This window comes from Macrotis lagotis, chromosome 6 (assembly GCF_037893015.1).
Source record: "Macrotis lagotis isolate mMagLag1 chromosome 6, bilby.v1.9.chrom.fasta, whole genome shotgun sequence".
Classification (NCBI taxonomy): Eukaryota; Metazoa; Chordata; class Mammalia; order Peramelemorphia; family Peramelidae; genus Macrotis; species Macrotis lagotis.
In genome coordinates this window covers 110,103,780-110,175,868 of record NC_133663.1, presented here as the reverse complement: position 1 = coordinate 110,175,868, position 72,089 = coordinate 110,103,780, and the positions used below count along the sequence as shown (strand labels likewise).

Genomic DNA, 72,089 nt, shown 5'->3' with positions numbered 1-72,089 from the left:
TTCCTTCAATGTTTTTTGCTTCATTTTAGTTCGTATTAGTGCTTTAGTTGTATTCTGAGATTTTTAACCATTTGATAAGAAAAAAAACACATGTTACTAAATGCCTAATATGCCCATGGGTCTATGCTAGGTATAGTCCATGTAAAGGTGAAAACTAGTACATTTTTTGTTATGCCCATAAATAAATATGATACAAGTAGAAATTTGACAAAAACATTCTTTTTTGTGTCAAACCTCTTATAAAACATTGGGAGGTGGGCAAAGATGCAAGGACAGAGGCAGAATTATAAAGATTACATAGGAGCAGCTAGATGGTGCATTGCATACAGCACCAGCCATGGATTTAGTAGGACCTGAGTTCAAATATGACCTCAGACACTTAATAATTATCTAGCTGTGTGACCTTGGGCAAGTCACTTAACCCCTTTGCCTTGCAAAATCCAAAAAATAAAAAGATTATATAGACATAGATAATGAAGCACAAATAGAGAGAAAAAAGATTAAAAGATAGAGACAACAAGATAGATATAGAGACAAATAATGAAAAGTAGATAAAGAGATAATTAGAGAAATAATATGGAAAGATAAAGACAGACAACAGTAAGCTGTTGCCTCTTTTCAGTTGTATATCTCACTGAGATCTCCTTTAGGAAACTGTTATTTTGTATGTGGGTAAATTTTGAATGTTATTCTCTTGCTTTCCAATTCTCTTCAGCTAGATTTTTTTTTTCTTTAAAACAATAGGGTTGGGGGCAGGTAGGTGGTGTAGTGGATAAAGCACCGGCCCTGGAGTCAGGAGTACCTGGGTTCAAATCTGGTTTCAGACACTTAATAATTACCTAGGTGTCTGGCCTTGGGCAAGCCACTTAACTCCATTGCCTAGCAAAACAAAACAAAAAAACAAAAAAAAAATAGGGTTTTGATATATAAGAGAACTGGTCTCAGAATCAGAATGACTTGGATACATGTCTTGCCACTGACTACTAGTGGCTTTGTGATCCTGGGCAAGCCATTTAAACTTTTTGTGTCCCAGTTAACACTTGATGAATAGACACTACCAATTTAGAAATTGTTCTGCATTATCAATAAATAGGATTTTATTTTTGAATTGAAAAGGATGATTAGGTAGATAACTTCCAAATAAAAGTAAAGTTAGTTCAAAATGCTGTTAATAGTACTAGGAAAGCAGAAGCCAATCAGTAACAATTACTGCAGGACAATCATGATCAACTGAGAAATTTCAATTGAGTATGAAGAGGTCATTAATATCAGAGAGAATAATAGAAAATATTAGGTTCACCTTTTTGAAGATATAAGGGAGAAATTTCTGGGTGGAGAGGCATTGAAGACTCACTTTAGAGAACATATAGCTTTCACAGTGATGATTATTTAGGCAGGTTGAATCTGAGGTGTTGAATGACTTATATGAAGATTTCTATATGGTGTTTAGATTTATAATATTAGAACTCCAAGGAAGAGTTTGAGGTTGGATAGTTAAATATGAGAGTATCACTTGTCTGAACATGACAATTGAAGTAACCTCTGAGCTTGAGTTGTCAAATAATAAAGTGAAAAGAAAAAGGAGAAAAGAAGATAAATTTCTTAGAAGATTTCATGGATAGGACAAAAAGTTTGAGATGAATATGATCCAGGAGAGTTTAGAATGACCAAGCAGATGACCATGTATCAGAGAATCAGAGAATCTTAGAGTGATTACTTCTGATGTCACCTTAAGGTTTAGGTGAAAGTCATCAGAGACTTTAAAATATAACATCCATTTTTAACTTTGAAGACTGAGAAGAATTTCAAAATGTTATATTTTCAACTTTCAAAACAGAGTTTCACATAATTTATAGCATTTTTTGTCCAAAATCTGTAACAAATGACCAACCAGTAAAAACCTGAGAGAAAAATCCTACTACTTCCTAAAAAGGTTTATTTTACCTTTCAACAGCTTCTTTTGTTAAGGAGTTATACTTCAGCCCCCTGCTATAGAGGAATAAAGAATGATCACTTTCATGTCGTCTAAGAGGAGAGAGAGTATGAAGACAGAAGGCATGGTTAATAGTACCAAGTTCTGCAGAAAAGTCATGGTGTACTGTAAAATCTCATTTGGCAATGAAGAAAGAGAAAAATCATCATTACCTCAGTAAGAATCATTTCAATATTATGATTATTAGATTCCAGAGGATTTTAGGCTCATAAATCTCCACCTAGAAATTACTAAATGGAGAAACAATGGAGGGTAGCTTCAGAAGATATTGAGATTAAGAGAACTTTTTGTTGTTTTCTTTGGGTTTGCTTTTTGTTGGTTTGTTTGATTTTTGTGTAGTGAATGATTTAAAAAAAATAGAATGTTGGTGAGCCTAAAAAAGCAAACTCTAGACAGCAACAAACCAGTCGATGGTGAGAGAGATGTAAAATAGATGATAAAGTGAATAAGGTACTGATAGAAAAACAATTCTTCACTATCTTTCTACTGATTCAAAAAAATGAGGTCTGATAGTTTGACAGCCTTGTTATAAAGTAATCTTACTTTCCTAGACACTTAAATTTTTCTATCACATTATAGAAACTTTCAGTGGAAATTAGAGCTTGAGGTTTCCATAGGTATCTCATGACTAAATTAAGAGGCATCATGATGGGAGAGAGGACTAATGTTTTGGAGTCTTCTGACTCCAATTCAGAAGTCTGAATATTGAGTCTAATAATTATGTCTTGGGTGAGACTTGATCAAATTACTTCAATTCTCTGAAATTCAATTTTCTCATTTATAAAATAAAAGGGCTGGATACAATAACCTCCATTGCAATCTCTTACCTCTTAATCTGGGATCCAGTGATCCTAAATTCATCTATATCTGGTAGTATGAAATCATGAAGACCAGAGGGTTGATCTCATCATGTTTCAACTCCCTTTTGATCATTCTTTCTGACATTTCAAAGGTAAACCTCATCATTTTTATTAGAGAAATAAGGAGAATAAGATTTCTCCTCATTGTCCAGGTTTTCCATTATTTTAACAGACTGAAAAGTATTGTTTTTCCATCATTGGTACTGACCTTGTAACTGACCTCTGTTAATTTTATATTTTTATGCTCTTAATGATATTCTTTCAGAGTCATTGTAGACTTCTGAATCCTCTTGCATTATTTACTCTTGTTGCTATCTCCCTCCATATTCTTTCAAAAATCCAATTTGTAAGACAGATCTAATTATTCTTGCTTTTTAAAAAATAGCAAATTATCTCTTAGTGTCTTCTCTGGAAGAAAAAATATTTTGTATATTTCATTTCTTTTTTTAATTTTTGTGAGTCCATAGGGCTAAGTGACTCACCCAAGGTCACAGTTTTAGTATCTACTGTCTGAGACTAGATTTGAACTCAGGTCCTCCTGACTCCAGGGCAAGTGGTCTATCCACTGCATGACCTAGCTGCCCCCTGTGTATTTCTTATTTCATTTTATAAAGATTCCCATCATGTCTCACATAAAAAATAATTTATGAGCTCTTTTACTTTTGGTAAAGGGAGAGACAACTATATCATTTTTTTTTTTACTTTTTGAGACTTGATCTATTTTCTGAATTCCTCATCTATTTACTCCTTCTGTCTAGGTATTTGTAGTGTAATCCCAAGACATAATTGATTTTGATCTTCCCTCAGTGGCTCAACTAGATTTCTGTTTGTCAAGTTCAGATCTATGCATGTCAATTTATGATTAAATAGAATTCAGTCCTTCCCTATTACCTCCAGTATAAATTAAAAAACTTCTATTTGGCTTCTAAATCCCTTTGTAAACTTAACCTATTTTTTGTTGTTGTTTAGTCATTTCAGTCACATCATGATCCAATTTGGGCATTTCTTTGCAAGGATACTGGAGAGATTTGCCTAATTTTCTATTTTCTTCTCCATCTCATTTAACAGATGAGGAAACTGAGGCAGGCAGAGTAAAGAAACATGTTAAGCCTCACAAAACTACTAAGTGTCTGAGATCAGATTTAAATTCTGGAAGATGAATCTTCCTGACTCAAGGACTAGCATTTTATCCACTTTTCCAATTAGTTATTTTACTTTCTATTCTGCATTTTTAATAAATATTTCTTGCTCTTCTTTCCAAAAGATGCTTCAAAGCATTTCATGGATTTTCCCATGGAATGGGAATACAGTTCTCTCCCTCGTGCTTTCTTGAGTTCTTTGAGCTCTCAACTAAAACCCTACATTCTGAAAGAATGTTAGGTTCCCTTTAAAGCTGTTGCCTTATGTGAAATTAATTCTGATTTATTCTTTATATGTCTTGTTTGCATAATTGTTTGCATGCTATCTTCCCAATTAGATTGTGTGCTGCCTGAAGGTAGTTTTGCCTTTCTTTGTATCCCTTGTAATACACACAAGTGTCAGCACATACTAGGTTCTTTATAAATACCTGTTTAATAGACATGATTTGATTCAAATGTCTTCCTTACACTTTGTCTTTTGTTTTAATGTTTATGAACATTTATGTGTCTTTCCTCTGCTTTCCATTACATTTATTGTTTTTGTTTTGTTTTGTTTTTGTTTTTGTTTTTGTTTTTAGGTTTTTGCAAGGCAATGGGGTTAAGTGGCTTACCCAAGGCCACACAGCTAGGTAATTATTAAATGTCTGAGACCAGATTTGAACCTAAGTACTCCTGACTCCAAGGCCGGTGATTTATACACTACACCACCTAGCCACCCCTTTCCATTACATTTAAATAATTTGTATATCTAACCACATTCTAACTATGAGTCTCATTTTACAAAGTTTCAGTTATATCAATGAAATCAACACTGTCTCCTTTTATTAAAATGATTTATTTTCTCAAGGCAGCCAGTTGGCACAGTGGTAAAAAACACTGGATTTTGACTTAGAAAACTGCAACTTTGAATCTTGTTGCAGGTGTAACCCTGGAAAAAGTCACTTAATCTATCTCAATCCCAACTTCCTTATTTATACAAAGGTGATATAAGGTTTTGTGAGGATCAAATAAATTAAAATATTTGCCAAATAGCTTAAATTGCTACGTAAATGATAGCTATTATTTGCATGTTTGCTGATAAGTATCAGATACTATGTCTACTGAGAATAAAAAGACTATGTTATAGGTTTTTTTCTTTCTATTTTAGACATATATTCTCATTAATTTCTAACTTGACAGATAAACATAAGTCATTTTGCCCTCCCTCTGACATTCAGAACTTTCTAAGTAATATTTTCAACAGGATATAGATATATATATTTTAACAGTTTACCTAAGTTCTATCTCTGGTTAAATCCCACTGCTATTATATTTTAACCTTTGACCCAGAAATCTAAATTCACTTCTCCTTCCTACCACCAGCTCCCTCTTTTTTGATTTATCCTCTGCCTTCTAATACATTAGCAACAAAGGCAGAATTTTCTTATTGTTGCTGAAAATTTGGAGGTAGCATATTCAGAAGAAGGAAGATAACCGAAAACAGAAATTTAGATACCAATCTGATTTTAGATATGCGAGAAGAGAAGGGATTAACAATAAAAAATAGAGTAGGAATACTTAAAATAAAATTAGGAGAATCCTAAGTGTGAATTATTATGAGAATCAATGGAAGAAAGAGAGGATATTAAACTAGGAGGGGATGAGTCATCTTTCCTTTGTCAAAAATAATTAAAGGAATATGTGTAAAAGAACTACTTTGAATCTTTGAACAGACTGTCAGTGGAAAGGAGTAGGAAGTCATAGGATATTGAAGATTAGAAAGGTGGAAAGAGTCAATAGATATTCAAAAATGGAAACAATGAATATTGACTCTTTTATCAAGGCATTTTACAATGAAGTTTGGAGTACAGATAATATTTATCTCTGAAAGGATGGGGAGTGAATGGAGGGAGAGAATTGGTGAAAGACAAGATGAATTCTTTAATGGGTTTAGAAGAAAAACACATGAGAGGAGAGAGAATTTAATTTGGAGGAGAATGTGGAGATTATTGCTAAAGGAATACAATCATAACAGAGAAGACTGGAAGGTCTGGGGTAACAGACAGAGGTAAGAAGAAATTGTCAAAGCAATTATGGTAAAACAATTCTCTAGTCATAAAGAATCAATACCATCCCAAATATTTTTCTTGAACCTGTGAATTTATGGTTGTTTGAATAAGAGTGGCAAGTAATGGAGAGGCAAAGAATGTGATAAAATGTAGGGCAATCTCAGTGTCAGTTATTACTCAGGAGATGAAAGGAAAGAATTAGGTTAAAGATTCAATATGAACATTTGTGAAAGAGAGGATCCAGAAACAGTGAGACTGGATAAAGATACTAATGACATTAATATTGGTCAGGAAAGAAGAGGAAGAGATACAAATGAAAGAGGGTGGAGAGGATGTAATGTAGGTAGTAGCATTCTACTATAGGAATTTAAGGTGCTAAAAGTTGGGATTTTGATTGGGTAAGATGATGGAATTGTATATATATGAGACTTATTTGCATAAGTGTGATAAGAGTCAAAACCAGCCTTAATTTTCTAGTGAAAGTGTTCTTACGACAGTACCTTTAAACATATTTCTCCCATAAAAACACTATCTCAGATCGATTTAGAAGATGTAATCATTTTGGTGGCTGAAGGTTATTTTTAAAATTTTTTCACTTTAATAGATTACCTTTTAAGATGATTGCTTCTAAGTCAATGAGAATGGAGCCTGAGTCCCAAAACATTTTGGTATGGGACTCTTTCCTTTATTTGTAGAGATCAGTTCTCTGAACCTGCATGAGAAAAGGGGTGATATTGGCAACTGTGTAATGAACAAGAGATCTTCAGTTTTCTTAAACCCATTTTGAGTTTCATCTCTTCAGTGTGTTTTAATCTCTTTGAGGGCTTCTGGCTCTGTAGTTACTTCTAGTATTTCTGGCTTCCAGTTTTGTAAGAGAATATAGACAATGTAACTCCTATTTCAGGTTCTTAGGAAAAAAAGGCTGGGAAAGAACTAATATTAGCATCACAGGCAAATTTCATGTCCTTTTCTCCATCTTTCTGTACAAAAAAAAAAAAAAAAAAAACCTTAGGGAACTCCCCTTTTGTTGAAGTCTAGATCTCTCTGTCTTGGTTGAGCTGAACTATCTCATTTCCAAAGAGAAGAATTCCTCCTGATTTATTTTCTGGCACATATTCTCCTGTGTATATGTTTTCTGATTTGATTTGATTTAGATGAATGAATACTTTTGCTACTTTTTAAACTGTGCTCAATGTAAGACTGACATTTGGTGGGAAGTCAAGTCTTGGTAATAAAATTTGGAATCCTCTTACCTCTACTTCCTTTATTATCTTTATTTATTATTAATTAATTAATTAATTAATTTTTTGTTCTTATTTTCATCCATTTATACATGCGTATTTCCAAGTTACAAAATTTCCCTCCACACTTACTTCCCACCCACCCCTTCCCTCATTAGGAAACAGTCAGGTTAGCATTTTACATACATATTTTGTTATACATATTTACAAATTAGTAATTTTTAGCATGAGGAATTAGACTCTACTTCCAATTAATAAAACAGTGATCAAGAGTTAGAATGAATATGAAAATTGCTTGCCTTACATTAATAATATTTAGTGGATATAATAAATTTAATTCTAGGTAGGTGTAACCCCCATCTCTGAGGAGGGCTTCAGGTCACAGTAATTTTCAGAAGAATTAAAAAGTTACCCTTGAGGGTGGCTAGGTGACACTGTGGATAGAGCACCAGCTCTGGAGTCAGGAGAACCTGAGTTCAAAGCTGGCCTCAGGCACTTATTAATTGCCTAGCTATGTGGCTTTGGGCAAGCCACTTAACCCCATTTGCATTGTAATAACCTAAAAAAAAGTTACCCTTGGTATTTTTATGTTTCTTAAGAATATGATTTCTCTCTCATCAGATTCAGCTTAGATCAATGTGTAACATGGAAACAATGTAAAGACTGACAGACTACCTTCTGTGGGGGGATGGCGAGGAAGCAAGATTGTAGGAAAAAATTGTAAAATCCAAAATAAATAAAATATTTCCAAAAAAAAGAACCCCTTGGCGAATTCCAAAGGGAAACGAGGGTAGAAATGTCTATTCTGCCTCCTTTTGAGTTACACAATGATATCATCAACCTATATGTAGAGGGAAGTCCTTGTTATATAATAAAATAATGAGCACCACCTGAAAATGAGCAAAGAACTATGTCAAAGAAAAATCAAGCTCCAGAAAGAAAATTCTACACAGTAACAAAAAATTTGTTTTCCTCTATAACTATATGAATTAAATTGACTACTTATATTGAAAATTTAGGCAAAAAGTCTGTTTAAATCAATAAGAGAACAAAAGCATCCCTAAGGAGAAAGAACAATAGAATATCAAACAGATTCTTGGGAAATGCTATAATCATTTTTTCTAAATATATAATATATTATAAAGGTCAGACTACAAACAAATGGCTTGAGATCATCACCTTCTTTGAGTAGTCAAATTTATTCTACTCATTTAATTATAGAAATATTTCTTGTATAGTGCCCAAATCCTTGGGCAGGTCGGATTAATATTGAAAAAAGTCTGCTTTCCCACAAGTCAAGTTATCTCTTTTCATAACGCATTTACTATCCTGCAGTCAACATAAAAAATTCTTCCCAAGGAAATATATGAAAGCAAAATTAGCTTTATGAGCATTCAAAAATAATAAAAGAAAAAATCTATTGAGGACTGGTGGATATAGAATAATTTTCTTGCATGTTGAAGGAAAAAAATGTTTAAGATGGTGTTACAGTCCCTCTAGACTATAGTCTACCAGGAGGTTGAGATATAAATTCAGGTACTGTAACATAAAACAATCCATGTTAATTGCTACAGGGAATTATAAAACAAAATATTGTGTTTGGTCTAAAGTCATAGTTGTCATCAGGAGGAAAATAAATTGGCATGTAAACAAGTTTATTGAAGACGATGTAACAGGGACTGTACTAAGCATTGGTAATGCAAATACAAGCAAAATAAAGAGTCTCTTTCCTCAAGAATTTAGAAGGGTAGCTAGAGGGATAGATGGATGGATGGATAAATAGGAAAAAATTGAGTTGACTTTCAAAACATCAGAAAAAAAAAGATTCTGGTAGTTTTCAATTCTTGATGAAAAAATAAAATATTATTAAGTAGACAGTTCATGAGTACTTAAGGAAGCAGACAATTAAAAAAAAATCCCAGTAATATATTGATAGACAAAGAACAACTCATGCTAAAGAATCTTCATTTTCTTTTTTAAATTACATATTACTAGGTTAAATCTTATTTTAAAATGTCACTATAGATTAATAAACTGATGCAATGCTAGAGATAAGTTTGCTTGCTTTTTAATTTTAGTAAGACAATTGACTATGTCAGTTAATACTTTCTACCTCTCTTCATATCACCTAATTTATATCAAACTTCACTTGAGTTCATATCCTAATTTCCTCCTTCTGGTGTCAGCACCTTGAGGGTTTGATGTGTTTGTGCTTTTTCTATGTATGTTTAATACTTATCATAGCATTTGATACATACACTAAGTGCTAAATAAATGCCTTTAAGTTGAGTAAATGTCTGTCTATCTTTACACACAATGTCTTGTACATGATGGGGTTTTTTAACTTTTTTTGGTTGAGTAACTTAATTACATGTCTCTTGTTGATACAGTAAAAATGTGTTGCAGATGATTTACAAGTAACTACACTTTGCTATCAACTGAAAAGAGTTCTCTAGTGAAAAATAATAGGACTCTGTCATCAGTACAGCCTTGTTCAACATAAGATCTTAAGCTAATAGACCTAAAGAAAGGATCTCAGAATACATGTAATTCGACTTCCTCATTTCTGGAAAAAGAACCCAAAAGAAACTACATGTTACAAATCAATAATGACCACACTTAGATTGAGAGAAGAGATATGAGATGATACCTACCTTGCTTCATTGAAGAGATGAGAGAATATTTCTATAGAAGGCTTTTTCAATAATTTGTTTATATATATGATATTTCTTGTTTTTAAACCAATTTTTTGAGGGATAATTCTGCCAAGGTAAGCAAACAGATTTAGTAAGAAAGTTGAAGAAATAAACTTCCTATTCCCAACAAAATGAATGTATATAAAAAATGACACAATCATGTCAGTGGTATAAATCTTAGGACCTTTAAAAATCTTTATTTAAAAATGTTAACTTGTGAAGAGCAATTATATATATTATATAAATATCTTGTATATCTTCATTCAGTCATGTCAAGTTAATATGTGATAAGAACAGAACACCCTTAAACTAGTTTTAATCAGTAAAAAAGGAAAATAATCTTTCATGGACTATCTGGATGGCCTAATATGCAAACAGGATCACTACATATAAAGTTTTTTTAGGGAGTTAAATTTTTCAAGCATTTTATCTATTTTTTCTGTTTGTTTTTACTGAAAGGTATCCTAATTATGTTTCTTTGAACCATTTACATGAAAATAATATAATTTTTTTATGAGATTTTGACCAAATATTTTAAGCAAACATTACACTTAAGAAAATGTTAAGAAGAAAATGTCACAATGAAACTTTATTCAGAATGTTCAATGGTATTTCCGAACATGTTACCATTTATTTTATGATTGTACTTAATGAGATCCTGTTATTTTAACACACACAAACCTCTGGTCCTTCAAATTGCTTTTTGCCTAATCTTCTCATGCCAGACTGGTTTGATAGAGCTACCACTGCTGAAAGAATCTAATTCTGTTTTGTTTTGTTTTTTTGTCAAGTTATACTGTCAATTACTTTAGCCTAATCATTAGAAAACAATGTGCATTCTCAAAAGTGTTGCTGTTAAACATAGCCTTAGGGAATATTATAACAGCTCCTTCTGTCACAGAAAATGATCTTTGGAAGCAGTTTTTATTTTCCTTGAACTTCATTTAGAAATTGGGAAGAAAATAACATGAATATCATTTTTAGCTATTATCCTACACACACAAACACACACACACACACACACACACACACACACATACATATATATCTATTTATATATATATATATGTACTACAACAATACATTTTTTTCTTTCTATCTGTATTTGAGAAGATGTGAAACGTTTTCAAATTATTTATTAAAGACTATATATTTTTGAAATCCTTGAAGAATTATACTATTCAATAAAGCAAATAAAATCCCTTGGTAAAATCCCTTGAAATTCTTAAAAATGCTCATATGGAATAAAGTTTTAAAACCTGATCTTTTCTTATTCCATGAGAAACCATGAACTGCATTCATTTGAAATAATTGAATATTAGACTTACAAATTAATAAAATGTTTTATAGGGCAGCTAGATGGCACAGTGGACAGAGCTCTGGAGTCAGAAGTACCTGAGTTCAAATCCCGCCTCACACACTTAATAATTGCCTAGCTATGTGACCCTGGGCAAGTCACTTAGCCCCATTGCCTTAAATAAAAATAATTCGTAATTTAAAAAATATATTTTAGGGGGCAGCTAGGTGGCACAGTGGATAAAGCACCGGCCCTGGAGTCAGGAATACCTGGATTCAAATCCAGTCTCAGACACTTAATAATTACCGAGCTGTGTGGCCTTGGGTAAGCCACTTAACCCCTATTTGCCTTGCAAAAACCTAAAAAAAAATTATATATATATATATATTAGAAACAAAAGATTCATGTTTTTCATTTTAATGTTGCAGGATAAAACCTAACATACATACATACACAAATATATAAAAATAAAGATTAAGGGAATAAAGCACAAAATTTATCTTCACACAATATTAATAGTGATTTTCCATGAATCTGAACAATTAAAGGAGAATATAACAATCTTACAATTTTAATCTATACTTAAAATAAATTTTACTTTTTATTTTCAAGAGCTTGCCTTCTTCCCAGTTTCTAATTCTCAGATCTCTGTGCCTAATTTATCTCTTTTTGGAACTTAAATCTTTCTATCTCTACCATTTTGCTAAATGATTCCATTTAGGTGTTCTATTATCTCAAATCATTTTTGCTTTGAAATGTGTCTCATTTTATTTTCTTTAAAATATCCATATCTTCTAAATTTAATATTTTGTTAATGGATATTTTATTCTTTCCAATAATTATTTAAATTTGGAAAGTTCCATGAATTTTAACTTTTTTTCTGAACATACCCAACAAGTTTTTACCTAGTTCATTATTCATTTATATTATCCTCTAATATGTCCCTCTCTTTCATTTTATTCTTATTCTGTTTTGACTGGGATCCTTCCTGGTTTTTTCAGTGCTTGTTGTCTACTCTGATTCTTCTTATAAACTACTGGCAAATCAATAATTTTAAAATTACTCTTTTTCATTTCAGTCCCTACACACACACACACACACACACACACACACACACACACACAAATACAAATGCACAGAGAGAGAAACACATCCTAAAAATGGTTTTTCCCTATAGCAAAAAGTTAAACTTTATTTTAAATGTCTCCAATCTTTCTCCAATGATAGCTTTAACTATGCTCTTTCATAAATATCTTGAGTTTTCAAAAGATATCACATGTCCTTTTCTTTTCCAAATATTAGTTCTTTTCTTTCTTCTCACCTCCTTTACCTGTCTTCCTATCTATATTAACTATTTTTATTATGTTTTCTTTATTTCTAATTTAAGTAATTTTCCACATTAGTATACCAAGATGATTTTTTGTTCAGTTAAATTTTTATTAAAATCAACTTTTTTTATTTTCATCCATTTGCACATGTGTTTTTAAGTTAGAAAATTTATTTCTCCCCTCCCTTCTCACCCCCTTCCCCACAGCATTGAACAATCAGATTAGAATTGTTCATACATATTTTTGCTAAATATTTTTACATATTAATCATTTTCGGTATGAGGAATTAGGATTAAGGGAGATATATGAGTTAATTTTTATAAAGTATTCATCAGATTGTGAAGGATTGGGGCTTTTTTGTTTATTTTCTTTTTTCTTTCTTTGGATGGGGATAACATTGTCCATATCCCATCTAATACGGTTTTCCTAGTGCTCAGAATTGCACAATTAATAATCTCATAATGTTGTTATTAATGTGTACATTGTTCTCTTGGTTCTGCTCTGTTCACTCAGAATTAGATCCTGTAAGTCATTCCATGCTTCTCTAGAGTTCAACCATTTATGATTTCCTATAGAACAAAAATATTCCATAGTATTCAAGTACCAATACTTGTTAGCCATTCCTCAATTGATTATCATCCCCTCAATGTCCAGTTCTTTGCCACTATAAAATGAGATACTATGACTATTTTGGTACATGTAGGTTTTTTTTCCTATTTTTATAATTTCTTCTGGATATAGGGCTATGGAATTGCTTGGTCAAAGACTAGGAAAAGTTTTATTGCTCTTTGGGATTAATTCCATATTGCTCTCTTGAAAGTTTGGTTCCATTCACAACTCCACCAGCAATGCATCAATGACACAATCCTCCCACAAGCTCTTCAGCATTGATCATTTTCCCTTTTTCTCATCTTGGTCAATCTGATAGATGGGAGGTGATATCCCATTGTTGTTTTAATTTGCATTTCCCTAATCAGTAATGATCTGGAGACTTTTTTCATATGATTATATACATATATATATATATATATATATATATCTTTAATTTCTTCATTTCACAACTGTCTATTCATATCCTTATTAGTCAAAACCTTTATAATTAATAGAGTCAGAATCATTGATTTTGCAGTTTATAATGTACTCTAATTTTTGTTTGGCCATAAATTCATCCCCTTTCCATAGAAATGATAGATTATTTCTTGGTCTATTAATTTATCTATGGTGTTTTGCTTTATGTATAAATCCTGTACCCATTTTGACCATATTTTGGCACTGGGTGTGAGATGTGAGTCCATGTCCAGTTTTTGTCATACTATTTTCCAGTTTTCCCAACAATTTTTGTCATATAGTGAGTTCTTATCCCAGAAGCTGATGTCTTTGGGTTTGTCTAACAGTAGATTGCTGTAGTCATTTACTGCAATTTCTTATGCACCTATTCTAATCTTCTGAACTATTACTCTATTTCTTAACCAATACCAAACAGTTTTGATGACTGACACTTTATAGTACAGCTTCATATCTGGTAGAGCTAGGCCACCTTCCTTTACATTTTTGTATCAGTTCCCTAGCTATTCTTGATCTCTTGTTGCTCCAGATCACTGTTAAATTTTTGATACACAAGAAGTCATATAGTATTATCAAGAATATTACAAATCATTTTAGAGTATTTAATGACTATACTAATTGGAAATACCACCTAGTTATTCTGCTTACTTGGTTAATAAATAGTTTAGAAATAGTCATATTCTTCTTTCCACCATTTACAAAATGAAAAATCAAAACTTATTCAGTGATTTTAGATTTACAGATAGAATATATATTCTGAATAATTAGTCCAACTCCCTTATTTATAGATAAGGAAACTGTGGTGGAGAGATCAAGTAAATGATTCAACATCAAATATGATGAGAATTTTCATTAGAAATCCAATACTGATTGCAAATGCCATGTAATCTTTCTACTAATAGGATCTCTCTGTCTCTGTCTCTGTCTCTCTCTCTCTCTCTCTCTCTCTCTCTCTCTCTCTCTCTCTCTCTCTCTCCCCTGAATGCTTCTATTTATATAATGCTCCTACGTCTAACATTAGTATGAATCGGACTTAATTAGCTTAATGAAAATGTCTAATAAAAAAACAAGTTTTCTCCCAAATATGATCAGTCACTAAAGGGCATTTTCAAGGAAAAAGACCAGAGTATTTCTAACTCTTTTATACCTCTGCACTGACACCAACCAACCAAGTTATGAACCAAACAACCTCCTCCTCCCCCTCCCCCACAAACACAGAGATCCTCACCTACATACCACACCTTCTTCATTGTTGACTGTCAAAATCAAAGTGGATAGGGGCGGCTAGCTGGCACAGTGGATAGAGCACCAGCCCTGGAGTCAGGAGTACCTGAGTTCAAATCTGACGTCAGACACTTAATGATTACCTAGCTGTGTGGCCTTGGGCAAGCCACTTAACCCCATTGCCTTGCAAAAACCTAAAAAAAAATATTAAAAAAAATCAAAGTGTATATAACAGTATCATTTTGCTATATCAAACTATTCTTGAATGGTATTAAATTACTCTACATCTCCATATGACAAATGCTTTTGCTCTTGGAGAGCCTATGTAAGTTCTTTTTTTGAATATCCATAAATAAAACTTAGAAGGGAATTTAGGTGATTTGCTTTTTGAAGTGGGAGGGAAAACATTTCTTCGTACCACAAGGTGCATGCAACTTTAATGAGGAATGTTTGATTAGGGAAATTACAGAAAATACAAATTCAGCTTATAGGTGATAAAAACTCCACTGAGAATAGTTAGAACAAACCGAATTTAATTTTGAGCAATGCTGTTGATAACAGATTTCTATGTCCTCTAATAGCTGAATAAACTGAATTCAAAGCTTAATTTTATGCAGTAGAAAACACATGCACAAAATATGCATTGAAATTCATCATTTGTACAGGCCAATTCCTTTTAAAATTAAATAGAATGAACAAATGCAGTGCTCTTTTATTTTAATCAGATAATTAACACAAAATGCAGCACAGCAAAATTAAATATATGGGGAATGTTTAGTTTTTAAAAGAACCATTGAAATGGTAAAGGTGATTTTAATAAGCAATGCCACTCACTTGGCTATAAGTGTGTTAATTGCAATCAATGAATGTCAATAAAGATGCTCCAGAGATTTTGAGGAGGTTAAAAGTAATTAAAAATATTATACAAGGTCATTGTTTAAAGATTTTATAGATGACTTTGTAGTGGGCCTTTTGAGTACCCAAAAAAGGGACATTTCTGTATTTTAAATGTAATCATATAATATGCAAATGTTTTAATTTGATTTTTGAAGTAGGGAAGTTTAGATTTTGATGTTTCTAAATTAGTTTGGAATTTGAAAACAATTAAAATGAGAGAATAAAGCAACATATGTATATATATATATACATATATATATATATATATATATATATATATATGTATCAGTAAAAAAGGCTTTAGGAAGTGATCAATGTAAAATGCATGACAGGGGGAAAAAAATACTTCTTTTAATCTCCTGACTCTTTCAGATGAGAATTTCTCATAATCAGAACTATGCAGAAAATAACTTTAGTCTATATTCTGAGAATCAAATGCTCTTTCTAATAAGTAGAATATAAAATATCTGGATTTATATCTGAAACTATTTTAAGATATTTATGTTCATCTATGGATTTTACCTTTCTGGTTCTCCAGAGCTAGCTCCTTAGCCCTAAAGTCCCATTTAAAAGAAATAGAAACTCTCTGTACCAATAAGCTCCATAGGGTTGCTGTGTCAGACTATCTACACAGCAAATGTTTGCTATTATAACTACTGAAACGCCTGCAAGGATGAAATGGAAAATGGAGTACAATAGATTTTTTTTGGCTTATTTATGTACCTCTTCTGTACATTTATAGAGCTATAACATTTCTTTAGTTTGCTAGATTTTTCTGGAGAACCTTTTTTGCTATTTTCAAATGACCTTAACTGGTTGCATTCGAGGGAATATTTAGGTAGACATGCTTATAATTTCTCACATCATTTCCCACAACTTTTATAATTATAAAATTTTAAAAGTTTATTTACTTATTTTCATCCATTTGAACATGCATATTTCCAAGTTTCAAAATTTCCCTATAACTTCCCTTCCCAGCCCCCTCTCCCCATCAGGGAACAGTAAGATCAGTGTTTTTTAAGAAAATTTTATTTATTTTGAGTCTTACAATCCGCCCCCCATTCTTGGTTTCTTCCACCCACACCCTACAAATGGTACTCTCTTAGTCTTTACATTGCTTCCATGGTATACATTGATCTAAGTTGAATGTGATGAATCATATCCTTAAGGAAGAAAAATAAAATATAAGAGACAACAAAACTGCATGACAAGATAACTTTTTTTTTCCAAACTGAAAGTAATAGACTTTGGTCTTTGTTCAAACTCCACAATTCCAAGGGTCAGACAGTAGGGAGTACTGGTTGCTTTCTCCGGAGTGCTTGAGGCCCTCAGCAGCAAGGTCTGAGTTGACCTTGAACAAGGTGCTGAGCCCTGGGGGAGGGAGTTAATCTTTTTTTCAGTTGAGTGAACTCTTGCCCACACCTGAGCCTGAGTGGGTGAGAGTTTATTGTTTGTTCTTGGAAAAAGGCTCTGGTGAAAGTATGGAGCTCAGGTCCCTGGCCCACCTGTTTGTTCTGAAGGCGTGCTCTGAAACTCTCTGCGCTAGAACTCATCCTCCCTTTGCTCCTCTCCCCCTGTCAAAGATGCCCCAGCTAAAGCTGCTCTTGCACCCAACCACTCACCAAAGTCTCCGTGGCTGTGGCTGACCCTCTGGCTTCCCCAGTGGTTGTACCTGCATTGACCCTCTGGTCTCCACTTCCACTTCGCCCGCAGTCCCCTGAGACAGACCTTGTCAGTAGGTGATCTTCTCCTAGCTTCTCTTTCTGGCTTTTCTTGATCAAATTTCTGTTAAGATCTTTCTTTCATGTTATTTTTGATGGGAAAGAGGAACACTTAACCCAGTGCCTGTATTCTCTCCACCATATTGGCCAGAAGTCTCCAGGTTACCATTTTACATACATATTTTGTTAAACAGAATGACAAATAAATAATTTTGTGCATAAGGAATTAGGATTAAGCAACAGAGCTACATAAGAGATAATTTTTATAAAGTGTTCATCAGATTTGGAAGGGTTTTTTGTTTGTGTTTTGTTTTGTTTTTCTTCCTCTGGTTGGGGATAATATAGTCCATCACCAGTGAAATACAGTTGTCCTACCTCTATGGACTGTTGAGAGAAGTCGTTTCCATCAAGGTTGTTCATCTTATAATTTTGTTGATGTGTACATAATTATATAATCTTGAAGACAGCTTCCTATTAGTAGGCAGTAGTAGGGAAAGGAAGGGATGGAAGGTCTGGGGAAAAAATAACTTAACGAGTATTCACTATATGTAAGATATTGTTCTAAGTGTTTTGCAAGTATTATAACATTTGAGCGTTCCAACAATCCTCTAGGTAAGTATTATTGTTATCCTCATTTTACTATTGAGGAAACTGAGGAAGACAGTGGCAAAGTTGACACTGGATTTGAGCTCAGGTCTTCCTAATTCTAAGGCTACTGAACTATCTACTATACTAATAACTACTAAGTAAACTAAGTCATAATGGCTAAGAGTCACAACACATTAGGAGGCAGAAGACATCCATTCTATTCCTGGACCTTGCTTTAACTCATTGTGTGACTTAAGAAAAGTCATAATGAATATATTGAACTTGGCAACCTTAATGAAGGTAGCAAGGTCTTTGAATTGGGAATTTTATCTAGGGCATATAAGCTTTAAAATAATATCTTGGTAACAGTCACTCAATGAAATTTTTAATCAACTATGAATTTTCTTCACTAAAAATATTATGATGAAGAACTGTTGGACTTTACCATAATGCCAAAGGAGTCCACAGAACAAAAAGGATAAAAATAAGAACTCCAAGTTTAGATGATCTATAAAGGCCTCATACAATTCTAAGATAAATGTGATTCTATAATTCTATTTTTTTCAAGTAAGGAACAAAATAGAAGTTGAGCATAAGGGTAAGAAAAAAAGAATCTCATATTCAAGGACAATTTTGGTTATATCAAGTAAAGTTGAGTTAGTTTTGTATAGAGGGTATGTGGCAAATAGAAGAATCAGTTTAGCTTTGTTCTGAATATAACCTTTGTGTTAACTTGGATCATTTAATTGAGAATTCCATAAGTTAAGGCAATTCAACAAAGAGTGAATTTTAGAGATAACCAATTATAGGCAGTGACCAAAGGGAAATATAGCATTCTTATACCTAAAGCACTTCATTGAATAAACTTTGGAAAGGGATTACTCATTCATTTATCATAATAATTTTCAGACTGTACATTATTTTAAACTGTCTTCCTAATTATTATGTTTTTGTTTTACCTTATTGGCTTTAATTAAATATTTTTATTTAAAAATAACCAGAATTTTAGTGATAGTTTTATTAATTTATTTTTCACAAGCATTGTACTGTTCAAAATTAATATGGTTAAGTTTTCATTTATGTGATTTTGTAGCAGTAAGCAAATTGATAAATGAATTTTTCTTTTAGTTGTGCTTAATATCCTATAATATTATATTATATATTAATTGTATATTAATATTTATAGTCAATTGTGATTTTAAATCCGTCTTTAAAATATAACTACTGCATTTGGAATTGTTTCCATTATAAATTATTAACATTTCCCCTTTTAGTTTGTACATCCAAACTGATCTCAATGGATCAAGTGCAATGTATTTTATGCCAATTATTTCATAGTATGCAAAGGATGTCTTTTTAAAGACATCTTTTTTTTGAATTTTATGCAGTGATAACTACATTTTAATTTGACAATGGCAGTGACAGTAAAAAACAGATATGTGACATTAACATTGGGGAATTGGCATCATGAACATTCAAAACTCTCTATCCATTAGACTAATATTACATTGCACTAGATATCCACACTGCATGTTAGAGAAATATTACAAATAAACCTTTCTTTCATTAACTATGATGTGATATCTTCTGCTATCAAATTCTTTCACTTCATTTACATTCAATGGATAAGTTGAGAGTATGGCAGCAGCAATATTATTCATCATTTTCAAACTTACAACAGCATAATGGAAATGGAAATTATTTCAACTCAATTCTATTGCATAGTACACAAGAAAAATAGAAGAATTGCGTTACTCAGCAAGTTTTGTTTTCATGAAAAGGCTTATTGAACAGCTAGTGAGGTAAAGCCTAGGTTGAATCACTCACTGTCAGGTACCAGATGTCAAAAAAGATTAGGCACAGTACTTGAACACGAAAAACTGCTAATTTGATTTAGCATTTGTATTCCTTTTAGATTTAAGATTCAAATATTTCGAACCCAGCTGGTATTGTACAGACAGATTCTCTATTATGACAGATTCTCTATAATTGCTAGAATGAACAGGGTAATAATATAGAACAGTCCTGTGTACTATAGAAAAGATAGGGCCCATGAGATGCTCCTTGTTGATTGAAGTTTTCTTTTCATTTGCTCCTGTGATATTTACTTTTATCTTTCTGCAGAAAGAAGTTTTTGCACCAAAGTAAAGCTATGAATTACAAGCTGTGTGCTCTCATGAAACCTCCAGATTATATAACTTGTAAAGCTTACATGGATTTACAATTTTGTTCTATGAGCTAATGGATCCTGACTTTGAATGGGTTCAGGAAGACACAAGACATTGTATTTATTTTCTCAGATAAGGTCAAACTAAATTCATCTTTTATAAAACAAGTTAAAGTTTTCATAAGGATTCATTTCTTCAGATTGTTTTTGAACTTTGTTTAAATATCCCTACTTGTTGGTGAGAGAATATTTGGTTTAAGACTACAAGGGACATATTCTTTGTATGGGATTCGGCACTGTGTTAAGTGGATAAAGATAAAACAGGTAGTGAGAGGAACATATTCAATAAAATGGATGCTGCTTTATTTTTAACATAGGATGTTCTGAAAAAAAGGAAAGATAAAAGAAAGAAACAAGCAAAGAATCAAATTGAACTAAACAAAGAAAGAGGGGAAAAGATAACTTAAGACCCTTGCTCTCAGGGTTGTCACTATCCCCAAAGTCAATGTTTTCATTTTGGAAATTATAAAGTTTTTTGAGGTACTATAGTAGTTATGTATGTATATAGTGGTTTTTTGGGGTGTGTGTGTTTGTGTGTGTGTTTGTGTGTGTGTATGTGTGTGTGTGTGTGTGTACAAATATGCTTTTCCATTACTTATAATCAGTGATTATTATTTTCTTTTTGGTTATTAAATGCAATTTCCCCCCCAAATAAAATCATTTTAATATTTGAAGACAATTGTCTGATAGGTGATCAGAAAAATAACTCAGTTCCTTCCTCTTATTTCAATGCATTTGTTTTGATCTTCCTCTCATTCTTGTTTATCTCCTTCTTGATTTACTCTATTTGTAAATTACCTTTCAATACATTTTGTTCCATCTTTTACTTTTATTAGTCCGTTTTAAATTTAAGCATTAAACTTTATCTTTATTCTTAAATTTCACATACTTCTCTAAGCTCACTATTTTAGTCTGTTGAAAATTCTTGCAAACATGGTCCAATTTTTTGGTAATTTGCTATTTCTTTTAGGTGTGTTTAATATAAAAAAGAAAAACTTATTACAATTTCCTCATTCAAGTCACTGATTTTTTCTTCTATAATAAGATCAAGGAGAAAGTCTTCTACCACTCTACCAAATACTTATCTGGTTTGTTATATTTCCAGCAATTAATGCTAATTTTATCTGCTCAATTAACCAAACTAAAATGTACCTGATTGTACTGTTATTGAATCACCATTTCTCCACAGGAGATACAAGCAGTTTGCTGAAATATAGAAATACTTCTTCACCTATGATTTTACATTCATCAAGTGACTTGGTAATCCTGTCAAAAGTCTTTTTTGGCTAAAATAGACCTCATCAGGTTTGATTGTCTCAGTGGTCTTTGTGATAATAAAAATCCAAAAATAAATATCTTTTATGTAATGTGATTTTTAATTCTGAGTTTCAAATAATGAGCATTTATTTTGTCTTCCTCCCAATACTTTTGTTCTACCTTACATTCATAAGCACTAAGTTTCAGTTGGAATGATTAGCAAAAATAAATTTTAAAATGTATTCTTTTCCCTCTCCACATTCCTAGACCCTCCTGAAAAACAACAAGAACAACAACAAACAACAAATATATATATATATATATATATATATATATATATATATATATATATATAGAGAGAGAGAGAGAGAGAGAGAGAGAGAGAGAGAGAGAGAGAGAGAGAGAGAGACCCAATTAGTTAAGAATCTCTGGCATAGAGAATAGACTAATGACCTGTGTCAGGAAGATGTGAGATCAAATATTTCTCACACCTTCATTATTTGGTCAATGAATGCCAAAGCTTCTGTAATCTCAATACCTTAAGAATAATCTATTAAGTGATAAAAACTGTTCTGGAACGACCAATATGTGTTAAGTATTTGATTAACATCTTAGGCCTTTTTTTTATTTACTCAAATATATGGCATCGATATTTGTACCAGTTTTCTTGTTCTGCAAAAGACAAAAACTTGCTTCTGCTCTGTGAAGGACAAATAAAGCTTGATTTTATTTTTAATCACATGACTTCTATTATGATTTTCATCCTTTGAAATACTAATATTAAACAGATTGGGTCAATATGGTTAATGCATTTTTATGCACATATAACCCAAGATAACTCAGGTACTTTATTGTCCCGACTTTTTCAATAATCTATGCCCTAAAGATGAGAAACCCTTCTTTTGTTATACCATTCAATGTCAAAAATCTTCGAATGATTCTACCCATTCTATTTCCCAAGAAATAAATGTGTCATGGCTAAATTTGAACTTAAGATAGTAAGAGGCATTTAGAGAAGACTAGGAAATCACTTTTTAGTCAAAAGAATATATGAATAAAGTTAATTTGTCCTATTATAGTTCTTTCTTTAGTTATGACAATTGAAATGTTTACTTTTTGGGTTCCAATTCTCAGTTTTCAACATTAGTATCTTCCATTATCCCAATCTTTCTTTGAACCTTAAAATGTGCCTTTATTGTTGATTAAAAAGAACAGAACCTGTGAGATAGATGACATCAGAATAATGATCTCTAAGACTGTAAATCTTAAATATTTATTATATTTGTTTTTATTAATTGATCTATCTTTGAAATTGTGTACTTCACTTATTCAATTTTTTCTCTATAATCCTAAAGCATTCCTGAATAACTATGTAGTTCTTTAAAATTTTACATTCCCTTATTGTAACTCTACAGGATATTATGATTTGCTCACCAAAGAATTGTATTGAGCAGGGAGTATCTATGTGACACTTTTAGAGGTTAATTTAAGGAAAAAAAATGAAAATTCATGTTATTAAAATTAACAACTCCCTTACCATAGACTTTACTGAGTAAGCTATCCTGAAACCAAAAGTATTCTAATGACATTGAGAGATATTTTATTAATATTACATAAAATATGCTTCTGTTTATGTTTTACCTTTGTTAAAGATTTTGTGAATTGTTGAAATATTTATTTGGCAGTATCTCTGAAAATATCAGAGGGGTGATTTTTCACTATATTTCTTTTACAGATTAGTAAGACCAGTCACAGAAGGAAAAGGAAAATCACCTGTCAGAGGTCAAAGAGTTAATAATTGTAATTGTGAGATATAAATAAACTCTCTAGCTATTCAGAGACTTTTCTAATAGATTTTATTTACATAAAACAGGAAAAAATATATTCTAAACATACTTTGAAATAAATATAAAGATAACTGACCCTTATTCCTTAATGATTCATACACATACACACACATACAAACAAAGCAGTTGAATCATTATTAAGATATATAACCGAATAAGAAGGAAAAAATTGGGCCATTAAGACCCAGAATTCTTCAGTTATTCTAGTTACAAGATGAACATTTTTACATGATACTGTATAGCACAAAACTAATAATGAGGAAGGATAGAAACATATGATATGCACAGACTGAAAAGTAAGACTCAGAATAGAATTTAGCCTTTTTATTTTTTTTCTAATGTTCACAATAATATCTCCAACTACACTGTCTATTGCATGAAAATATTTGGGATGGAGGAGTCCTTTACATTGTGGTCTGCCCAAATAAATAGAATGTTTTATGATACAATTCCCAAGATGCTTCTTTAAGCACAATTCAAGGTCACTGAGGTTTTTGAAGACAAAGGAATAAAAGGAAGGACTACTGACTTCCAGATTTTGACCTTATAAAGCATTAGAGATTCAAAAAATTTTATCTTGAAAAATGGGTGGAATATTCTAGTCCAAACCTTTTATTAGAGATGAGAGGACTGAGGTTCAAATCAATATATTTATTTGTGCCAACACATGTATTTATACATATATTCATACATATGAAGCCAATGTGGAGAAGTGTTTAGAAAAGATCTTTGTTCACATTCAGTTTTTGATGTAAATGTCCATTTGGGTGTGTGATCCTGAATGATTTAATCTTTTAGTGCTATTTGAAATTCTTTACCAGAAATAATAGAGAAAAGAATAAAATACATATTAAGAGGGAGTTTTATTATATTTAAATTTCCTGATTCAATGAAAACAAAGTTTCAGTCCATAGTTATGAATATATGCATATATGTGTTTTATTTACATTTTTATACATATATGCACAATATGTAGATAAATATATATTTACACCTATACATATATGGCGGTTTCATCCATTAATTTATTACATACTCATGTATATGTGCATATGGACTTAATATTTTATATGCATATTCAGAGAAATAAAAACATTCATTTGGAAAAAAGTTGCTATCATATTAAAACTACTGAATTAAATAGTTATAAAAAAGGTAGCTTCAATTCTTACTTTTTCCTATATCTTCCCAAATCATCACAGGTTTTTTTTCAGGTTTTCAATGTCATCCTGCTCTTGACCCTTCATTATCTTTAAAATAGGAAAGGAATTGAAATATAATTTGGATATTTAAATTCAACAACTGACCTGTGAATGAGTTTTAGTACATCAGTTACCAAAAGTTGATGATACCATTTTTGGAATTTATGCATATATTCAATTTCTTCAAATTGTTGTCTTTCAGAAGTCAGGAACTGTCTTAGTTTTGTTTTGTTTGCCCAATGCTTAGCATAATACCAGTTACATAGTAAGCATTTAATAATTATTTATTGAATATACTTGAACCTATAATTCATTTCAGTATTTATTAACTTTTTTCTATGTGATAAGATTGGAAATATCAAGGCAAAACAAAACAAAACTAAAAAATCTCTGCCTTCAAACTTAACTTTTACTCATTAGATATGTATTAAAGTCAGGAACAAAGGATGGAAAAAGAAAGGAAAACCAGAATGCATTGGAAATAGTGAAGAAGCAGAGAACAGTGACTAATTAGAACACTAATACAGTGACTGTGGAAAAGCTAAAATTCAGGGAGGCAATATTAAACGTGATATTGAAAAAAAAAAGGTGCAGACAAAATCAAGAAAAGGAGGAAATAAACTTACCTAAAGGCAGAAGATGGAATGACATGTTCAACAAATAGAAAATTGTTCAAATTGACTATAATTCAGAATATGGGGAGGTATCAGGCTAAAATAGGCTAAAAAAAGAGTGACAGAAATTATCATGGATATATTATTTATACATCTTTAAGGAAGAATAAATGGGAAGATTTTGAGATTTCTTGAATCCTTTTTGGGGGGAAGTTCAAATAAGTCATTATTAAAATTCAGACTATTCATTGGAAAGTTAAATACTGAAGCACAAGTTTAAATGATTTGACTATATATATATACATAATATATATATATATATATATATATATATATATATATATATATATATATATATAAAATGGGAAGAGAATATTTATTGGAAAAAAACACTATGTTGGAAATACTGAAGGGAAAAGGAAAAAGGATGACAAAGATGGAGATGGATGTATATTATATAATGGAAAATACTAGCAAGGTCTTGGACAGACTTGAATAAACAGTGAAGGATAGAAAGGTCTGGCATTCTATGATCCATGGAGTTATGAAGAATTGGACACTACCTAATGAATGAAAAACAACAATAAAGTTTTAGCACTTGGATGGAGGTGAGATCTGGAAGAAAATGTAATGGAAATAAAGACACTAGTGATTATCAAAATATTAATGACATTAATATTAAAAATGTAATTAATATATCAACAATATTTAAATAATACAGATGGAAGATGAATTGAACATGTGAGCAGGATATTGAACATGTGAGCAGAGAAAATGAAACTTATTTAGGGTTAAACAAATGTTCTTATAATCCCATGAGATAACTTCAGAAGATCATGACAACTCATTACATAGTACAAGCTACTTAATAAAACAGATTAAAAATGAGTCCAGAAATGAATTGTGAATTTTCCTATCTCCTCTTATTTCTTGCACTCAAAAGTATTTTATTTTTTCTAATTATATTTAAAGGTAATTTTCAGTATCCATTTCTGTCAAATTTTGTGTTCCTCATCTCCTTAATAGATCTGATTATTATATAATGCACTCATTTTGTGAAAGAAGAATCAGAACAAAAGGGAAAATTAGTACGTTTTGATTTGTATTCATACTTAATAATTCTTCCTCTACAGTTGGATAACTTTTACTGTCATGAGTATTTTGTTATTGTCTTGAACATTGCATTGTTTTGAAGCGTTATATCTATTATAGTTGTTCATTGCACAATGTTGCTGTTATTGTGTACAATGCTCTTCTCCTTATTTCATTCACCATTAGTTCATATAAGTTTTCCCCAGATTTTTCTGAAATCCTCCTGCTCATTATTTCTTATAGAACAATAATATTTGAATACATTCCTATACCACAAGTTGTTCAGTCATTCCCCAATTAATGGGTATATATCCATAATTTCCAACTCTTTGTTACATAAAAGTAATTTTTTTTGTCCATATGGCTCCTTTTCCCTTACTCCTACTCTCTCAATAGCATTTTTACTTTCAAAGATGATCTTTCTGAAAAAAAATGATGTTTAAGTGAAATATCCCTTATTATTAATAATAATAATACAAATATTAACAATAGTAGTAATAAAATATTGTTATATAGGGCTACTTACTAATTGAAGAGCATTTTCCTCAATATGAAAACTGCTAATTTTTACATTGGCTCATCTAGCCTCAAAAGTTAGACTGTGGGCATTCTGTTCATCTTTATTATATCACTCAACTCCTAAAATGATAGGGATGATTATATTTTCCTTTCATGACCTGAAAAAGCCTGATTTTAATTTGTTAGCAGAGGAGAATTGGAGTAAAATAACTAATAATCTTTTGAATAAATGGGACTCTGTTCCAAGAAGTTTTTGCTCATATGTAAAACAATCCACCCCTGAAACAGACATATAATTAAGCAATTTCTCACTTGAGGAAAAATTTTAAAATGAACTTAACAGCCCCATTATGATAATCTTCCCATGTATTATACATTTACAACAGTTTGCCCTTTCAGCTCTTCCTATCTTGTACTCTAAACCACCCAAGGATAGAAGAATAACACCATAAGATTAGAGGCAAAGCCTCTTTTAGACAGAGCAATAACAGATCTATCATATTGGCAAACTTTCCCTTTATCCTGGCACAGCAGAATTTAAATGTGCTGAATGAATATGATGCCAAGGGTATTATACACTCTACAGATGATCCCATTTTTTTTATTTACAAACCCAGATAGGATAAAATTGAATTAGAACAACATTTTTTGGGGGGGAAGTAAAAACTTTTTTTGCTATTTTCACTAAATAATAAACAAGCAAAAACATCGAAGACAAAAACTTGAGCAACTACATTTGTGGCAGGACTCAAATCCCAGATCCTGAAATTTATGGATTACCATTTAAATATGCACAAAGATTTACAGTTACAAGGGGCATCTTATATCACCTGCTTTAATCTTCTCATTTTATAGCCCCAGCCAAAGTTTCCTAAAGATGAAGAAAATTAAATAAACTAAAGTTAACATGCCTATTCAACATCAAATAATGTGTAAACTATTTTTTCAGCTTTCATCACTTTTCTCTCTTCTTAACCATAAAGTATTTACTTAAAGTCTAATCTTTGGAAACATTAAATAAACCAAAAATTGACATTCAGAAAGATGTATTTTTTCCCTTAAAACCTTAATTTCAGTTTTTATTTATGCCTCGGGCTTATGATTCATATTTTTTTATTAAGGATATTATTTGAGTTTTACAATTTTCTCCCAATCTTGCTTCCCTTCCCCCACTCCAACCCCACAGATAACACTCCATCAGTCTTTACTTTGTTTCCATGTTGTACCTTGATCTAAATTGGGTGTAATGAGAGAGAAATCATATCCTTAAAGAGAACAGAATTCTCAGAGGTAACCAGATCAGACAATAAGATATCTGTTTTTTTTTCCAAATTAAAGGGAATAGTCCTTGTACTTTGTTCATACTCCTTATCTGGATACACATGGTACTCTCCTTTGCAGACAGCCCAAAATTGTTCCCAATTGTTGCACTGATAGAATGAGCAACTCCTTCAAGTTTGAACATAACTCCCATATTGCTGTTTAGGGTGTACAGTGTTTTTCTGGTTCTGCTCATCTCACTCAGCATCAGTTCATGCAAATCCCTCCAGGTTTCCCTGAAATCCCGTCCCTCCTGGTTTCTAATGGAACAATAGTGTTCCATGACATACATATAACACAGTTCGCAAAGCCATTCCCCAATTAAAGGACATTTACTGGATTTCCAATTCTTTGCCACCACAAACAGGGCTGCTATAAATATTTTTGTACAAGTAATGATTTTACCCTTTTTCCTCATCTATTCAGGGTATAGAACCAGTAGTGGTATTGCTGAGTCAAAGGGTAATGCACATTTTTGTTGCCCTTTGGGCATAGTTCCAAATAGCTCTCCAGAAGGGTTGGATGAGTTCACAGCTCCACCAACAGTGTAATAGTATCCCAGATTTCCCACATCCCTTCCAACAATTATCATTATCCTTCCTGGTCATACTTGCCAATGTGAGAGGTGTGAGGTGGTACCTCAGAGAAGCTTTAATTTGCATTTCTATAATAATTCAGATTGTTTTTGAACTTTGTTTAAATATCCCTACTTGTTGGTGAGAGAATATTTGGTTTAAGACTACAAGGGACATATTCTTTGTATGGGGTTCAGCACTGTGTTAAGTGGATAAAGATAAAACAGGTAGTGAGAGGAACATATTCAATAAAATGGATTTTTTCATATGGCTATGGATTGCTTCGATCTCCTCATCTGTAAATTGCCTTTGCATAGCCTTTGATCATTTGTCAAGTGGGGAATGGCTTTTTGTTGTAAAAATATGACTCAGTTCTCTGTATATTTTAGAAATGAGTCCTTTGTCAGAATCATTAATTGTAAAGATTGTTTCTCAATTTACTACTTTTCTTTTGATCTTGATTACATTGGTTTTATCTGTGCAAAAGCTTTTTAATTTAATGTAATTGAAATCATTTAATTGGTTTTTAGTGTTGTTCTCCAAGTATTCCTTAGTCATAAACTGTTCCCCTTTCCATAGATCTGAGATAGACTAGTCCTTGATCTTCTAATTTGCTTATAGTATTGTTTTTTATGTCTATGTCCTGTAACCATTTGGATCTTATCTTGGTAAAGGGTGTGAGGTGTTGGTCTAATATAAGTTTCTTCCATGCTAACTTCCAATTATCCCAGCAGTTTTTATCAAAGAGGAAGTTTTTATCCCAGTGGTGGCTGGACTCTTTGTGTTTATCAAACAGCATATTACTATAATCCTCTCCTGCTTTTACACCTAGTCTATTCCACTGGTCCACCACTCTATTTCTTAGCCAATACCAAACAGTTTTGATGACTGATGCTTTATAATATAATTTTAGATCAGGTAATGGTAAGCCACCTTCGTTTACATTTTTTTTTCATTAAGCTCCTGGCAATTCTTGACTTTTTATTTCTCCATATGAATTTACTTACAATTTTTTCTAGCTCATTAAAGTAATTTTTTGGAATTTTGATTGGTAGGGCACTAAACAGATAGTTTAGTTTTTGTAGAATTGTCATTTTTATTATATTATCTCTCCCTATCCATGAGCAGTTGGTATTTGCCCAGTTATTTAAATCTGATTTAATTTGTGTGAGAAGTGTTTTATAATTGTTTTCAAAAAGATTCTGAGTCTGTCTTGGCAAATAGACTCCCAAACATTTTACACTGTCTGCGGTTACTTTGAATGGGATTTCTCTTTCTAGCTCTTCCTGCTGTTTCTTGCTCGACATATATAGAAAAGTTGAGGATTTATGGGGGTTTATTTTATAACCTGCAACTTTACTAAAATTACTAATTGTTTCCAGAGGTTGTATTTTTTAATGGTGAAAAGGACTTAAAATTTTTTTTACTGTGATTTATTTTATTTTTCTTCAATTAATGTATATCCATTTATAATGTATTTATGAATTTGATATAGTATATAACCAAAAAACTTTTTCTGTGGGAACTCAGAAATAATAAATTCAACTCCTAATTTTTCGAAGACAATACTGATAGCCAGAGTGGCAAAGGACTTTCCAAAATTTGCATAGACATTAACAAAGAATTACATGTAAATGAAATCAAATCCAAACATTTTTCCATACTACATCACTGCCTATTATATAAACATTATTTACGTATACCATTTAAATATGTATATTGCCTAATTGCTTGTATAGAACCCAGAGTTGCTCAATTCTCTCATACGGTAAATTCTTTAAAACATTATTAATAAATTTAAGATATTTAATTGTAAACTTGATCATTCATATTTTAAAAACAATCATAATCCCATTTATTAGTCTAGTAATTAATAGATTATGTGAATATATGTATATATACATATATATATATAATATGCCTTTTCAAATTTATGAAGATATATGTTCTTATTCCACAATAATTTCTTAATGTGTCATTCCTTGGATCATTGTAACAATATCATCATCATTGGTATTCTCAATTATTCTCATCTTTGTTTAAGAATATGTACAAAAGAAGTACACAAAACAACTCTGATTTAAATGCTATTATAGCCAATTTGTGAATGATGAAATGAGACTCAAAGAAGGTCAGGAGTGAATTGCCAAGAGTTTGTACACTTGATAAAGTATCTGAGATGGGTTTCGAACCCATGTTCTAAAAATCACAGTCTTGCACTCTATCTACTATTCCAATGAGAGTGAAGCAAACCACCTGGGAGACAGTCTGAAAGAATATAATGTAATCTACAGTCATAGGCATCCAATTTTTGTAGTGAGATGGGTATATTTTATCATATGTTCTGTGACACTATGAGTGATCATGACTTAAGGTGCTAAGTTCCATTGTTACATAGTATTATTTATATTATTGTAAAGGTGTCCCCCCACAATGGTTCTATTTCTTACCACATCCATTCACAAAAGTTTTCCTACATTTCTCTGAAATACCCATTTCAATGGATCTTAGTGTCCAATAAGATTATTATATTTTTGTTTTATAGATGTGTGTCATTTTTATTTTACTAACAATTTTGTGAAAGATATTTTCAAAGTTAAGCAATTAAGTAAATCTAACACCACAATAAACTCATAAAAGACATATTAGCTTCCCTATTTATAACAGCCCTCACCTCTCTATTTTAAAAAGTTAATAGAAATCTTTGTTATCTTCCACTCATATTTATGCTTCTAAAAATGAAAAGAAAATCAAATTTCTTCTGACAAATAAACATGACTAAACAATAGAGTTCTAAATCAATTTATTTAAGAATTCTATAAATAAAGTATGCCTAAATTTCTCAAACTTTTTATTACCACAGTAAGTTCTGCTATAAATATTTTTGTATACATAGGGACTAAAATTTAATTTAGAGATGAAATTGTAAGATTCTAAACTATTCATTTCCTTGAATCAGCACAGGAACACTATTAAAAAGATCAATAAATCAAGCAATCTTCTACAAGATAGGAAGAAAACATTTTCTTGTCTTCCTTTATCCTTCACAGTTCTATCTACATTAAGAAGCATTTAGCAAACCTTTGTTGAATCAGTGAAGGAAAGGGATTAAAGAAAATTGAATATTACTGAAAAATTTGACATCAGATTTTTGTCCCTGAAAATCTTTGAACCTCCTAATTTTATTTTGATGTTTATAATGATACCAGGAAAGGTAAAAATTGCCTAGAATCACTTAGTTCATTCATGGAAAAGCCATGGCTGCAAGAGAGGGTTTCAGGTCCAGATTTTCTTTTGATCTATTACACTTTTCTTCTAGAGCATTATGAGTTCAATGAATTCTTATTTAAATAGAAATTATGTTTCCTTCTATATAATCCTGGCATGACCGGCCCAGACATAGTTTGTCCATGTCACATATTTGACATGTTTGGCCATGTCACAGAATCAGTTGTTCAAGCAGATGTTTGATTCCTGTGTATAAACAAGCTGCCTGTGAAGTTCAACTGAAATATGAAAAGTGATATTAAGTATGATTATTATTATGAACAGTTTCCTTGCACTAGAAGTTTCTATTAGTTCTGTCTGATACTTTGTTTTTCTTTTACTTCCATGATATTACAATATTGAGTTAAAAGGTGTTTTATTCTACTAAACCCCAAGTTCTTTTTGGATGAATTTTTGTCTGAGCATGTCTCCTCCATCCAGCATATACAACTATCTGTCCTTTTCTCTCTCTGTATCTATCTCTCTATCTGTCTGTCCATCTTCATTTCTTGCTTTCTTTATCTAGAATTTTTGAACCTGTGGAGGAACTTTTTCCCATTAAGTTTAATTTAGATACAGTACATTATTTCAATTAGTTAAGATATTTGAGTATTCTAATTCTGATATCTATTAATTTTTTTTGGATTTAAATAATATATTAGTCAATCCTTTCAGCTTGATGTAATATACAAACTTGCACAGACATACACACACTGTGTCTTCAATCTAGTCCTTCCTTTAAACCAGAAATGTAGCTCACAGAGTTTACTGACTCTACTCCCAATCTATTAATAAAACTATTGAACAGAGCCTGGTTAAAGACAGATCCCTGATGAATACTAATAAACAGCACCACTTTTTGAATCAAATTGTTCAATCAGCTAATAGCTTAATTATCTTTTCTATAAGGTCATTATGTAAAACTTTGTAAAATATCAGATAATATTGTTGTATGCTCAAAAATAGTTTTTTGGAAGCTTTCATGATCTATTTTTACTTGATGAGTTATGGAAATAAGATGTATTAAGTAACATTATATTATACAATATTTTCCCATGTCATATGATATGCCACATTATATCTTTTCATGAATATTACTTTATGTCTTTGAATTGAGACTAGAGAAAATATACCAGAGTACATTACTAAAATATAAGCCTGAGAGGCATTATAAGCCTGATACCATCTGTTGTTCTTATGCTATGATATTTTTATCACATATTTTATCATATGAAACATATTGCAGAACATTTTTGGAATGTAAATATAATATTAAAAATCACAGATATGAAAAACTAGAAAAAATTTCAAAGTTCAGCTTGAATAACCTGTCCCTCAATAAGGATTTCCTGTATAAAATCCAATTTTCAGTTGGTAATGGGAAAAACCAATCAATGTATTATGGTATTTTATTCAAATTTTGACTAACCCTAATTTTAAAATATTTATTGTTCACAAATGTACCTCTCTCTGTAATATTTATCCACTGCTTCTCTGCTCTATCTCTCCATTCTTTGCCATCTTAGCTGCTTTCTTATTCTTACTTCATAGCTACTACAGTACCTAGGTCTACCTAACCATGGAATATATTCTGCCATAAGTGTATTCCTTTCCCTTTCTTTAGATCCTTTAAGAAGCCTACATTTTAGGGAAGGATTTCAATAGAAAATGTTTTATTCTCTTCTCTGGAGTCAGCTATCATTCCCCAATGAGTACCTTCTCCCATCATAGTCCTGTTTTTAATATGTTGCTAGGAATTCTTTTTATGTGTAATTTTCTCCCTCATATAACCTTTATGAGGGCAGGAAATCTCTTTATTTTTATTTGTGTCCTTAAAGTTTGGCAATATAGTAAGCACACAATATATGCTTGTTATCTACCTATTTATCTTTTGGAGTCAAGCAAAATAAATCAAATGCCTTTTCTAGGTAGCAACTTTTCAAGTACTTAAAGAGTTTTAGATGATCTTTCCCACAAAAAAATGGAGTGAAAAAGAGGGATACATTAGGGAAAGCATGTAAGGATAGATTAAAAGGGGACCATTTTCACATATAAAATAGTTACAAGGAAGAGCTTTTATAATGGAAGGGGAAAATAGGCAGGGGTAGGAGGCAATATTTGAAATTCACTCTCATCAGAATTGGTTCATAGAGGAAGGAATACGCATACACACACACATAGACATTAATTTACCCAATAGGGAAATAGAAGTAGAAGGGCATAAAAGACATAGAGAATCATAAAAGGGTTTTGATCAAAGATACCATAGACAATGAAGTAATATAATTTTTAAGAGCAAAGGAAGGTATGTAAAGATCCTGTTTCCCAAATATATAGAAAACTGTCACAGTTATATAAAAATAAGAAGCATTTGTCTATTGTAAGATCAAGAGCTATGAAGAGGAAGTTTTCAAAGGAAGAAATCAAAGTTATCTATAGTCATATAAAAATGATCTAAACCACTATCAATTAGAGAAGTGCAAATTAAAGCCACTCTTAGGAGGTACCTTACACATATCAGAAATGACAGTGCTGAAGGGGTTGAGAGAAATAAATATACACAGTTGATGGAGTTGTGAACTGGGCCTACCATTTTAGAAGACAATTTACATCTATGTCCAAAAGGCTCTCATAAAATTGTGAGTACCCTTTGACCGAATAATAACACTATTAGTCCCAAAGAGATCAAAGAAAAAGAACATATGTGTAAAACTTTTAAAACAGTTCTTTTTTTCATGACCACAAATGGATAACTGATGAAATGTTCATTGAAGGGAAAATGGATGAAGAATTTGTAGTTTATAAATGTGATGGAATACTATTTTGGTGTAAGAAATGATGAGAAAGCATATTCATAAAATTAATGATAACTCCTTTATGAAGAAAACAAATGAAGTGAGAAGAATCAGGAAATCATTGTGCACAGTAACAGAAATTTTATAATGATCATTAACTCAGAAAGAATTCACTACTCTGATTAATACAATGATCCAAGATAAGACTCACGAAGAAAAATTGCTGTCCACCTCCAGAAAAAAGAACTTATTGTTTCTGATTGGAAACAAGTACAATATTCACACTTTTTTATATTTTTCTGATATGATTTAATCATGAAATATCATTTTCATTGTTTCATATATACAATTGATATAATTTTGTTTGCTTTATCAGTTGTAAGGGTGGGAGAATATATGAAACTCCATTTAAATAGAAAAAAAATGTTAAAAGTAACTAAATAAAGAAGCACTATCATTCTTTCCTTTCCAACTAGGTCTTTATTAGATATGAGCATTGTAGCTCCTTGACTATTTTTCAACACTCTTTGCTAAATTGGTTAACATTTTATAGTTATTCTTCACTTCATCAATTCTTTTGTTAATATTGAACCAAATACTCCAGAGATGCTCTACCCAGGGAAGAGTGTAATGGTATTATCATCTCCTTCATTATTATAGTTTTTAATTCTCTTAATGAAACCTAACTTTATGTTAGATATTTAACTGCCTTATCATACTGTTGAAATAATTTCATTACAAATCCCAGTTTACCTATGTTTTCCCATCTTTTACTTGCGGAGGCAATTTTGTAAACTCATGTATTAGACTGTTTTATTATCTCTGTGAAATTAGAACTAATCCAAATTTGACAACTAGCTGTGTGACATTGAGCAGATCATTTAATCATGCTTGCCTCAGTTTCCTCATCTGTAAAATAAATTAGAGAAGGAAATAGTAAATCTCTCTAGCATCTTCGCTGAGAGAACACCATATGAGGTTACAAAGAGTAGGATGTGATTAAAATGAATGAACAAAATTTTAGTTGTTGATTTTTATTTTTTATTTTACATTTTACTTTATAATGTACTAGCTATTTCCTAATTCAGTGTCATGCCTCAATTTGACAAGTAAGTCTGTCCTTCATCACATCATTCAAAATATCTGATATAAACATTAAATAGTATAGGATCGAGGACATACATCACTCTTAAATTTCAGTAGAGACCTTCTCAAGGTCAACTTTTTTGAGATGTGATATTTATTCAATGCCATAATCACCAAACCAGTTCATCACCTTGCCCACATCTCTGACTATTTCCCAGAAGAGAACAAGAGGTTTTAAAAGTTGAAGTTCTCTTCTCCAATAACAGAAATTGAAATTTTTTCTTAGATTTTTGGACTGGTTTCCCTTGTGATCTTCTATATTGAACAGAGAAACATCTTATGGTTCATGCTACTTAGCATCCCTGTAACCATGTCAGAGAAGGGAGAAAGCATTAATATCGGACCTCATTCTGAGCTTTAAAACATAACTTTAGGGGCAGCTAGGTGTTGTAGTGGATAAAGCACCGGCCCTGGAGTCAGGAGTACCTGGGTTCAAATCCGGTCTCAGACACTTAATATTTACCTAACTGTGTGGCCTTGGGCAAGCCACTTAACCCCATTTGCCTTGCAAAAAAAACCAAAAAACAAAACATAACCTTATTTAACTATATTCAGTTCTCTTATTCCACAAAAAATTTCAAGAATACACTTGTTGCATATATTTTATTTTATTCTACACTTTTTTGCAAGAGTAATATTTGGACTTGGTAACAATTACAATGATAATTGTTTTTTAAAACATCATTTAATTATGATATGTGTAAAATTCATGTATTTTGCCCAATAACTTGGTACAACTTCTTTATATTCCTTATTTAAATTTAATTATTATTTTTGTATTATTATTAAATTTTTATTAATGTCTTCTGTGTACTGTCTTGATTGTCTAATGTTATATCATTTTCCCCTTGGAGGCAGATGTTCTGATCTTATTACCTATTTCAAATTGAGTAAAAATACATTTTTAAAAAAGAAATTCTACCATTGTCACTTTGATGCCTAAAGCATGTAAGTTATAGAGTTGCTCATAAAACCCAGTAAAGAAATGGTGAATGTTCTGTAAATCAGCTTTAAGGTCATCTCCTTTATCCTTGATGACGGGAATTGCTCTTGGCTCTAAGATTGCTGCAAGCAGACGTGCTAGCAGTTTTCCAAGCTTGTTGCCTGATAATGCATTTTACTTTAGAGACTTGTGTCTCTCACTCATCTTCCAAAGTATCAAATCTGATGTTTCAACTTTTACAAGTCTTTTCAGTTTTTGTCATTGCTATTTTTTCTATCAAAGGAATTGATTTCAATTTTTTAACCATTTTCTTTACCTATTTTTAGTGTTAAACCAGGTACTGAAATTGATTTGTACAGATTCTAACATAATGCAATAAATAAGATAATGAAACACGTTTGATAATTATACGATTGATGAGATATTAAAAATGTTTAGATGACTATTGTATTATGCCTGTCAGTCTTGGGAAAAGGGTTTAAAAAGTAGAAAATTCATTAGTTTCATGTATGTATAAGTAAGCGATAAATAATTTAATAACAATTTATGAATGCATAAAGAACAGAGCAGATATTAACATATTTCATTACAAATATGTGGAGAAATAATTGTTAATCATGGCCAAATATTCATATAAGGCTTTAAGATTTAGAAAGCAATTTACAAAAAGTATATCATTTGTTCTCATATTAACCCTATTGTTACCCTCATTTTACAGATGAGGAAACTGAGACTGATAGAGGCTAAGCAACTTTCTCTGGTACACAGCTAGAAAGTGATCTGTAGCAGTATTTGAATGCAGGAGTTCTTGACCTGTTTTCTATTCACTATGGCACTTACATATCCAGAGTGATAGAAAAATTGCTCTGTCGTCTCTTTCTCCAGTCTTTCCTTTAACTGTCATTTATCCCAGAATTATAGCATCATAAATTTAATAACAGAAGACTTTTAGGTACTCAAGTACAATTTCTTAATTTTACAATTGAGGAAAACTGAGACCTAGAGAAGTTTAGTGACTGTGCCTTTAACAAGGTTATAGAAATAGTTAATAGATTCAGGATCTGAATCCTTTCTCTTTATAATAGCAAACAATCCACTCCCCTGACATCAAAGTGTCATATTGTATATTCCGTGTTACAGATAAAATCATTTTAAATAATAATATATTTGAAGCTACTTCCTTGTCTTCCGTACCTCCCCCTCCCCACATACCGTAAAACTTTCATCACATAACTTATTTTATTGCTGGCAAACAGTTTTGAATTTATGGTTATGTGGGGGGGATAGATATGACTCCTATCTACCAGCCCTAGAATATCTAGATTATGGGGAATTATTTGCAAAAGAAATCAAGAAGTTAGGCTATCTGAGTTAGGAAAGCTAAATACAGAAAGCATTTCTATAGTCATCTATAGGAACAGAGAAGGATAGCCTATGGTGAGGCACTTCAGATGCAAATTAATTTAGATAGTGTGTGTTTTTTATTAATCTGGCAGAGTCAGATACTCCATAAGGACAAGAAAAGTAAAGGAATGTCTGATTATTTCTCTGTTTCCTAGCAAACAGTTTTCATGGAAAATTCTGAGACTCCAATTCTGCTTCCCTTATTTATGGAAAAGTCCCTGCAAATATTTTAATTGGTAAAGAGCTAGCCATGCTTCATCAATAGCAAATTATTAATTGAATAAGTGTGAACAAATTTGGTATGTCACCTGGTAATATTCTCTGTTATTCTTACTTTCTTAGTAAACTGGTCTCAGATTAGAATATTCCAGTTCAGTCAGTTGCAAAGCTCAACATAACCGATGAATTATATCAACTAGTTTTATATTAAACTTTTCCCAACTGGTTTCTCACATTGATGACTAATATTCCACAATAATAATTCTGTCTTTGAACAAGATAAGATGAGATGAATTAACTACACCCTTCCTAAGGCCCAGAGGAATGAGCAGAAGATTCTTGCAAGGAGTGAGTTCACTTGATTCCAAACTCTTGAAGCATCAACAACTCACTTGAGCTAAGATAAGAATCACTATGACCACAGTGACTCCCAGAAGAAAAGTAAACTGTCTTGTTTATTATATTTTATTCTATTAGGTGCTATGATACCGAAGTAATATAAGTGGAATAACTACTGGCATGTGCCTGCTATTTGTATTTACCTATTAAAATTATTTTAGGGCTTCTTTCTCATATGTGTTATTATGATCTTTCAATGTATAGTACAAGAATAAACATCTGTTCAAATTGGAATTGAACAGTTTGGTGCAGTGGATGGAGCGCTGGCCTCAGGAATACCTGAGTTTAAATTCAGCATCAGTCACTTAATAATTGCCTAGCTGTGTGATCTTGGGCAAGTCACATAACTCCATTGCCTTAAATAAAAGATAAAATTAAAAAAAATTGAAATGTATCTCATCATTCTTAATTGACAACAAGTTAATTTTGTCATCAAAGAAGACTTTCAACTCATTTTTGGTCAATCAGGGATAGGGATAAAGCAGAGGTCTTTGATTTTACTGTCATTAAGAATTCAAAGGTAAGGAAAGTTTGTGCTGTTTTCTAATAGACCTGTGACTTCATTTATAAGCTTGAGGATTCTCTCACTCCATTTGTCTCAGAATGTCACCAAAGTCATTGAGAGTTTTATGATTTCTCCAGTTACATGTGACCTTTGAAGTCAAAGATGGAATGGTAATTAGTAAAATTTTACAAAGTTAGTCCAGAAAACTCTTCTGTAGTCATCTATAGAAACAGAGGATAAAGAATTTATAGTGTGGCACTTCAGATGCATATTAATTTAGATAGTTTTTGCTTTTACTAATCTAGCAAGTGATTTGAGTCATATGGAGTTAGTAACTAAGAGGAATACAACCTACTCTTCTTCTCAAAAATAAAGATTTAAAAAAATATTGTAAAGGTTAGGGAGTCAATGAAACAAAGAAGGTTCTATACACACCGTAATTTTCCTGCTGCACTTTTTGCAATAGGAAAAAATTGGAAACAAGGCAGCTGCTCTCACATGGCAAATGGTTAAACAGATTGTATATAATGAATATAATTGTATATTACTTTACTGTAATTAATAATGAAAAATACAGAGCAAAACCAGGAAAATATTTTCTCCATTGCAGAGATCACAAAAATTGTCCCTGATTGTTGCACTTGAGCAAGTCCATCAAGGTCACCCCCATGTTGCTGTTAGGTGTAAATTGTTTTTCTGGTTCTGATCATCTTGATCAGTATCAGTTCATGCAAATCCTTCCATGCTTCCCTGAATTCTCATCCTTCCTGGTTTCTAATAGAACAATAGTTAAACAAATCATTATTAAGGGGGCAGTTAGGTGGTGCTTTGGATAGAGCCCCGGCTCTGGAGTCAGGAGAATCTGAGTCTCAGACACTTAATAATTGCCTATCGATGTGACCTTGGGCAAGTCACTTCACCCCATTGCCTTAAATAAATAATATTAAAAAACAAATAATTATTAATCATCTATGCTATACAAAGCACTATATTAATTACTGTGGGAAACATAGCATGTCAAAATTAAAGTCTCTGCTCTCAAGGTGACAATCTAATGGAAGACTCATATAAGCAATTTTGTACATACAAGGCACAGACAGGTTAGATCAAGTATATTCAACTGTGGGAAGGAGCTAGAATCAAAGATAATTGAGAAAGGATTTCTGTAGAAGGTGGGATTCTGACTGGGACTTCAAGAAATCCAGGAAATAGAGATAAGGAACAAGCACATTCTAGACAGGAGACAGAGAATAAAACTGTCCATGGTTAAAAAAAATATTGTTTGAAGAACACCAGATAGAGGATAGGTTAAATACATTACCTTAAACTTTAAACTCTTTTATGATCACTTTTGCCAATATTTTTATTTATTTTTGAATTACTTTGTTAGAAATATGTTTCTCTGGGAAGAGTCAGAAGAAGAGTCAGGATCATCTCAGTGATGTAAATGAAAACGAACCTTATTTAAGAAAATATAAGGGAGGTCTGGCTCCTTTATTACAAATAAAGAATCTCTGTTCTCCATTACAGATACAGAGATCTTCTCAGAACGGCTTCACAGTGATTGTCCATTTAATTTTCTATTCTCCTAAAATAGAGATAAAAGGCTGAAAGTCACAAATATTGCTTTCATATTCCTTGCTTTAAGATAAACTTTAAAATTATACTGAATAAGGGGGACAACTAGGTGGTACAGTTCATAGAGCACTGGCCCTGAAGTCAGGAGGACCTGAGTTCAAATCTAACTTCTGACACTTAATATTGGCCTAGCTGTGGACAATGGGCAAGTCACCTAACCTCATTACCTTAAGAAAATATTTTTTTAATATGGTAAAAAGGATTTTTGAATTTAATGGAAAGTAGCAAAAAAAAATCTAGAGGGTATTATAAATCAGCACAATACACATTCAAAGAGACCTCTTTATTTCACCTATTTCAAAAAATAACAAAAACAAAAGCAAAGCTAAAGTCTATTGAATGAATTGTTTTAAAAACCAAGCCAGGAGTTGGGGAAAATACAGTGCTTGTTTTGCATCTTCTGATAACCCTATTCAGTTATCTATTTCTAAATCTTTATCACATCACTGCTTTCCTTTTTCCTTTTTTCTTAATCTGAATGAAAGAGTGGGTGTCTTTAAGAACTTCCTCTTCTATTTACTTCATTTATAATAAGGCGAGTGAAAATAGTGTACAACAGTATATAAATAAAAAAATTATTTTCAGGAATGAATATGGTAATGGAATGAAAGGATGATCTGTATTCAGAAGAAGAAAATTAAAATTCCAGTTCAGATCCTTCTTAGGTAAACAGCTGAGTGTTGATCACTCAAACTCTTTGTCTTTATTTCCTCATTTAAAAATTGGACTTTATAAGGTTGTTAGATTATAGTTGTTATATGCAATCAACTCGTATCACTATGGACAGAGTAATTAACCATAAAAATATAGCTCTCCTGTAAAGAATATTCATTGAGCAGCTATTGTGTATTAAGAACTATTCATGGCACAGGAGATGTTAGGAAATTTTGAAAAGAAATGATCCTTGTCCCAAAGAAGTTTTGTCTGTCACTAAGAAGTGTGGCTCTCAGATTCAAAAGAAAGATGAAACTATAGATATTGACTTAGTTATCAGCATAAGTTGTGGGAGCAGAATTGCCAAAGGAGAGAATTTTCAGAGAAAAATAAAAAGATTAAGAACAAGTTCAAAGAGTGAAAAAGATACCAACCCAGATGGCTATGCTACAAATTACCCTCATTAACATGCTTTAAAGATTTATGAAACAAAGTAATATGTGAAATTTAAGAAATAAGTTCATTAAATCTAAAGGAAAGGGTGTTAAATTCATGGTGGAGGATTTACTTGAACTAAGCTCTAAAGGATGTAAAAAATTCTAAAGAAAAAAGATGGGGAGAGTAATAATGTAGCATTTTCAGAAGCAAGAGATTTGCCTAATTTGTCTATCATGCTGGAAGCATAGGGGAACTAATTTGAGATAAAACTAAAAAATAAAAGGGCAAATGGTAGTAGATTGTGGAAAGTCAAATGAAAGACAAAGGAGTTAGGACTTTGGATGAAAATGTAATCAACAATGATCAGAGAGTGATTTAATTAGGTACTACTACTATTAATCCCATTTCTTTTCTTTTTCTTCTTCCACCTTTTTTTCATTTTTTAAAGTAATAATAAGAAGAGAAGGGAAATTATAAAGCATATGGTGGGGAGGAATAAAATTAACTACCACAGCTGAATATGAATGATGTAACCTGACCCCAAAATTGTAGAAATATTTTAGAATGAATTAGAAAACAGAAACTAATTATATGAGTTTAGGGGATAGATAAGCTTGACTTTTGACAAAGACAATATGATACTATAGTAAGACATTCAGCTGCAGTTAGCCTGTAATCACTAGGAAGTGTGGCTCTCAGATTCAAAAGGGAAGATGAAACTGTAGATATTGACTTAAGAGTTATCAGCATAAGCTGTGGGAACAGAATTGCCAAAGGAGAGAATTTTCAGAGAAAATAAAAAGATTAGGATCAAGGACAGTCCATGAGGAACAACTATATTAAAAGTCAGCAGGAAGATGAAAGATAGGTGAGACTGCTTCATTTAAATTCAATTCACATACAGATTAAGACATCACTCTATGATTACATTTGAAAATGAAGAATCAAAAGCAAAACACAAATAAATAAATAAAATTGTGAACACCAAATGCATAGTCAGTTTCTTAAAATCCTCTTTCTTAGCCTACTCTTTTCTTTTTATTATTAATTTTTTTATTATTTACTTGCATCCATTTGTACATGCATATCTCCAAATTACAAAATTTCCCCTCTGAACCTAATCTTTTTAATAACAGTTGTGGCTATTCCTTATTGTTAGAGATGTGTGACAACTGAAAGAATTTGAGAGATGTAGTGTTGGTAATTTAATAATTTTATTCATCAGACCAGTACATCATTAATAAAAGGATTTTCATTGGACTAGCTCTCTTAGATAAAAGACCATCTTGACACTGGGCTCAAGGTTATTATGTTCTTTTTTTTAAGAGAGGAAGCAATGAACTCTGATTGATTAACACAATGAGTAGTGGGTTATATAAAAATGAAGGACCTAGAGTAGTATCAAGACCCCTTTGGATAGAGAAAATATGGCTATACTCAGACTAACCCCTACATTAGCTCATCTACTCAAAGAATATATGCCCCACTCAAACCGTGTTGGACTCTTGAACAAGAAAACTAGTTCAGTTTCATTTATCAGTACTATAAGTTCAAGAGATAGACTTTTTAAATCAGAATTTTAGAAAAAAAAGGGGTAGAATCTGGATTTCCAGAAATTATTGGCTATTAGTAATCATTTCTCTCAGATGAAAATCTGCATTTCTGAAATGTCATATTTATCAATATTTTTGTATCTCTCATTTGTCTTTTCTAATTAAAATATTATGACTTTTGTTTTCACTTTTATTGCCTTTTAACTTTAATTAGCGTATCAGTTTCATTTAATTGTAGATGACAAATCTATTAGGCCTCTTCATGCCATGTACAAAAATAATAAACCTGAATTTTAAAAATGAATCCCTTAGAATTATGTCTTTCTTTTAAAAAAGAATTAGTAATCAAATTGGTAATAAAAGAATTAGTAATCAATCTCTTAAGCTCCCACCCCATACTAGTTATTGTGCTAAGTACTGCAATATGTACCTAAGTGTTACAATTTGAATGCCACCTTGTTAAAGTTAATTTCTGGAAAATGAACTATATTTTCGCGTTTTCCTTGTCATCAATGGAGTGAAGAAGAGTGTGGATTTTCTCCTATTTCTTTTTTTAATGATGTTTTCAGCACTGTTGTCAGATACCTTTGGAGGAAGAAAAGAGGATCAAGGTCAACTACTTCACAGTTGGTAAATTATTTAACTTGGAACAAAAAGCAAATACAAGAAATCATCACTATCCCAGCGTGCTTCGGGCCGCAGCTTTCCTTTCCACGCGGCTGAGGTACCAGTGAGGAGGGCTTTAAGTAGGCATTGGTGCCCAGCCGAAATGGCATGATTTTGAAGCCCCATTTTCACAAAGACTGGCAAAGACGAGTAGCCACATGGTTTAATCAGCCAGCCAGGAAGATCAGAAGGCAGAAGGTCCATCTAGCAAAAGCCCGTCGAATTGCTCCTCGCCCTGCATCTGGTTCTATTCAACCCATTGTTAGATGCCCCACTGTCCGATACCATACCAGTGTACGTGCTGGCAGAGGCTTCAGCTTGAATGAACTTCGGGTGGCTGGAATTCATAAAAAAAGTGGCCCGAACCATTGGTATCTCTGTGGACCTTCATCGCCGAAATAAGTCTACAGTCTCTTCAGGCAAATGTGCAGCGACTGAAAGAATATCTTTCCAAACTGATCCTCTTCCCAAGGAAACCCTCTGCACCCAAGAAGGGTGACAGCTCTGCTGAAGAACTCAAATTGGCATCTCAGCTTACAGGACCAGTTATGCGCATCAGAAATGTCTACAAGAAAGAGAAAGCTCGTGTCATTAGAAGAATTTCAAGGCATTTGCCAGGCTTCGTATGGCCAGGGCCAATGCCCGTCTCTTTGGAATCTGTGTTAAGCGAGTCAAGGAGGCTGCAGAGCAAGATGTGGAGAAGAAAAAGTAAACAGCTTCTGAGAACTTTAATTAATAAAACAATTTTTAAAAAAGCAACTACAAGTCAAGACCAAAAGGAAGGAGAATTTGTGCATGATTGTTTTGTCAAGTGCTATTCATTCAGTGCAGTCTGTGAGGCTGAGATGAGACCAAGAAAACAAGTTCTCCAACAGTCAACACCATACCATTCATATGTAGAAATATTGGTTACAGTAAATGGAGAAATTTTGAGTGTTGTGGTTTTGTTCACTTATCTTGGCTGTATACTTTTCAGGGATGTACCTCTAGATAATGAGGATGATTCTTTGAAAGAAAGTGTGAGAGTGAAAAGGATTAGACTACCTATAAAACTGAAGGTCTACAAAGTCCTTGTACTAACTTTATTGTTGTATGCCTTTGAAATCTGGACAGTCTACAAGCACCACTGGAAGAAACTGAACTGCTTCCATTTGAATTAGGAAAATTCTGAAGATCACTAAGCAAGATAAGGTATTGGAAACAAAGGTCATTTCTTAACCTGGCTATGTTTTCAAAATACCAGATGCACATTTATCTAAAATACTATTCAATGGAGAACTCATACAAGGTAAGAACTCACATACAAGTCAGAAGAAGTGATTCAAGAGGATAGCCAAGTGGCAAAGTGATTAGGGTACCAGCCCTAGAATCAGAATAACCTGAGTTTGAATCTGGACTGAAATACTTGTCACTTACTAAACATGTTACCCTGGATAAGTCACTAAACCCCAATTACCAAAAAAAGTGATTTAGAAAAAAGAAGAAAGAATGGAGAAGGAAAAGTAGAGGAAGTAGAGGAAGTAGAAGAAGAAGTAGTAGTAGTAGTAGTAGTAGTAGTAGTAGTAGTAGTAGTAGTAGTAGTAGTAGAAGAAGAAGAAGAAGAAGAAGAAGAAGAAGAAGAAGAAGGATGAGAAGGAGGAGGAGGAGGAGAAGTGAAGAAGAAAGCCACAAGAATATTTTCTCAAAAATCTCTTTGAAAAAGATTGTAATTGATTATATGTCTTGGGAGACATTGTTAAAAGACTGCCCATCATGACATACCTGCATCAAAGAAGATGTACTATAAGCAAAGCATAATTGTAGTAGATTAAAAAATGATATTTCCATACTTAGAGACAACACTAAATGTTCCTATGAACTGTTTGTGCCTTATCTGTATTACAGCCTTCTGAGCTCACAATGTTCTGATGAACCATAGTTGGACATTAATATGCTTTTATTCAAATATAGTGAGGTCATTTTGTTCCTCTTTGAGAACAAAGGGCATCAATCAATCAACTAAAGTTATGATGATTTTCAAAACATTTTTGCTTTGTTTTTGTTTTTGTTTCTTTGTTTTAGACTACTCTTATGATTTCATTAGTGTCATAGGTTCAGGTAAACTGAACAGCCTCAACCAATTCAGAGTGTCCCCTTCTATAAAATGTGTAATTTTAGACACTTTCCTAGGACAATTAAAAGTTTCACAAACATTTATTAAGGGTCTAATCTTTGCCTAAATAAGTACTACTAATAATAATAATGAAAATAATAATAATAATAATTAGGTGAGGTTGTAAGATTAATGACAGGAAGGATGATGGAGCTCTCAATAGTAGAAAGAAAGTTAGGAAGAAGGAAATATTTATGGATGTGTTTGATATCAGTGAGTTCAATTTGAGGTATGTTGAATTTAAGAGATCAAAAGCTAGATGTCCAATAGACAGTAAGTGCAGTAAGTGAAATGAGACTAGAGTTTAAGACAAAATTTAAGGTTATATAAATGTAAATAGCAACTATTAGTATAGAGATGATGTAGAATTCATAGTTGGTAATAAAAGCTTCAAGGAAAATAGTACAGTGTGAGAACAAAAGAAAGCCCAGGGACCTATATAGTTGGTGGGCACCATTTGCATGAAGATCCAACAAAGAAGAGTAGAAAGAAGGGTCTGGATATATGGAGAAAGATGAATGATATTGCCATGAAAACCCAGAGAAAAGAGAGTAAGGAAAAGGGAGCGATATTGCTCAAGACTGGAGAGAGGTTCAAGAAGGATGAGTTGAGAAATTGTCATTAGCACTTGGAGAGGGGGGACCCCTGGGTGGCACTGTGGATAGAGCACTGGCCCTGGAGTCAGGAGGACCAGAGTTCAAATCCAGTCTCAAGCACATAATATTTACCTAGCTGTGTGACTTTGGGCAAGTCATTTAACCCCATTGCCTTGCAAAAGCCAGAACAAAAAAAAGTAAAGGTCATTAGATCTTGAAATTGAGGAATTATTGACAATTTAATGAAGATGGAAGCCAGATTACATCGATTTAAGAAAAGAATGAGGAAAAAGAAAGGTAGAGATAAAATGATTTCTCCAGTCTAACATAGACAGTAGGTCTTCCAAACTAAAACATTACTTCTCTATTTACTATACATTGCTGCATGTGTTTGCATCTCTGTATAATCATGCAAACCAAATGTTGCCATTCTTAGAGAAGCTAATATGAAAACTAATGAAATTTAGATGCAACCACACAAGAATATATTTAATAGTTATTCATGCTTTTTAAGTGAATACATTTAAATCAGTAAATATCTGAGAGAGGAGGAAAAGAAAAAAGAAAATGTATAGGAATTAACTAAGAATGAATAGGATATATATATATATATATATATATATATATATATAAAATCCCTATCCAAAGTATAACAAGACACATATTGCTTTGCTCCTGTGTTATTATTGCTTACCTTCTCTACAAAAAAGAATGAAGTGAAAAAGAAGGAAGACTGATAGGGGAAAAAAAGGAACATGGAAAACCAAGTCTTTACTACTTCTTGTGGAAAAAGAGAACAACAAAAGAGAAAAGAGTGTACTTTGGAAGTCCTGATTAGCTAATTCTAGGAAGTTGGCAAATAATTCAATTTAATTAGTGACAGTTACTTAGAGGATACCCTTCACAGACTAAATATTACTTTAAGTACTTACAAAATATAAGAATTTTTTCCTGAAATATTCTTATCTAAACTTTGAACTTTCATTAAATAAATTATGTTTTAAACTAATTTCATAGGTCAATTTACTTCTACCATAATGTAAAATTTATTTTTCTTTGATTTTAGCCTCTGGCTTGCTTTAAAACAAAAATAATAGCAATTATAATTTGTCCAATATCTTGGACTAACAAATGATTTGGAAATATTATGAGTCTATTATTTATCTTTTCTTTCTCTCTCAGTGCCGCTGATAAACAATATTAGATATATTGAACTTTATAACTTTTTAATTAGACAAATTTGACCAAAATTATATAAAAAGGCATGTACTGGACAAATTGAAATAATATTTTATATTGTATTTCCTAACAGTAAAATATTCACTTTAAGAATACTGCATGGATGCTGAAAAAGGATTACTTACTCCTAAAATATATGCCCTCAATTAACTTTGAAATTTAAATTCTCAGAAAATACCCTATCCTTTCACCTTATTTGGAAAAGACTTTTCTAAACTGATTCTCCACAAAGATCATATTTTAACTCTATATGAATTCATAAAATAAGAGAACCAATCTTATAGAGCAGTTTAAGTAGTTCATGAAATCATTGTGCATTTTTCCCCCTCAAAAATATTGATATTTGAACTGCCCTCTAAAGTACACCATAAATTTAATCAATAAGGTTTCCTTTTGACACATGAAAAATTATAAACCTGCATCTAGGTCAGAGAAGACACAATGACTTTTAGAAAAATAAATATTGTTTCAGGGTAGTCATTTGTAATCTCTTCCACTGTAGTACCATTCTGATGCCTCAGCAGAATATCATACACAGGTAGAATCTGGTTCTTAAAGCCATTATCAGCAGAGGAAAAGCTTTTGAAGATCTTATCATGACTTTGAGTTCTGGATTCAAATAAGGCTACTGCTCTGTGAAGACTAGCTAAGTTTGGAGAGTTACAAAAACTTGGGTTATTACATTTGCCTTCTATACGAATAAAGAAAAGATATTATAAGGACAGATAGGTGGTGCAGTGAATGGAGCACCTGCCCTGGAGTCAGGAGTACCTAAGTTCAAATCTGGCCTCAGACACTTAGCAAGTGCCTAGCTTTGTGACCTTGGGCAAGTCACTTAACTCCATTGTCTTAAATAAAGAGGAAAGAAAAAGCACTAAAATATGGATGTGGGGTATGATTTGCTTCAGTGATGAGAAGTTAAAACTGTTTTTTCTTTTGAAGAACTTATAGTCTTTGGATGGGAAACATTTTCCACTTAGTCCATTGGAGGACCCAATTTAATTATTATGAACAAATTAAAATTTTGACACAAAATTTCAGTGATAGAAAAAAAATCAAAATTCATTGCAAGCTTTATGGATAATGTTCATTGGGGCATCAGATTGCGACTTTAGAAGAATTTATTTAAATATATTTACACTATACAAACATACACCCACACCCCTATGATATATATATATATATATATATATATATATATATATATATTCTTTAAAAGATTTCCAAATGAGTGAATTATTACAAAATACTCTGCTGTGCATTCAAAACCCTTAATAACATAAGCCTCTCCTATTTTTTGGTCTTTTTCCATCTTTCTATCTGATACATACCCTTTAATTGATTGACACTCTCCTCCTGGTTGTTCCATGGACATATCATTTCATCTCTCAGTTCTAAGCATTTTAGCTGCCTTTCCCCTAACTCTTAAATATTCTCCATTCAGGATTATTTTACATGAGCTGCATGTGATCTTAAGGTACCATGTGCTGAAATTTGTCCAGAGAGTTTCTGTATATTTTAGCAAATATCACAGTCTACTATAGAAGTAGTTGCAAAGCAGTCACATGCAATGTGATCTCTTTTAAAAAGCATATTGAAGTAGAATTAATGGAAGTCATTCTAATAAACTACATTTAAAATTTGAATTTATCCAGTCTAAACTGAATTCAAGGTGTCACTTGTTTTTAATAATGTGAAAATATCTTTTCCCTTTCAAAAGCCAGACAATTCTAAATTATTACATTCAGAAATGAGGAATTCATCCACCATCATTTACTGTCCTCTATCATCTTCAGTTCTAATCTCTTCAAATAAAGGATGCATTACTACTACCTCTATTACACTTTTTGGATCACTCTAATTGGGATTCAGACCATGTCATTTTACTGAAAATCATGTTATTAAAATTTTTAATTGAGATTGTCCTATTCAATTCCTAAAGTAACTTTATTCTCCTTGTCATCTCATAAATACCAACTATATTTGAAACTATGTGCACCCATATCTTCAGAGCCCATTACAAACCCTCTTACATTACTCCATGACAATAATGATAACAATAATAATATCATTGGCAATTAAAATTATACATATTTTTCCCTTTGAAATCCACCCCCCCATACCACAGACCTTGTTGCAGCAACCTCTTCGCTGTGTTTTATCAACTTCAATCCAATAGTTTCATTTTTTTGGTGGGGCAGTGGGAAATAAATGATTTGCCCAATATCACATAGTTAATAATTACCAAGTATCTGATGTTGGATTTGAATGCAGGTCCTCCTGACTCTAGGGCCAGTGTCCTATCTAACACAACCTAGCTGGCCCCATAATAGTTTCAAAATAATTTAAGGAAGGACAACTCAGATTTCTCAAGATTAAACAAATCTGGATCTATTTTTACTTAAGTAAAATAGAAATCTATAAAGGATGTATCATTTTCATTATGGTGGGAAACTCTTGCCAATCACACAGATCTTAATTTGCTTAAGACTTCATAAATGTGGGTGTAGTGACAGAGAATGTGAAATACTGTGCTTCTCCTTTCTCATGGAGTAACATTTTAGAGCAATCCTTCACTTTTAATCTAAATTGGCAGATACTTCTAATGCCTATGTTTTAGGTCTCTTCTGTCTCAGATTTTATTTAACATTAACAAAAGGTTAATCTATCCTGTCTCATATATTTGAAGAAAGCAACAGTTTGGTCAATGAGGACATCCATTTGCCCTTCCCTGCTCAGTTAGGTGGCCCATTAGATAAAGTGTTGGACTCATCTTCCCCAGTTCAAATCTGACCTTAAACATATATTAGCTGTGTGACCCTGGACAAGTCACTTAATGCTCTTTGCATCATCCACATATCAGTAAACTGAACTGCACAAGGAAATGACAAATTATTCCAGTATCTTTGCAGAGTAATTCAGAGGGCTCACAAAAAATAGAAAATGTTTGAAACAAGTGCCTTTCCCTAGACCATAAGTCATTACATCCAAGACCAGTGCATTATTATCGGTTACCAGGATAATGTGTTTTTTATATATACTTTAAATATTTGTCAGAAATATTTCATATTCAGGCTCCCATATGATTCATTGTGAACCTCTTTTCTACATGAACTTTGACCTTATAATATATGTTGCCTTATGGATGAATTAATTATAGCCTTTTGAAAACAATACCAAACTAAAAATAGTGTAGGAAAGCTTAAAATTCATAATAAAGGATAAGTAATTTATGTATGGTAACGTAATATGTAAATACACATAAAATAATTTTAATCCAGGTCTTTTTGAACTGTTTACCTTTCAACTTACATGAATCACAATTTAAATTATATATTAAATTAACATCTATGTCAACCTAGATATCTCAAGACTACATATGCTTTGATGTGACTCTCTAAAATATCTTATTTATAAATCATGACAAAAATTATTTATATGAAATACTTATAAATGTGCTATACATGTTTCATCAGGTTTTTTTGAAATAAATTATTTAAAAAATATTTCTATATTAATATAATATAGAGGCTTCGATGTTTAATAAATACTTCAAATATTGTATTAGGAATATGGAACTCAAATTGTCCTCAATAAAAATTGCCCATTATCTGATCTCAACCTGACAAGATAAGCTGAAGTCTGAGTACCTCAATAGGTTAGAAAATGATGAGGTTTTAAAGTCTCTAGAGTTATTTTCCAGATGTCCAGTTCCTGGCATCTTGAAAATGCCATTTGAAATCCATTGTACAACCTGACACAGAACCTTCTTGGTTTGGAGGCTGATTTAAATGGAAGACTAGAGGTCTTTCTTTGGAGCCTCCACCCTGGTGCAGACATGCAGGCCATACATTGCTCCCTGAGACCCCAGAGGCTTGTTCCTGGAGTTCCCCAGTTCTATGAATCCACTCATAGGTGAAAAATGATTCTGGCAAGATAAGGCAGGTGATGACTGATTATGGAAAGATACTTATTGTCTCTTGAAATTTTATTGTGACTTCTGATTTTACAGGCATATAATCTTATAGAGACTTGTAATAATCTTACTGAAAATCTTCTGATTTGTGATTTTACATAGACTTTTGACTTTACTGAACTTAAGATTTTATGCACTTATAATCTGAGACTGATGGTCATTTATTTTCTGATCTAACCTAAAATTTAATTATAGCTATACTACCAATTGCTTTGCACCAGAATTATGAAATCTCATTTCATCTTCACAGTAACCCTGTAAGATAACTGCAAAGAATGTCATTATTTTTATTGAAATTGATACTGAGAGTTAAAATGTTTTGCCCTTGATATACACCTGGTGAGGATCAGACATCTTTTTAGGAAGTAAATGACTTTGCTGATTATAAAAGGTTCCATTCAGAAGCAAATCCATCATAGATATTTGCATTCAATACATATGTATTCAATTTTTAATGTTTGAAAGGACTAATGGGAAACAAAGTGATTTTATTCATAAAAGTCTCCAGAATGAAATCAAATACCTTCTTAGATTCCAAAATCAAGTGTAAAAAATACAAGAAAAATAATTTCTAAGTTTAACAAAAATTTAATTCTATCAAATGTTACCAACATTGAAAAGAGTCAATCCCCATGAAAACTACTGGAGAGAGATTTAAATTTCCACTAAATTACATATTGTATATTATATATCATATATTATACCCACATATATGAATAAAATCTATAGAACAATTTTTGATATGATACTTTAAATCTCATTTCTTTTTGCTGAAGTCAACTAAGTAAATTATAGTATGACAGTGTCACTACCATGTCATTTATGAAGGAAATAACTGTAGAGAATGTTTATAGAATTGCAATTGGAAGGGACTAAAAAGATCATCTTATTTGACCATCTCATTTTACATATGAGGAAACTAAGGGCCTTAGCAGTAGTGAATTGCTTAAAGTTACCTGCCTAGCAAATGATAGAATCTTTCTTTGAATCTAAAGTATATTAAAAAAAAAAGTCCAGTGTGTTCTTCCCATAACATTGTTTTTTAAAGGATTTTAGGGATTGTAAGTGTGTCTCTCTTTCTGCCTTGCTCCTAAGAAATTTTCAGGCAAATGCCATTTTCGACAAAACATAAACCATGATATCAATGATATAAGGAATGTTTTATCTTTTTCAAGATTTCAAAGGTGTTAGTTCATTTTTTAAAAATATACAACATTCAAATTTAAGCCAAAAAAACAGGTGTGATTTCAAGATTTCTGACATCAAGATAACTTCATCTAGTAAATCATTCCTTCATGTTCACTAAGGGACCATCTATTACCCTGGTTATAATATTTGCAGGTGTTTCATACATTGAATTAAAGAATCAGGATTAGTAAACATATGTTTTCTACATGTTCAAATATCATCACCAACATTTTAAAGGTTGGAGTGACATTTTAAAAATGATTCCTCTGAAAAGTTGACAGTGATGTACTTTAATATGAAAATTAATGGAAGTACTAAAAGTGACTCTACTTTTTAAATATGGGTTATTAAACTTTTTAAACCTTTTTCCTTTGCAAATCATTTTTATTTTACATTAACATCACTGAAAGAATGATGGCACCTTCACATAAAATATTTTAATACTTTTTAATTTAGCACATTTGATTAAAATGGAAGCTGAAAACTTTATTATAGGTTACTCCTTGAAGAAATACTGTACTTCTAATTAGTTTCAGATTGTATATTAGATATGTCTGCTTACAGAATGATTTTTCCCCAATATTACATCTTGGGAAATGATTAAAACTTTGTCTTTATTAAATAAAAGTTTAAGAATTTCTTTATTTTATATAAAATTCAAATATAAATTTTAAAAAATAATAAAGGCCAAAGGCATTGCAAAACTAACATAAATGAGAGTATTTGTATGAATTTACTTTTATAATTCTTACTTGATGACTCATCAAGATATTGAAGCATTCCTGTATTTTTGACTAGAAAGACTTTAAGACTGAACCTAGTATTGAGTCAAGGATGAAATAAGCTATACTTAAAGATAATTCTCAACAAAGAAAAATATTTTCAGTCAAAGCTATCATTGAGGACTATAAAGCATAGGGTAGAGGAAGGTTAAGGCATAGACACTATGTTGAAATTTATCAAGTATTAGAGAAATGGAGTAATTCTTATAGTCCTATTTATAGGCATATAAACCTTCATTTTCAACCCTGGTTCCCAACAAAGGAACAACTGAACTGTGATCTTTCTAAATTTCTTAAGTTGAAGAAAAAGTCTAACATATATTTTTGTGATATAAAATCAGAGTTAAATTATTTGTGATTAATAACCCCCAATGCCAAAACACTAGAAGTGTCTTGAAGATGATAGTTTGAGAATTTGAGAAGTATATTTCATTACTGAAAATTGAATTCCACCATTTTAAACATTTAGAATATTAGGGGTTTGATATCTAAACCGATGTCTTCAGCAAATCACTGGTACAGATATCCCCTTCACAAACAATCAGTCCTTAATTAAAGGGAGCCCACATTTTTCCAGTTCATTGAGAAACCAAAAAATGCAGTAAATATTTTTTAATGAATGAGTCTTCTGTTTCTGTTTCTGATTTCACTGGGGTATATTTCTAAAATGATTTCCAGAGTGTTTGAATTAAATAATATGGCTGGACATCCTAATATTTTTATGCCATTGCTGACTTCATCCATTTAAACCTTTGCCAAGATTATGGGAATTAGTTAGAACTTCAGAGCTCTTTTAATTTACATTTTCCTTATTGTTAGGGATTTTATGTATATACTTTAAATGACTATTTATAGTATGTGTTTTTTTTTTTCTTTTTAGAGCATCCTGTTCAATGAACAAAAGACAAAGGAAGGACATTCAATAAGAAACATAATTGAAAATTTTGAAAGCATCAGCAATGGTGGATTTAGCTCCTCTCAGCACTGACCAAGGACAATATTAGAAGATTTGGGACAGAAAATGCCTTCCACAAACAAACTGGAGTCTGAATGCAGATGAAAACATACGAGTTTCATTTTTTAAAATGTGTTTATTATTTTATGTTTTGTTTTTTCCTCATTTTCCCTTTAATTCTGATTCTTCTGTAATAAGATAACTGATATGGAAATATATTAAACATTATTATCCAGGATTAGATAGGTCGTACAGTGGATAGAGCACTGACCCTGGAGTCAGGAGTATCTGAGTTCAAATGTGGCCTCAGACACTTAATAATTATCTAGCTGTGTGGCCTTGGGCAAGCCACTTAACCCCATTTGCCTTGCAAAAAAACCTAAAAAAAACCAACATTATTATCTATATATAATCCATATCAGATTACTTTCTATCATGGGGAGGGGGAGGTTTAATAAGGGAAGCAAAAAATGTGAAATTCATCTTTTCATCAATTATAAAAGAATAAAATAGCATTCAAAAATGTAACAGGTTGAATATATTATATATTTTCATTAGAAAAAACTGGGAACAATAGATTGACATCACTACTCATATGAAATTATCTTATTCTCTGATAGTGTTTAGGTGGAAATATTCTTTTTTGTGTTTGTTAATTCCAAAAATAAAGAGAATGTTGTCTGTTCATAAGTTTTGACAAATTCCTATTGGAAAATAATGTTTTTGATTTGCTAGTTTGTTTTATATTATACCAATTCCGATGATAAATCGTTACTAATAGAAGTTTATCAGAGATATTCTTCTCAAAATCTTCTTTCCAGAGAAAATAATTCCTCTTCTAATTCAAACTAAAGAAATTTTGCTTGTGCAAAATCTATTACAATCATATGATTTAAAATGTTCTATTATACCTTCAATGAGTCCCTCTTCCTTTGTTTGCTCAAAATTCCCTTTCTTCCATAAACTTGAAAGATATATTCTTTCTTTTCATTTGTTTCTATTATAACTACTTTACATTTATGTCATGAATCCTTTGAGAATTTATCATGATATAAAGTATGAGATTTTGGGCTAAATCTAATTTGTGCCAAACCACTTGTAGTTTTCCTTTCAGGTTTTGAAAAATTAAGAATTTTTATACCAGTTGGTATTTTTAAACTTCACAGCTTATATGCTATTTTGCTCACTTCTGGGTGTTATTAACTGAATTGACCAACTTTGCTATTTATTTTAAACCCTAAATTTCAATGATTACTTCTTCATCATATAATCTGAGATCTAATTCAATATATTTTCAATTCTACTTTTTCTTAATTATTTCCTTTGTAATTCGTGAACATTTGTTCCTCCAGATCAGTTTATTTTATTACTTTACCTAGGTGTAGTAATAAATAGAAATTAATTTAGAAAGTATTTTCATTTGTATTGTGTGGCATGGTCTAACCATAAGCATTCAATATATTTGCAACTATTTTGGGTACATTTCACCAAAGTAAATGAGTAACATGTAGGTAACATATTCTTACTGAGCTGCATAGAACACTGAGGAATTGTCACCTGTCCACATTTAAACAAATGTCAGATGTAACCCATGTCTATATCTTATGACACATAAGGAATAATAAAAGTGAAACATGACAAAAAGTTTTATTGTTCAGGAGGGATATATACATACATACATACATACATATATATATATATATATATATATATATATATATATGTATCTTTATTGAATCGTGATTTTCCCTGAGATTTTCAATTTCCACTTCTTTCTGTCTCTCTGTTTCTGTCTCTCTCTCTCTGTCTTTGTATCTCTACAACTCTATGTCTCTACATGTCTGTGATTCCCTCTGTCACTGTTTGTCTCTCCTTTTCTCTCAGTCTAATTCTATGTCTCTGACTCTGGTTCTCCATGATGCTCTCTTGCTCATCAGAAAGTCCACAATGCATCTATATATTTATCTTCTGGCACTGAATTTAGAGTAGATCATCATAGATCCTTTTAATGGAAAGAATATTAGAATTCTTTTACTCTTTTTATTTTACAGAAAAAGAAACTGAAACTCAGAGAATAGGAAAGGAACCCAAAAGAATTTTGCATTAGATAAAGAATAAGAATCCAGTTTTCTGATCTATTGGTCCAATAACATTGTTCTTTTCTATATAGATATATAGATATAGATATAGATATAGATATAGATATAGATATAGATATAGATATAGATATACACATATACACATATACATATATATATACATATATATATAGTATGATTTATTTTCACATACATATTTACATGTTACAAACCATTTCCAGTACTTTAATTTTGTTTATCTAAATAGCATAGCATTGTAAATAATGAGTGATTCACAAAAGTTAATAGTTAAACAATAATCATGTCATCATAGAAAACAATATATGAACAGTAGGGGGGAAAATGAATGAGATAAGGGTTGATACCTCATAAGTGCCATCACTCTCTATTAAGAGAACCAAATAAAAGACAAAATAAATGAACTTTCAGTAGAGGACATGCAAGAGTTGCATAATATATTCATTCATGGATGGAATATAATCTACCTTTTTAGTGAAAAAATTCCTTTAGACTTCCTGGAATTGACCCCAAAATTTTTTGTGATCTTGGAGTAGTAAAAGAATAGTGTTAGGCCCTGACTTTCATGTACAACTAAACTACCATGGGCTTTGGAAGAATGTTCCAACCTCCTCAAAGTCATCATTACATTTTCATGACTATATGAGCCTGAATCCTATTAGCCCTGAGACCAGCCTGGGGTCCTAGAATCAGAACTATTAGATTATTCCATATGCAATACAGATGATTTCTCCTATTTAGATGTTGTCTTCTCTATGTTGTGAGCTCTTTAAGAGCAGGATTACTAAAAAAAAGAGTAAGGATATATTTTTATTGATTTGTTTTCTCAGCACTAAAAGCAATAATTAGCATATAATAAGCTCCTAAGCAAGATCACAGACCCATTCAAAATAACAATAAGTACCATATTACTCATTTGCCTTAATCCAATGACTTGAAAAGGCAAATAATATATATATATATATATATATATATATATATATATATATATATATATGGCCAAATTCATATATATATTCCCTACAAAGGATAATATGACTTTCCTTACAGGTAATGTAATACTGTCTAGTATATTGCACTAAGCTTAAGAAATGTAACTGATCAATATTAAAAAGATAGACAAATTTTAATGAAAATAAGCTCCAATAATAATTAATTTCTCAGAAATTCAGAAAGTCTTATCAGTTTTCTTAAAAAAAAAACTTTCTGTTTATGAAAGGTTTTTCAGTGGAATATTACGGGCCTCCTTTAGTCAACCAGATGCTTCAGGCTCCATTATGCTGACAATGACCAAGTTCCTTAGTTTGAATGTGATTATTTCACAACATGATCAATATTCTTAGTATCATCACATGATATAAACTCCTTTCCATGGATCTCTGTTTAGGGATCCAATTATTCCCTGAGACGAGTAAGTAGGACATTTACCATCTGCTGTACATTTTTCATGTTAACAGAAAGATTAAGAAGCATCATCATCTTAAGCCTCTATCCCAAATATACTGCAGCTAGATTACTGGCATTCATAAAAAGAACTTTTCCATGGAAAGGGTTATGATTCATTTGGTTTTATTCCAAATATCTTGTGAAAATAAAAATTGATTTCCATATTCTATCAATCTCAAATGTAATTAGGTCTGGAACTGTGTCTGTACAATGCTCTAGTTAATTTTCAAACTCATCATTTGTAATGTCAGTGACACTGTGATCACTACCTTGGTTCATAAAAACTTATTAAAAATCACTAATGTTGACATTCTGACCTATCATTCCTAGGTAATGGTGTTGTAACCATTTGAGGAAAATTCTGACTAGACTTTGAAACCTGAAGAGCTCAGTAGTGGGATTTATCCAGTTCTCAACAGTTCAACAGAAATGATATCTAATTTTATGCTGAGTTAGGCTAACCAGTTGTTAAAATGATGCTTGTTACCAGGCTTCTCTCTAAAGAGGGTGTTTGGGCAGTCATGCAATGTAAAAAATCACAAATTTACATACCTTATTCTTTTTTAACATTCATCTGTGCAAAAGCATTTGGTAAGCACCCATAGTAATATTCATTCTATCCATAGCTGAAAAAAATTGACAAAACAATGCTTGTAATATTTATTCATTTCTTAAAATTGCATTATACCTTTGATGAAATACTACAGTTTAATGCCATTGGTTTTGTTATTTCAGTAAATAAGCTCATAATATAAAGATAAAAAGTGGCAAAGAACCAGGGGATGACAAGCTGTCATTTATTTCCACTTTTTATTATATCTAATATCCCCTCAAAAATATTATGAGTAGTAATAATATTATGAATAATGTTCGGGGAATGGTGAAATCAATAGAAAACTGGGAAACAATGAACCAATAGAGATACAATTTTCAGTCTCTAATGTTTTAAAATTTTATTCAATATAAATCAAATGATAGGAGGCATGAGGTATAATTAAAGAATAGCCCATATTTATTATGCAATCCACAACAAACAGTGATTTTGATTTACTACTCCTTATTTTTCTATTTCAAAAATATTGTTTTTGTTTTTTTACTTATTTTTAACATTGCTACAATAGGTATGTTGTAAAAGTAAAAAAAAAGTCCCATATATACCCAAAGAAAGAGAAATCACAAGAAAAATAAAGTGGGGGGAAATTATGCTTCAGTTTGTATTCAGATACAATCAGTTCTTTGTGATGAATAGCATTCATTACTGTTAAGTCCATCAAAGAAATTGCTTCAAAATTTTTTCTCAAAGTTGCTTTTGCTAGATGTAATTTTCCCTTAATTCCATTTCCTCTACCCCATTTATTCTATCTATTCTCTCCTTTCACACTCTGCCTCCTCAAAAGTGAACTGCCACTGACTATCCACTCCCACAATCTTCCCTCTCTTCTATCACCTACAACCCTCTCCTATCCCCTAGTCCTTTTTCTCCCATCCCATTCCACTGACATTTTTTCACTAAAGTAAAATTTCTATACTGGATTGAGTGAGTATTTTATTCCATCAGAGTCACTTTCTTTCTTTTTTTTTTTTGCAAGGCAAATGGGGTTAAGTGTCTTACCCAAGGTCACACAGATAGGTAATTATTAAGTATTTGAGACCGGATTTGAACCCAGGTACTCCTGACTCCAGGGCTGGTGCTTTATCCACTGCACCACCTAGCTGCCCCTTCAGAGTCACATTCAATGAGAATAAGGTTCACTCTCTCCTCTTCACCTTCCCCATCTTCCACTCTACTGAAAAATATTTTTCTTGTCTCTTTAATGTGAAATAATATATACCCCTTCTCCATCATCCTTCCCTTTTACCAAGTACATCCCCCCCATTAACTTCATCTTATTAACTTCCTCCTGTTATTTGTCTATATATGCTCCCTCTATCTGCCCTAATAAATGAGAAGGTTCTTATGAGTTATCAACATCATCTTCCCATGCAGGAATACAAATAGTTCAACATTAGGAAGTCCCTCATATTCCTGAATCCCTCTCTATGCTTGACCTGAGTCCTGTACTAAAAGATCAAACTTTTTGTTCAGTTCTAGTCATTGCATTAGGAAAGTTTGAAAGTCTCTTATTTCCTCAATGAATATTCATCTTTTACTCTGAATGAGTACAGTTTTTCTGGGTAACTGATTCATGGTTATAATCCAAACTCTCTTTCCTTTCAGACTATCATATTTCAAACTCTACAAGCCATTAATGTAGAAGTTGCTATACCTTGTGTTATATTGACTCTAACTCCACAAACTTTCAGGGGTTTCTTTCTTTCTGGCTGTTTGTAAAATTTTCAACTTAATTTGGGAGTTGTGAAATTTGGCTATAATATTCCTGTCAGTTTTCATTTTGGGGTCACTTTCAGTGAGGTAAGCAATGGATTCCTTCAATTTCTATTTTACCCTTTCCTTCCAGGATATCAGAACAGTTTCCCTGGAGAATTTCTGGTAACAAAGTAATTCAAGACTCTTTTTAGTTATGTCATTCAGGTAATTCATTAATTTTTAAATTATCTCTTCTGGATCTGTTTTCCAGGTCAGTTGTTTTACCATTTCACATTTTCTTCTAGTTTTTCATTCCTTTGATTTGTTTTATTGTTTCTTGATTTCGCACAAAGTCAGAAATTTCTCTTAGGTCCATTCTGCATTTGAAGGAATTAGTTTCTTTAGAGAGCTTTTGCATCTCCTTTTCCATCTGGCCAGTTCTGCTTTTTAAGTATTATGCTTGGCAGAGTTAAGATGGCAGTGTGGTGCTCACATATGCCTGGATGCTTTCCCAACCAGAGCTAATTGAAGTTTCTGTATTGATAAAGGTACAGATCTTACCAAGAAAAGAGAACATCCAAAGAAGTTTTCAACATTAGACCTCATGGAGGATCTTCAGTGAAGGTGTGTCTCTTTGAGAGGAGAGGTGTGTCCCCTCTTGAGGGCAAAGGGGAAGAAAAGACCAGTGAGATGGGAGAATGGGAAAGCAAGAAAGATAGTGGGAGGATTTAAGCCACAGTGCAGGTCAGATCCAGATAGCGTGACAACAGCAAATGTCTTGGAAATTAGATCCATCAACTTTTTTAAAAGTAAAAATATCCAAATGGAAAAAAATGTAACTATTAAAAAAATGAAATTGACTAACTGGAAAAGGAAACACAAAAGTTAACTGAAGAAAATAAAACATGAAAAATTAGAATTGAATAAATAGAAACCAATGAACCTATAAGTCCACAAGATTTTTAAAAGGTTGAAAAACTGAAGAAAACATAAGTTACCTTTTAGGAAAACAAATGACCGACAATTGATCCAGAAGATGTAATTAAAAGCCATAAGACTACTAAAATATCCTATAGGAAATTATCAGGGAAAGCAGGCAGTTTTGATGGGGAACTTTATATCTCTAAATGGTTAAATGTTTAGATGAATAAAATACAATAAGAGGAAATCAATGAATTGGATATGAAACTGTAAAAGCAAGAAAAATAACACATCAAAGATGACCAATTAAATACCAAATTAGAAATTCTGAAATTAAGGGAAAGATTAATAAAATTGAAAGCAAAAAATCCATTGATCCAATTTTAAAAAAAAAAGTTGATTTAATGAAAAAAGCCATTAAAATTGATAAACTTCTGGTTAATCTGATTTAAAAAAAGAAAACCAAATTACCAGTATCAAAAATGAAAAGACTGGACTAACAATCAATGAGGAGGAAATTAAGGAGATATTTCAGAGTTACTTTGCTGAACCCTATGACAACAAATTTGATAACCTGAGTGAAATGGATGAATATTTACAAAAATTCAAGCTGTCTGGGGTGAAGGTAGCATTTCCCAGGAACTCCTTCCCCCCAAAACTCCAAAAGTTATCAAAATATGACTCTAGTCAAAATTTAGAGGGAAAGAACACACAGAAAGTTTCAATGATACATTTTCCTAGTCCAAGATAGCTTAGAAGTTCCATGGGAAACGTGTGTTTCACCAGTTGCAGCCGAGCCCAGATCAGCCCAGGGATCACTAGGAAGAGCTTGAAGGGGCTGGTGAGAGAACTCTGCTACACCAGAATGAGTGAAGAATGAGGACCATCAGAACAGAACCTGAAGCAAGAATTGGGGGAAACCAAGCTGCACCTCCAGAACACAGCCCACAGATTTTAAGGAGGTTGGGGACACTACAGACATCTCTCTGCTGTCCCTGGGGAAGGATTCTGCTGTTTACTGACACTCAGATCCAGTTTGCAGTTTGGCCTTCCATACTAAGAAACAGGGATCCTCCTCACATCTCCAGGGCAGAGGAAACTGCTTGTGGTTATCTACACATCAAAGCACAGGAAAGAGAGTATAAGATTTTGGAAGAATAAAGGCTGCAATAGGGTGTCCCAAAAATATCCCAAAACTTTGAAAGGGCTGTAAATTAGTCTTGGGCTGAGGAAATGAGTAAACAACAGAAAAACAAGAATCTGACCACAGAAAATTAATTTATTCCCAAGAACATTCAAAACACATACTCTTATGATGATGAAATCAAAGCTTCCATATCTAGAACCTCCAAGAAAAATAGAAAATGGGCAATTAAGATGGTGGAGGAAAAATTGGGAGGAGAAATGAGAATGTTGCAGAAAAATCATGAAAACCAAATCAACAGCTTGGTGAAAGAAATACAAAAAAATATCAAGAAAATAATATGTTAAAATCCACTTTAGGCCAAATGGTTAAAGCAAAACAAAAGGCAAATGAGGAGAAGAAGGCCTTAAAAAGCAGAACTGGCCGGCTCTTAGGTCCATTCTGCATTTGAAGGAATTAGTTTCTTTAGAGAGCTTTTGCATCTCCTTTTCCATCTGGCCAGTTCTGCTTTTTAAGTATTATGCTTGGCAGAGTTAAGATGGCAGTGTGGTGCTCACATATGCCTGGATGCTTTCCCAACCAGAGCTAATTGAAGTTTCTGTATTGATAAAGGTACAGATCTTACCAAGAAAATGCAGAATGGAACTAAAGGAAGCTGATGACTTTGTGAGAAATCAGGAACAAATAAAACTTTTTGAAAAAAAAAGTCAAAAATTATAAGAAAATGTGAAATAACTCATTGGAAGAATAACTGACCTTGAAAACAGATCCTGAAAAAATAATTTAAAAATTATTGCGCTACCTGAAAGTAATGACCAGAAAAACAGCCTAGACTTCATTTTACAAGGAAATAATACAGCAAAATAGCCCTACAATCCTAGAAGCAGAGGTAAAATAGAAATTGAGGGAATTAGACACTAGACACCTCCTGAAAGAGATCCCAAAAGAAAAACTTCCAGGAATCTTATAGCCAATCCAAAACTCCCAAGCCAAAGGGAAAATTCTAAAAGCTGCCAGAAACAAACAATTCAATTACCATGGCTCCATCGTCAGGATTATACAGGATTTGACAGCATCTGCATTAAGGGCTTGTAGGGATTGGAATGTGATATTCCAGGAGGCAAAAGATCTTAGTTTACAATTGAGACTCAACTACCCAGCAAAACTGAATATCCTTTTTCAGGGTTAAAGATGGACTTGCAATGAAACAGGGGACTTTCAAATTCTCCTGTTGAAACAACCAGACCTGAACAGAAAGTTTGATCTCCAAGTACAGGACTTGGGTGAACCACAGAGGGAATAGATGAGAAGGTCTAACTATGAGGAACGTAATGATATTTAAATGTTTGTATTCCTGCTTGAAAGAAGATATTGCTAACATATGAACTTTCTCATTTATAAGAGATGTTAGAAGGAACATAAATAGACAGACATAAGAGGGAATAGAATACAATGGTATAATGTAGTAAAAAGATGGAGTCAATGGGTGATAAAGGGAAGAGAAAGGAGAGGAAGAAGTAGCTAAGAAAATTTATGTAAGAGTCAAAAAAAAGCTTTTTAAATTGTAGTGGAAGGGAGGAAGGCAAGGGGGAATGAGTGAGCCTTCATTCTCATCATAAATGGCTTAGAAAGGAAATAACATACACACTTAATAGCATATAGAAATCTAGCTTACCCTAAAGAAAAATTGAAAATAAAGGGATGAAATAAAAGGTAATATGGAGAGGAAAAGGAGTAGGAATAGTTGATAGAAGATTGTGGGAGACTGTATTCAGAAATAATATAGTTTTGGACAGTGACAGGATAAAAGGAGAGAGACATTAGAATCAATGAGAGTGGGGAGGAATAGAGTGGAGGGAAACACAGCTAGTAATAGCAACTGTGGGAAAAAAATATTGAAGCAATTTCTCTGGTGGACTTATTTTAAAGAAGGCAACTCACCCCAGAGACAGAGCCATTGGAATCTGAACACAGACTGAAATACATTTTTTTCTCTTTCTCACTGTTCTTGAGAATTCTCATCTTCTTGGGGGGGGGATACATTTACTCTTATAACAAAATTATTGCATTAATATAAAATAAATAAAGCAAAGTCATACTTTAAAAAGTACAAACTGTCCAGAATAGCAAAAGAAGAAATGAAATACTTCAATAACCGCATTTCACAAAAAATAAATTGAAGAAACCATCAACTCCCTAGGAAAAAGTATACAGGTCCAGATGGATTTCAAATTGAATTCTTTTTTTAAGATTAATTTAGTTATTATCATCAAAATGCATATGTATATTTTTAAGTTATAAAATTTCTTTCCACCTTCCCATCCCAATCTCTCTACTCAGTAACAAATAGGTTAGCATTGTACATTCATATTTTGATAAAAATCTTTACAGATTAGCTATTTTTTATGAGGAATTAGGGTTAAAGAACAGAGATACATAAGAGATAAATTTTATAAAGTGTTCATCAGATTCTGAGGGGTTGTATTCTTCTTGTGAGTTTTATTTTTTTTTTCTTCCTCTGTATGGGGATAATATAGTCTAATAAAATTGTCTTAACTCTCCGAATTGCTGAAAGATAAAAGAGAATCCTACCAAATATTTAAGGAACAATTAATTCCCATTCTACATAAACTATTTTTTAAATAAGAGATGAAGGAGTTCTGCAAAATTCCTTTTATTACACCAATATGGTGCTGATACCTAAACCAGAAAGAATCAAAACAGACAAAGAAAGTTTTGGAGCAATCACACTAATGAACATTGATGCAAAAATCTTAAATAAAATTTTAGGAATGAGATTACAGTAAGTTAATACTCAGATAACACAGTATGATCACATAGGATTTATACCAAATGGGCAGGGATAGCTCCATATTAGGAAAATACCTAGCATAATTGAAAATATCAATAGCAAAATCAACAGAAATTATATTATTGCCTCAAAAGACGTTGGAAAAACCTTTGATAAAGTATACCATGCATTCTTATTTTAAAACACTAAAAATATTGTAACAAATGGAACTTTCTTTAAAATAATAAGCATCTATCTCACATCATCAACAAATATTAAATGTAATTTGGATCAACTTCGAACATTATCCAATAAGATCAGTGGTGAAACAATGATGCCCATTATCACTATTACAAATGAATATAATATTAGAATTGTTAATTTTAGCATGAAGAGAAGAAAAAGAAATCGAAGGAACCAGAATTGGCAATGAGGAAGAAAAGCTTTCATTCTTTGCAGATGATATGATGGAATACTTAGAGAACACAAGAAAATCATCTAAAAAATCCTTGAAGCAATTAACAAAACCAGCATATTAACAAGTTCTAAAATAAACTCACATAAATCATCAGCATTTCTATATGTGAAAAACAAAGTCCACAAGCAAGAAATACAAAGAAAAATTCTGCTTAAATTAACAACACAAAATATTAAATACTTGAGAATCTGCCTCCCAAGACAAATTTAGAAACCATATAATCAGAATTATAAAGCACTTCTCACCTTAAAAAAGTCAGATCTATATAATTGGAAAAATGCTCATGGTTAGGCCAAACTAACATAATAAAAACGATAAGTACTACAAAAATTAAATTACTTATCCATTGTCCTATCAACCAAACTACCAAATAATCATTTTATCAAACTAGAAAAAATAGAAATGAAATTCATCTGGAGAAAGAAAGTTCATGAATAATCAGGGTAACTGATGAACAAAGATGTAAGGAAAGTTGGCCTAGCTCTACCAGATCTTCTCCTCATTGGTCTTCTGCACTGTTTTTTTTTTTCCATTTTACTGAAACTGGTTTTAAAGATATTATTTTCTTCAGTATTTTTTGTATTTCCTTTATCAATCTTCTGACTTTGTTTTCATGATTTTCACATGTTCCTCTCATTTCTCTTCTTAATTTATCCTTTACTTTCTTATTTTATTTTAAAATTATTTTTGAACTCTTCCATTGCCTGAGATCATTTCATTTTCTTTGAGACTTTGGATTCAGAAGCTTTGACTTTGTTATGTTCAGAGTTTATATTTTGATCCATGATGGGATCAAAGTAATTGTGTATGGTCCATTGTTTTATCTTCTGTTTGTTCATTTCCCCAGCCCATGAATTAATTTTGGTTAACTCTTTGTTAAGGTTGGACTCTTCTTCCAGGATGGAGGATGCACTGTCACAAACTTTTGAAGGTTTTTGTATCTGTTTTCTGTGAAACCCCCACATGGACCTTCAACTTCTTAATTCCTCAAAGGTCTTATAAAAGGCTATGACTGCTCTCATAGCTTGTGCTCTATTCTGTGGATGACCACAAGCACTCCTTTCTATTCTTATGCAGCTCTGTTGTTCTTCTTCTTCTTTTCTGGAACCTGGGACCTATACTGGAATTGAGATAGGCAAAGGAGCAGATTCTTACTTCAGGAATAGCAAACAGCCCTCTGCAATCTCCTTTGACTCCCTTACCATCCCTAGGCTGGGCTGAGTATTCTGGAAGCATTTACCTCGTGACTCCTCAGACCAGCTTCTGCTCCCATGGGGCTGGGGTCTATACTGAGGCCTGCACTGACCTGGGCTCCATTCTTACTCTGGTGCTGCAGAGTTTTACTCGAACTTTCCATGTTGTCCTTGGCAATCCCTGGGCTGAGAGGTGTGGAAACCACCTCCACTGCCAAGTACCCTGACATTCCTGGGGACTCAGGTGCCCGAAAATCTGTTCCTAGATGGCCAGTTGGATCCAATGTGATGTAGGCTGTGCTTTGCGCCGTTTCCAACAACAGAAAAACAGATTCTTTCCTGTAGATCTTCCAAGTTGTCTTGCACTGGAAAATTGTTCCATTCAGTCTTTTGTAGGTTCTGCCATTTTAGAATTTGGTTAGAGACATGAATTAAAGGTATTTGGAGTGGTCTATGGGAGAGTTCCTGGAAATTTCTGCCTTTACTCCACCATCTTAACTCTGTCCCTAGAAATATAGATTTCAAGGGTTATCTTATCAACCATTTTGGAAGCCATAGAAGTAGAAGGGAAAAAAAGTTAAGTTAAAATAGGTAGTATAAGATTTGGTTCTGCCTTTGTTTCAAAATTGGTTGCTGTGGTCATGTGACTGTCTTTGCTCCATAGAGATATGTTTGCTTACTGTAAATAATATAACATTATTTAGTTTATAATACCTCTTATATTGTTCTCATTTGGGTATTAAATGCATCAAAAATTACACTACCTTTCCATATATTTTTGCATACATAAAACAGTCATTAGGGTAGAAAACTGGTTCTTAATTTATTTTATTTCCACCACTGGGAGAGTTTTCATATAAGAGTGTTCTATAGATTCTCCAATGCTCCAAGGACTTGAGAAAACTACAAAATTAAGTTGAATGTGGTGTAGACTAATTAATCTAAACAATTTTTGAGTATATGCAGTTTTTTAATTAATGGAGATTGGCTAATCATCTTCATTCTGGACGCTGTTTTTACTTTTACTGGGAATCTTTTTGCTAAGTGGGTAAGATTAAAGTCAAGTATATAAAATGTATGATCATATCACAAAATTCTGTTTTTTAGTCATATTCATTAACATAAAACTATCACCATCATTTTGCATTAATTTTACATCATTAGCTATGTAGAAATTAATAGACTCATTTTTTAAAAAGAGAAAACTGAAGTATAAAAATTTTGAATGACTGTTCCCCTAATCCAGAATTTCAAAGACATTAAGGTTCAGAGTCAATGCATTTTTTCTTTAACTTGTGCATTTTTATTTGAACTGGTTTTAAATACATCATCCAGGTAAAGCTCCTCCCTCTCCCCTCCCCCAAGTATTGACACCAATTTCATGAAACTCCCAGGAAAATTTGCAGTGTTCATTCACATCTGCCGGTTTTTATTTACAACGCCGGCTTCTTTATGCTAGTCCGTCCTCTTACTCACCAGTCCAACGCGTGATGAGTCTTCGGGGTACCCCCGGCCCCCACTCTTTGATGGGGGAAGAACCAGACAGAGCGCCTGAGGTGGGTCATGAGTCTTTATTCTTCTGTGATCACATTCCCGCTCCCCCCCACCTCTCAGCAGACCCTTTTATCCCCTCTGTCCTCCCTCCCATGAACTCTTACCCAATGAGGGGCCGAGTTCTGTAACATTCCCTTATAAGGTGATTATGTTTCCCCTGCTAAGCGACCGCCAAGCCTCTTCCCCCCGCCCCCAACACACATCTATATTGTGATCAGGGAGAGATTTTAAGGGGCCATTCATTATGGCTGACAATTTAACAAAAAACAGCAAGTATTAAGACAGAAGATATAAAAAGCCTTTTTAAAGAATTACTTTAATTTGCATGTAAAGTAATACTTGTGTTGCCCCACCTCTTCTGGAATTTTTGTTAAGTAGTTCCTTTGCTCTAATTTGCAAAGTAGAGTAACTTAAAAAAAAATAAAACAACCAAATGTCCAATCAGTGTCCTGATGATACACTGTAAAGCTTATGAAGATATTTGACTACATTATACTTGGACTTCTCATCACCTTCACCATTTCAGTTTTTAAATCCTGAGTCGAGTACCAGGCAAAAACTCAAATAAAAAAATATTGAAGCCATGCCAATCCAGTTTTGGTAATTATCACATCCTTTTGACAAAAAGAAAAAGTAAAACTCAATCAAAAAAATCAACAATCCATTTGGGAGCATTTGTGATGGACAGGGGAAGATCAAGATTCCTTATATTCCTGCTTGCTGACCCACATCTGTTGGAAGCAGAAAAGAGACACGAGGATGGAACATCCTATTCAGAAAGAGTGTTTGTGCTCAGGTAGAGAGCATCATCTGATAGACTGTCTCATGAAGATCCTGACCAATAGACAGAGCAGTTTCACTGTCATAACTGAGAGGGAAATTGGTGATGACATCAAGAAGAAACTATACTACACCACTCTAGACTTTGAGGAGAACATGACCACTGCTGCATTTAGCTCCTCTCTGGCAAAGACCTATGAGCTTCCTGATGGGCAGATTATCACAACTGGAAGTGAGAAGTCCTAGAACTCTAAAGTTCAGTTCAAATTATCTTTCTTAGATATGGAATCCTGTGGAATCCATGACACTACCTTCATTTCTATCATACACTGTGATGTTGACATCCATAAATATGTGGATTCCAATACCATATTATCTGGTGGTACCACCATATATTCAAGGCATCACTAGCAGGATGAAGATAGAAATTACAGCCCTACCCCCATCAGAGGCCAGATCATTGCTGGAACCATGTTTAAGAAGTAGAGATAGAAGAATTTGCATTATGTTACTAAATTTGAAATTCCTGGACCAGCACAAGATGAACCAGAGAGAAAACATTTCCATGAATATTTTTGTTATTCAGGAATGAAAGTCAGAGGTTTGAAGATGATCAGACACCACTGAAGTTCTGACCATAAATGATGCCCATTCTGTGGCAAAATTCCTCTGACTCACCGGGCAGCTTAAGTGAAACCAAAGTTTTTGGCTTCTGGGGGTCCTATGGTTGCAAAACTGAATAGAATAAACCACCAGGTGATAGGTTTACTTTACCCTAATGTCTTAAATTTGTTGCCCTAATTTACACCATCAAGAGATAGATTAGTTTTATCTTACTGTTGGAAGCTTCCTGTCTAAAATTTAGTGATAAGTGAAATAATAATTATAATATTGGTTCTTCATTTTCGAAGAAGACCACAACATCAGGGAGGTGATGCCATGACAAGCACATGAATTGGATTTGAGTGATGTGGGCTGTGTTAAGTCACTAACCTCACTTTCTCCTCCAGAGGTATCTGAGTCCAGTGGTCAGATATGAATGAATCAGGATGACTGGAGATAGTCCTAGACACAAGGCAATCAGGGATAAGTAACCTGCTAGTAAGTATCAGCTAATAAGCATAAACTAGTAAGTATCAGAAACTTGATTTGAATTCCCATCCTCCATCCTCCGTATTCCAAGACCAGTGTTCTATCTACTGTGCCATCTAGTTGCCCCAGGGTGGGGGGTTTGAAAAACACCTGACTCTAAAAGGTCAAAGTTTCCTACTGATCACCAATCATACTGATCGTACTATGTCAGGCCACTGAGCTCATAAGGGATAGTGAAAATGGCATCTTTGAATAACATACCTTCATTTTAACAATTTTTATTTGCTCATCATTGCATCACTTTTTTGTTGATGTCATGGTGTTCTTTGAGATCAAAGAACAACTACTAGCATAGTGCCTGGTAGAAAGTAAACATGCTATAAATTATTATTCCCTCATTCCTTCTATGTTGATTAGCATTATTTAAAAAGGCATCTTTAAAATAATATGGGTTTTTACTATTCAAAGTTATTAATGCTGTGGATGAACTACCTAAAGAGAATCATTTTTTTTTAGGAAAACACTATTGAGATTATGCTATAAAATCTCTTAATGAATATGGAAGGCTGAATAGAAAAAAAATTAGGATATGTCATGCTTGCAAGTACAAATATATAAATCACAAACTGAAAATGTCTAGTTTTGAATAAATGTACTCTGAGTAAAAAATATTATTAAGTTAAGGAAATTTGGAAACAAAATCTGTTTCACACAACATCACCTTGGTTTTAGCAGGGAGTTGGGGAAAAAGATATTCTATTCAAAAAGTCATATTTTATTAAGTTATCAAAATAATTAAATTTATATTTAATAGAAAATCTAGAAATTGATTTATTAAGTCATTAAATACTCTATCTAATAAAACTTTTGAATACGATAGACTGAAACCAAATGAGGACATTTATCAAATTAACTATAATATTAATGGTAGATAATAAAGAATAAATTTTTTTTATCTGTTATAGACAATGGGAATGCATATACACCACTAATCATAATC

General features: G+C 32.3%; 1 pseudogene; it reads left to right on the top strand.

Annotated features, from left to right (window-relative positions):
- The first annotated feature begins 36,992 nt into the window (after positions 1–36,992).
- Positions 36,993–45,098, top strand: LOC141492186 (large ribosomal subunit protein eL13 pseudogene; annotated as a pseudogene).
- Positions 45,099–72,089: the final 26,991 nt, after the last annotated feature.